This window comes from Acipenser ruthenus, chromosome 2, assembly GCF_902713425.1.
Source record: "Acipenser ruthenus chromosome 2, fAciRut3.2 maternal haplotype, whole genome shotgun sequence".
NCBI classification, from domain to species: domain Eukaryota; kingdom Metazoa; phylum Chordata; class Actinopteri; order Acipenseriformes; family Acipenseridae; genus Acipenser; species Acipenser ruthenus.
In genome coordinates, this window is record NC_081190.1 from 65,453,287 (window position 1) to 65,525,375 (window position 72,089).

Below are 72,089 nucleotides of genomic sequence, written 5' to 3' on the forward strand. Positions count from 1 at the left end.
AATCCACCACTGCGGCGAAGACTATTCAGGTTCTGAGAGGACTATTCAGTCACTACGGTATTCCAGAGCAGCTTGTAAGTGACAATGGCCCACAGTTCATCTCTAGCGAATTTGAAGCATTCTTGAAAATGAATGGCGTAAAACATATCAGGTCTACCCCATACCATCCAGCAACGAATGGTTTGGCTGAACGCTTTGTTCAAACCATGAAGCATGCACTCAAGTCAGCGAAGGAAAGTGCAACTACTAGTAAAAAACTAGATAATTTTTTACTTGTGTATAGAAATACTCCTCATGCAACAACAGATGAATCTCCAGCAATGTTGTTTTTGAAACGCAAGCTGCGCACACGATTGGATCTGCTAAAACCAGACATGTCTTTACATGTTGAAAAGAATCAGGGGTTGCAAATAGCACAACGACAAAACAGTGCGAAGGACAGACAATTTCAAGTCGGTCAGGCAGTGCTGGCACGGGAATATCGTAAGGGAGATAAATGGATTCCAGGAGTTGTTACTGCCAAAACTGGACCTGTCTCATACACTGTGGATGTTGGACCTGGAATGTCTTGGAGACGTCATGCTGACCAGCTACTGGATTGTGTTGGCACCCATCTGAATGAAGATCCTGCAGCAGAAATATTACCAACCCTGACAGAGCCTATTGAGGTTTACACAGCATGTTCACCAACTGCAAACACAACTTCCAAGGGGGTCATTGAGGCTGAAACCAATGCTAAAGAACCTTTGTTTCCACCTTCAACGAACCAAGATGTACACATGGCAGAACCGTCACCAAATGCTGTCGAGAGACGCTATCCTGTTCGGAGTAGGAAAGCTCCCAACCATTTGACTTTTTAATTATCGGTACAGCGTAAATAAATAAATAGTAAAACAACAAAGGCTTTCATGTTAAAATAGTTCAGTAGTGTATAGAGAGCAAGCCAGAAGAAGGGGGCAGAATAATCCCCTGGCTAGCTTGAGGCATGAGGCAGTCCACCCTCTACCTCTAGTTATGTAGATGATTCAATTTGTGACAACAACATTTAACAGGAAGGAAATGTTATGTATTGGATTTAAGAGTGTTAGTTATTTGCTGCCACCTACTGGTAGTATTAGCTTAGCTCACTGAGCAGGCGCAGTCTTCCGTGTATGTGATGCGGGAACAATAAAGAAACTTTTGTTGAACCAGAGCACCGTGTCCGTATATATATATAGATATATGTATAACTAAATAATAATATTAATGTTATTAGACATAACAATAACAGCAAAGGATATGACAATACTGAAGAGGTTTTGGAATACAGTGGTAAAAATCAGTTCGGCTCTGTTTCTTCACACAGTGTCTTTTACAGATGTATACGTGGTCTATCCTCCATTTGGGAACAGTACCATGACATACAGTGAAGCTATGCAACGGTGTTTATCCCTTGGTGATAGCTTGGCATCAAAGAAACAACTGAGTAGTACATCCACACCCATCCCTGACGGCATGTAAGTAATAAAACTGCTTTTCATTGCGGGCGGGGCAGGGTGGGGTGGGGTGGGGTGGGGGTAGGGGGGCAGAGAAACTCCCTAAGGGCCTTATTATCTCAATGGCACTCTGCAGTGCTGACAAACCTTTTCTTTGGAACTAGACTGACACCTAAAAAATCTACAAAAACAATATACCACTATTTGTTTTATTTTTTGTCTTGATCTAAATCAGGGTTGGCCAAAGCTGGCCCTTCCACTCCTGGTCTTTGTTCCAGCTCTGTTCTAAATTGTTTAAACCCTTAAGGTACACTGGGATTTGAGCGGCTGTTGAAACAGTTTCTTCTTAAAATACATTTGAGAGTGACTCAAGTGACACAGGGAGGAAACTGACAATTTGGATGACCAGATCCAACCTGTCAGTACATTTTAAACCATGTTTCATGCGCCTCATTGCAAAAAAAATAAAAATAAGTTTGCATAATTTTATTCGTGGGACACATACTTCCTTTGTACCTTAAAGGGTTAATTGAACCAATTAAACCTAGATCCAGACCCTGAAGTAGTTTACTATATAATTTTACCTGTTAAACCTGGAGTGGAATGGTCCTCGAGGACAGTGATTTGACACCCCTGATTTAAACAGTGAAGGATCTCATCCTTGAAGCTGGTCTATTACAGTCCAGCATACTTGTATTATATGATGTTAATCAGGAGGGAGGGAATCTGTGTGACATCAGTGGGATTAATATAGAGTTGAAGGTCGATCCCTCAGTATACTGCATTGTCTTTCTCCTTACAGACCTGCGTGGAGCAAAGACAAGGACGTGGTTCAGTTCTCCAGTGGAAAGCTGACAGTTACTCCATGTGTCAACAAACCCAGCCAGCTTGCTTCAGCCTACTGCTTCAACCCAAATAGTAAGATTTATTTGTAATACTTTCAAGAACTATAACAAATCCTACAGGATATGATATGAACTGTTTAATAGTTGCATAAAACAATTGGATTTTGAATCTTTTTTTCTTTTCTTTTTGGCAGTCACAGACTTTATTCCAGTAATCAAGGATGACAAATGTAAGCAGTCACTCCCCACTCAAATATAATACATTATACTCTCAATGTGATTTGCCTATCTGAAATGAACTTTTTTTTATATTGTTTATATTTTAGTGTGGCTCAAGATTGCCATAGTTTGCATTATCTCCTCTATATTTATCATCTTACTCATGGCTGTCACCTTCATGAAAGGGTAAGAAAATTAAGCACTTTTTTGTGTGTCTGTGTTATTTTTCAATTTTAAACACACTGATAAATGCACCAGTTACTTTTCTTGTAAGGTATGAATTTGATTGTAGAATCTACTGCATTAAGTTACATAAGATATAGAAATTGATATAAGATAATACTCTTATACTGTATGTATAACAGTCAGTAACTAATTGTATTTTTTTTTGTTTTGTTTTGTTTCCAGGAATAAGTGCATCTGCTGTGTCAAACGTAAAAAGCCAGCGGAAGACTCTACCCTAGAGAGAGGCCAAGGCTTTGACACAGTCAGAGGACTGCATCGTGATAGGATTCCATCATACCAGATCAGTGGCGCAAGAACCAAGCCACCTGTATTGAGTAAGGCCTTAAACACTGGCTACAGCTCTCATTACTCTAACCATGGCTTTGAATCCACACCCGAGGCCAGTAAGCAGAACTTTGCCAAAACTTATGTGGACCATGACCGTTATGAGTACAGCAATGCTGCCTTTGATAATACTTATTAAGACATCAAATCTGACTTGACTCCGCGGTTAAGCAGTGATGACTGACACAAATCAGCGACCTCTGGAATTGAATGGACTTCCCCCCACTGTATTTTTTTTTTTAATGTGTTCTACATAAAAAAATAGTCAAAATGGTTTTTTTTTAGTTTGTTTTAGTATTTCAAAAAATTATTTTAGTATTTTAAACCCTCTTGATTAAATCTGAAAAATGGTGCTGCTGTTCTTATAGCAGCCAAGTAATAAATAACAACAAAAATATGATTACTACAGACTTTGTGCATTAAATAAATAAATAAATAAATAAATAAATAAAAAGTTGTTGTTTGGTATTTTTTAAAAGCAACTAAAATGGAACGGGGTTCCAGGTTTTGCTATGAGTTTAGTCAAGCATATTGTATGGAAATAACGAGCTAAGGTGTGTCTGGGCAAGCTCATAAAAAACTGCAATGGCTCAGAATTCCATGTAATTGTAACCTTAATTCCACCAAACGTTTATGTTTGCTATGACTGTACAGGAAATATGTGGAGTTTTATTACTAGGGTGTTAAAAACAAAATGTACTTAACAGACTATTAAGCTTTTTGGTTTTAGTTATTAATAATAATAATAATAATAATAATAATAATAATAATAATAATAATAATAATAATAATAATAATAAAAGTAGGTGTTTAAATATTGTAGGTGAAATTGGTATGTATATTTGGTAAGTTTTACTCGAGGAGCTGAACCTGAGGGTGGTGTGCGTGTGTGTGACTCCATAAAGATAGCAAAGCTATGTTCAAAACTGGAATCAGTTTAACTTGTTTAAAAGGCTAGTATATGGTAATAGAAATAGTTTAGAGTTTACATGCTGCTATTTGTTATATAATGTATTGTTTTTTTGTCTTTTGTAAATGTTAGGCAATAAGGACTAAAATCTGTAAATTGTTTCATACCTTATTTCCTGTGGTTTAATTTCTGTTCCTGGGTGTGTCAGAGAACCTTTACCCAAGTCCTTCAAAACACAGCTACTGAAGAAAGGAATGATGTACAGTACTTGTGTCATTCAATCCTTGTTAAACTACTGGTCATAGCAGTAAATACCACAAAACACCAGCAAATGCTGTTATGCACAGTTTTATAGGCAAATGCTATGCAATGTCACTTCTATACATGCTGCATCTGCTGTTAGACACAGAAGTGACAGATAATTCCTTTAGGTCAGGCGAGGTCAAAGTTGTCTCTTCCATTCCTGGTCTTTGTTCCAACCCAAATTGTTTAATTGAACCTGCATCCAGACCAGGGCCGGATTAAAGGACATGGGGGCCCTACGTTAACCCATATTTTGGGGGCCCTATGCACATGGCGAATGGTGTTATTGGCATATTGGTTAATCCGGCCCTGCGTTGGGGACAGAGAGAGTGAGCGGAGCAGAGCGAGCCAATTATATATGGAGCGGGGGGAGCGGAGCGGCGTAGTTGCTGGAGTGGAGCGTGGTGCAGACATTTCCAGCCTGCTCTTTCACAGCACTGAGAAGAACTGAGCATGGTTTTGCTCCAAAACGAGTTTGCACCAAAAATGTAAAGAAGAAGGTGACAAATACAGATGCAAACACTGTAAAGTATTTTCCATCATGCCTTTGCATGGTAACCATTAATTTTCCAGTTTCAAACCAAAATTAGGCACTTTTATGTTTTGCAGACTTGAGAATTGCATTTAAAAAAAAAAGCTTTTATATTCAATGATTCGTGTTGCACTTTCTAATTCATTATGGAGGGAAAAATATCTATTCTCCCGATTGTGGAGCTGCCATATAAAAATGTAAGTCAGTGTGTCCATCTGTCTGCAGTTATTACAAAGCCTATACTGTTTTTTTACTGTTCTATATACTGTATGAACTATATAACTTATCTGAACACTTTATGTAGGCTTTTTTCTTTGCTGATCATAGCTGGGCATGAGGCTTGTTAAGCTGTGTATGCTTTTATTGCCTTGTACCATATGACAGAAATCACATGCGAGAGATAATAATTTAATCTCACTGTTGTTAATGATCATTTTAAATGTTAGCTTGTGAGGTTCGGGGGGCGTGAAGCTGGGGGGGCTGCTAATCTCTAATCTTTCAATTTTCTAATCTCCAGTTAATTAGTTCTATTTACTATTTAAGACCTGATCACCTGCACCTTTTCTGTCTAGTGCTTCGTTTTTCCTCCTCCTCCCCTCCCCCACCTTCTACATGCCTTCGCATCGGTCATCTCTGGGGGGCAAGTGAGGCTCACTTCCCCGACCTCAGGGCTAGGCAGCCGCCTCCCTTACCTTCAGGGGTTCTCACCGCGTGAGTCAGAGCGGACCCCCGGCCAAACTCTGTCCTGTCGCAGCTCCAGCGCTCATCTCACTCGAGGCTCTCTTCTATTCTGCCTCTATTCAGGACGTGGTCACTCGTGCCGAGTCCTATACTAACCTCAATGCTCTGTCCTTATTTTCAGGTCCCAGGCAGCGTGATGTCTCGGCCAATCAGGGGTTTTACGAGCGCCCCTTACTTAAGCCTCAAATGCTGGGTACCTCGCTCATCTCCTCCCGAGGGGTGGCTTTTCAAGTCTAACCCTCATATGTGTTTTCAGGTTGCCGGGTCTTCCGCCCCTGGGATGTCGACAGCGTCGGCCCCAGTCGACGACCTCTTTTCTATCCCGTTTCCGGTTGCCGGGTCCTCCGCCCCTGGGATGTCGACAGCGTCGGCCCCAGTCGACGACCTCTTTTCTATCCTTTCCGGTTGCCGGGTCCTCCGCCCCTGGGATGTCGACAGCGTCGGCCCCAGTCGGTGACCACATTCTGTCCTACTAACTGCTCCTTGCTGCTTCTTCTGCCTTATCTTTCCCCCCCAGCTCACGCCCAGTGAATTAACATTCAAACATCTGTTGGAACATACAACAAAAAATGATGCAATATGGATCACAGACATAAAAAAGCTTCTGTCCCAGACAGTAAAGTACAAATGCATTAGCAAGTTCATAATATAACTTAATGTTATATGGGTATGCCAAAGTGGCTAACAGTGTGCAGGTGCAAGTGATCAATGAACAGACAGACAATTATAATCCAGGTGCAAAGTAGTTTAATGCGTTTGTATGTCCAGTGCCTGACGGCAGAACAAACAGTAAACAATAATGATGGTAAGTAATACAGTGGTGTGTATTACGGACTGTAATCCCCGGGTTTGTCCCGAAATAATAGTCCTGTTTATTGTACACCCACACGAAACACAAAGCACACACACAAGTCGATAGTGCGTGAATTAGTGCTCGTGGTGACAATACAGTTATTTGTGATACAAGTATTGTGCTGTTCCGGGTTTGCGCTGGACTCTGGCAACAGCTCCAGAATGTGTTAGCTGTCTAATAATAACAAGTAATACTTAGACAAAACAAACAAACACTCATGATACGGATATTATATATATTGTGTGACCCTGAGCAAGTCACTTAACCTCCTTGTGCTCCGTCTTTCGGGCGAGACGTAGTTGTAAGTGACTCTACAGCTGATGCATAGTTCACACACCCTAGTCTCTGTAAGTCGCCTTAGATAAAGGCGCCTGCTAAATAAACAAACAAATTATATATATATATAAATATATATATATATATATATATATATATATATATATATATATATATAATTTGCATGCCCCGGTAGCTAAATGCTTAGTTACGGCTCTGGGCAAAACCAAAGCCCATGGCCAGTATACAATATTTTTCTGTATGCATTCTTTTCTGTTGAGCACTACTGACACCGTTGAAACGGTGAGTCTTAGGTCGCCTGCGGATACATTAGTCCAATCAATGCGTCTGAACCTGGGGTGTAATCCCAAGGTAACTGCTCACTGTTAACAGGTTTGAAGACGTTAATTCACGTTTTAAATAATACAGTGTCCCCTTCAGACTTGTTAAAGGAGAGTTTCAGAAATAACATTCAAAACTATGCGCGAGTGAATACCATCCTAACTCCTAACATCCAAAAAAAAAAGGAAAAAAAGAACATTTTATGCCCGGTAGCTGCGATATGGAGTCTTGCATGCCCCTGTAGTTGTGATATGGAGTCTTTCCATCCACCTCCGTTTGCTTCAACCGGAGGCGCATGCAATTTATATTTATATATATATATATATATATATATATATATATATATATATATATATATATATATATATATATATATATATATTTGCATGCCCCGGTAGCTAAATGCTTAGTTACGGCTCTGGGCAAAACCAAAGCCCATGGCCAGTATACAATATTTTTTCTGTATGCATTCTTTTCTGTTGAGCACTACTGACACCGTTGAAACGGTGAGTCTTAGGTCGCCTGCGGATACATTAGTCCAATCAATGCGTCTGAACCTGGGGTGTAATCCCAAGGTAACTGCTCACTGTTAACAGGTTTGAAGACGTTAATTCACGTTTTAAATAATACAGTGTCCCCTTCAGACTTGTTAAAGGAGAGTTTCAGAAATAACATTCAAAACTATGCGCGAGTAAATACCATCCTAACTCCTAACATCCCCCCAAAAAAAAAACAGGAAAAAAAATAACATTTTATGCCCCGGTAGCTGCGATATGGAGTCTTGCATGCCCCTGTAGTTGTGATATGGAGTCTTTCCATCCACCTCCGTTTGCTTCAACCGGAGGCGCATGCAATTTATATATATATATATATATATATATATATATATATATATATATATATTTGCATGCCCCGGTAGCTAAATGCTTAGCTACGGCTCTGGGCAAATCAAAGCCCATGGCCAGTATACAATATTTTTCTGTATGCATTCTTTTCTGTTGAGCACTACTGACACCGTTGAAACGGTGAGTCTTAGGTCGACTGCGGATACATTAGTCCAATCAATGCGTCTGAACCTGGGGTGTAATCCCAAGGTAACTGCTCACTGTTAACAGGTTTGAAGACGTTAATTCACGTTTTAAATAATACAGTGTCCCCTTCAGACTTGTTAAAGGAGAGTTTCAGAAATAACATTCAAAACTATGCGCGAGTAAATACCATCCTAACTCCTAACATCCAAAAAAAAAAAAGAAAAAAAAAAAAAAAAATAACATTTTATGCCCCGGTAGCTGCGATATGGAGTCTTGCATGCCCCTGTAGTTGTGATATGGAGTCGTTCCATCCACCTCCGGTTGCTTCAACCGGAGGCGCATGCAATTTATATATATATATATATATATATTTGCATGCCCCGGTAGCTAAATGCTTAGTTACGGCTCTGGGCAAAACCAAAGCCCATGGCCAGTATACAATATTTTTCTGTATGCATTCTTTTCTGTTGAGCACTACTGACACCGTTGAAACGGTGAGTCTTAGGTCGCCTGCGGATACATTAGTCCAATCAATGCGTCTGAACCTGGGGTGTAATCCCAAGGTAACTGCTCACTGTTAACAGGTTTGAAGACGTTAATTCACGTTTTAAATAATACAGTGTCCCCTTCAGACTTGTTAAAGGAGAGTTTCAGAAATAACATTCAAAACTATGCGCGAGTAAATACCATCCTAACTCCTAACATCCCAAAAAAAAAAAACAGGAAAAAAAATAACATTTTATGCCCCGGTAGCTGCGATATGGAGTCTTGCATGCCCCTGTAGTTGTGATATGGAGTCTTTCCATCCACCTCCGTTTGATTCAACCGGAGGCGCATGCAATTTTTTTATATATATATATATATATATATATATAATTTGCATGCCCCGGTAGCTAAATGCTTAGTTACGGCTCTGGGCAAATCAAAGCCCATGGCCAGTATACAATATTTTTCTGTATGCATTCTTTTCTGTTGAGCACTACTGACACCATTGAAAATACCATCCTAACTACTAACATCCAAAAATAAAAAAGAAAAAAAGAAAAAAAATAACATTTTATGCCCCTGTAGCTGCGATGTGGAGTCTTGCATGCCCCTGTATCTGCGATATGGAGTCTTTCCATCCACCTCCGTTTGCTTCAACCGGAGGCGCATGCAATTTATATATATATATATATATATATATATATATATATATATATATATATATATATATATATATATATATATATATATATATTTGCATGCCCCGGTAGCTAAATGCTTAGTTACGGCTCTGGGCAAAACCAAAGCCCATGGCCAGTATACAATATTTTTTCTGTATGCATTCTTTTCTGTTGAGGACTACTGACACCGTTGAAACGGTGAGTCTTAGGTCGCCTGCGGATACATTAGTCCAATCAATGCGTCTGAACCTGGGGTGTAATCCCAAGGTAACTGCTCACTGTTAACAGGTTTGAAGACGTTAATTCACGTTTTAAATAATACAGTGTCCCCTTCAGACTTGTTAAAGGAGAGTTTCAGAAATAACATTAAAAACTATGGGCGAGTAAATACCATCCTAACTCCTAACATCCAAAAAAAAAAGAAAAAAAATAACATTTTAAGCCCCGGTAGCTGCGATATGGAGTCTTGCATGCCCCTGTAGTTGTGATATGGAGTCTTTCCATCCACCTCCGTTTGCTTCAACCGGAGGCGCATGCAATTTATATATATATATATATATATATATATATATATATATATATATATATATATATATATATATATATAATTTGCATGCCCCGGTAGCTAAATGCTTAGTTACGGCTCTGGGCAAAACCAAAGCCCATGGCCAGTATACAATATTTTTCTGTATGCATTCTTTTCTGTTGAGCACTACTGACACCGTTGAAACGGTGAGTCTTAGGTCGACTGCGGATACATTAGTCCAATCAATGCGTCTGAACCTGGGGTGTAATCCCAAGGTAACTGCTCACTGTTAACAGGTTTGAAGACGTTAATTCACGTTTTAAATAATACAGTGTCCCCTTCAGACTTGTTAAAGGAGAGTTTCAGAAATAACATTCAAAACTATGGGCGAGTAAATACCATCCTAACTCCTAACATCCAAAAAAAAAAGAAAAAAAATAACATTTTAAGCCCCGGTAGCTGCGATATGGAGTCTTGCATGCCCCTGTAGTTGTGATATGGAGTCTTTCCATCCACCTCCGTTTGCTTCAACCGGAGGCGCATGCAATTTATATATATATATATATATATATATATATATATATATATATATATATATATATATATATATATATATATATATATAATTTGCATGCCCCGGTAGCTAAATGCTTAGTTACGGCTCTGGGCAAAACCAAAGCCCATGGCCAGTATACAATATTTTTCTGTATGCATTCTTTTCTGTTGAGCACTACTGACACCGTTGAAACGGTGAGTCTTAGGTCGACTGCGGATACATTAGTCCAATCAATGCGTCTGAACCTGGGGTGTAATCCCAAGGTAACTGCTCACTGTTAACAGGTTTGAAGTCGTTAATTCACGTTTTAAATAATACAGTGTCCCCTTCAGACTTGTTAAAGGAGAGTTTCAGAAATAACATTCAAAACTATGCGCGAGTAAATACCATCCTAACTCCTAACATCCAAAAAAAGAAAGAAAAAAAAGAAAATTAATAACATTTTATGCCCCGGTAGCTGCGATATGGAGTCTTGCATGCCCCTGTAGTTGTGATATTGAGTCTTTCCATTCTTTTCATGCAATTTATATATATATATATATTTGCATGCCCCGGTAGCTAAATGCTTAGTTACGGCTCTGGGCAAAACCAAAGCCCATGGCCAGTATACAATATTTTTTCTGTATGCATTCTTTTCTGTTGAGGACTACTGACACCGTTGAAACGGTGAGTCTTAGGTCGCCTGCGGATACATTAGTCCAATCAATGCGTCTGAACCTGGGGTGTAATCCCAAGGTAACTGCTCACTGTTAACAGGTTTGAAGACGTTAATTCACGTTTTAAATAATACAGTGTCCCCTTCAGACTTGTTAAAGGAGAGTTTCAGAAATAACATTCAAAACTATGCGCGAGTAAATACCATCCTAACTCCTAACATCCAAAAAAAAAAGGAAAAAAAGAACATTTTATGCCCGGTAGCTGCGATATGGAGTCTTGCATGCCCCTGTAGTTGTGATATGGAGTCTTTCCATCCACCTCAGTTTGCTTCAACCGGAGGCGCATGCAATTTATATATATATATATATATATATATATATATATATATATATATATATATATATATTTGCATGCCCTGGTAGCTAAATGCTTAGTTACGGCTCTGGGCAAAACCAAAGCCCATGGCCAGTATACAATATTTTTTCTGTATGCATTCTTTTCTGTTGAGGACTACTGACACCGTTGAAACGGTGAGTCTTAGGTCGCCTGCGGATACATTAGTCCAATCAATGCGTCTGAACCTGTGGTGTAATCCCAAGGTAACTGCTCACTGTTAACAGGTTTTAAGAAGTTAATTCACGTTTTAAATAATACAGTGTCCCCTTCAGACTTGTTAAAGGAGAGTTTCAGAAATAACATTCAAAACTATGCGCGAGTAAATACCATCCTAACTCCTAACATCCCAAAAAAAAAAAACAGGAAAAAAAATAACATTTTATGCCCCGGTAGCTGCGATATGGAGTCTTGCATGCCCCTGTAGTTGTGATATGGAGTCTTTCCATCCACCTCCGTTTGCATCAACCGGAGGCGCATGCAATTTATATATATATATATATATATATATATATATATATATATATATATATATATATATATATATATATATATATATATATTTGCATGCCCCGGTAGCTAAATGCTTAGTTACGGCTCTGGGCAAATCAATGCCCATGGCCAGTATACAATATTTTTCTGTATGCATTCTTTTCTGTTGAGCACTACTGACACCATTGAAAATACCATCCTAACTACTAACATCCAAAAATAAAAAAGAAAAAAAGAAAAAAAATAACATTTTATGCCCCTGTAGCTGCGATGTGGAGTCTTGCATGCCCCTGTAGCTGCGATATGGAGTCTTTCCATCCACCTCCGTTTGCTTCAACCGGAGGCGCATGCAATTTATATATATATATATATATATATATATATATATATATATATATATATATATATATATATATATATATATATATATATATATATATATTTGCATGCCCTGGTAGCTAAATGCTTAGTTACGGCTCTGGGCAAAACCAAAGCCCATGGCCAGTATACAATATTTTTTCTGTATGCATTCTTTTCTGTTGAGGACTACTGACACCGTTGAAACGGTGAGTCTTAGGTCGCCTGCGGATACATTTGTCCAATCAATGCGTCTGAACCTGGGGTGTAATCCCAAGGTAACTGCTCACTGTTAACAGGTTTGAAGACGTTAATTCACGTTTTAAATAATAAAGTGTCCCCTTCAGACTTGTTAAAGGAGAGTTTCAGAAATAACATTCAAAACTATGGGCGAGTAAATACCATCCTAACTCCTAACATCCAAAAAAAAATGAAAAAAAATAACATTTTATGCCCCGGTAGCTGCGATATGGAGTCTTGCATGCCCCTGTAGTTGTGATATGGAGTCTTTCCATCCACCTCCGTTTGCTTCAACCGGAGGCGCATGCAATTTATATATATATATATATATATATATATATATATATATATATATATATATATATATATATATATATATATATATATATATATATATTTGCATGACCCCGGTAACTAAATGCTTAGTTACGGCTCTTGGCAAATCAAAGCCCATGGCCAGTATACAATATTTTTCTGTATGCATTCTTTTTCTGTTGAGCACTACTGACACCGTTGAAAATACCATCCTAACTACTAACATCCAAAAATAAAAAAGAAAAAAAGAAAAAAAATAACATTTTATGCCCCGGTAGCTGCGATGTGGAGTCTTGCATGCCCCTGTAGCTGCGATATGGAGTCTTTCCATCCACCTCCGTTTGCTTCAACCGGAGGCGCATGCAATTTATAAATATATATATATATATATATATATATATATATATATATATATATATATATATATATATATATATATATATATATATATATATTTGCATGCCCCGGTAGCTAAATGCTTAGTTACGGCTCTGGGCAAATCAAAGCCCATGGCCAGTATACAATATTTTTCTGTATGCATTCTTTTCTGTTGAGCACTACTGACACCGTTGAAAATACCATCCTAACTACTAACATCCAAAAAGAAAAAAGAAAAAAAGAAAAAAAATAACATTTTATGCCCCTGTAGCTGCGATGTGGAGTCTTGCATGCCCCTGTAGCTGCGATATGGAGTCTTTCCATCCACCTCCGTTTGCTTCAACCGGAGGCGCATGCAATTTATATATATATATATATATATATATATATATATATATATATATATATATATATATATATATATATATATATTTGCATGCCCCGGTAGCTAAATGCTTAGTTACGGCTCTGGGCAAAACCAAAGCCCATGGCCAGTATACAATATTTTTCTGTATGCATTCTTTTCTGTTGAGCACTACTGACACCGTTGAGACGGTGAGTCTTAGGTCGCCTGCGGATACATTAGTCCAATCAATGCGTCTGAACCTGGGGTGTAATCCCAAGGTAACTGCTCACTGTTAACAGGTTTGAAGACGTTAATTCATGTTTTAAATAATACAGTGTCCCCTTCAGACTTGTTAAAGGAGAGTTTCAGAAATAACATTCAAAACTATGCGCGAGTAAATACCATCCTAACTCCTAACATCCAAAAAAAAAAAAGAAAAAAAAAGAAAATAAATAACATTTTATTCCCCGGTAGCTGCGATATGGAGTCTTGCATGCCCCTGTAGTTGTGATATGGAGTCTTTCCATCCACCTCCGTTTGCTTCAACCGGAGGCGCATGCAATTTATATATATATATATATATATATATATATATATATATATATATATATATATATATATATATATATATATATATATATATATATATATGCATGCCCCGGTAGCTAAATGCTTATTTACGGCTCTGGGCAAATCAAAGCCCATGGCCAGTATACAATATTTTTCTGTATGCATTCTTTTCTGTTGAGCACTACTGACACCGTTGAAAAACCAATCCTAACTACTAACATCCAAAAATAAAAAAGAAAAAAAGAAAAAAAATAACATTTTATGCCCCTGTAGCTGCGATGTGGTCTTGCATGCCCCTGTAGCTGCGATATGGAGTCTTTCCATCCACCTCCGTTTGCTTCAACCGGAGGCGCATGCAATTTATACATATATATATATATATATATATATATATATATATATATATATATATATATAGATATATATATATATATATATATATATATATATATATATATATATTTGCATGCCCCGGTAGCTAAATGCTTAGTTACGACTCTGGGCAAAACCAAAGCCCATGGCCAGTATACAATATTTTTTCTGTATGCATTCTTTTCTGTTGAGGACTACTGACACCGTTGAAACGGTGAGTCTTAGGTCGCCTGCGGATACATTAGTCCAATCAATGCGTCTGAACCTGGGGTGTAATCCCAAAGTAACTGCTCACTGTTAACAGGTTTGAAGACGTTAATTCACGTTTTAAATAATACAGTGTCCCCTTCAGACTTGTTAAAGGAGAGTTTCAGAAATAACATTCAAAACTATGCGCGAGTAAATACCATCCTAACTCCTAACATCCAAAAAAAAAAAAAAGGAAAAAAAATAACATTATATGCCCCGATAGCTGCGATATGGAGTCTTGCATGCCCCTGTAGTTGTGATATGGAGTCTTTCCATCCACCTCCGTTTGCTTCAACCGGAGGCGCATGCAATTTATATATATATATATATATATATATATATATATATATATATATATATATATATATATATATATATTTGCATGCCCCGGTAGCTAAATGCTTAGTTACGACTCTGGGCAAAACCAAAGCCCATGGCCAGTATACAATATTTTTTCTGTATGCATTCTTTTCTGTTGAGGACTACTGACACCGTTGAAACGGTGAGTCTTAGGTCGCCTGCGGATACATTAGTCCAATCAATGCGTCTGAACCTGGGGTGTAATCCCAAAGTAACTGCTCACTGTTAACAGGTTTGAAGACGTTAATTCACGTTTTAAATAATACAGTGTCCCCTTCAGACTTGTTAAAGGAGAGTTTCAGAAATAACATTCAAAACTATGCGCGAGTAAATACCATCCTAACTCCTAACATCCAAAAAAAAAAAAAGGAAAAAAAATAACATTATATGCCCCGATAGCTGCGATATGGAGTCTTGCATGCCCCTGTAGTTGTGATATGGAGTCTTTCCATCCACCTCCGTTTGCTTCAACCGGAGGCGCATGCAATTTATATATATATATATATATATATATATATATATATATATATATATATATATATATATATATATATTTGCATGCCCCGGTAGCTAATTGCTTAGTTACGGCTCTGGGCAAAACCAAAGCCCATGGCCAGTATACAATATTTTTTCTGTATGCATTCTTTTCTGTTGAGGACTACTGACACCGTTGAAAAGGTGAGTCTTAGGTCGCCTGCGGATACATTAGTCCAATCAATGCGTCTGAACCTGGGGTGTAATCCCAAGGTAACTGCTCACTGTTAACAGGTTTGAAGACGTTAATTCACGTTTTAAATAATACAGTGTCCCCTTCAGACTTGTTAAAGGAGAGTTTCAGAAATAACATTCAAAACTATGCGCGAGTAAATACCATCCTAACTCCTAACATCCAAAAAAAAAAAAAAAGGAAAAAAAATAACATTTTATGCCCCGATAGCTGCGATATGGAGTCTTGCATGCCCCTGTAGTTGTGATATGGAGTCTTTCCATCCACCTCCGTTTGCTTCAACCGGAGGCGCATGCAATTTATATATATATATATATATATATATATATATATATATATATATATATATATATATATATATATATATATATATATATTTGCATGCCCCGGTAGCTAATTGCTTAGTTACGGCTCTGGGCAAAACCAAAGCCCATGGTCAGTATACAATATTTTTTCTGTATGCATTCTTTTCTGTTGAGGTCTAATGACACCGTTGAAACGGTGAGTCTTAGGTCGCCTGCAGATACATTAGTCCAATCAATGCGTCTGAACCTGGGGTGTAATCCCAAGGTAACTGCTCACTGTTAACAGGTTTGAAGACGTTAATTCACGTTTTAAATAATACATTGTCTCCTTCAGACTTGTTAAAGGAGAGTTTCAGAAATAACATTCAAAACTATGGGCGAGTAAATACCATCCTAACTCCTAACATCCAAAAAAAAAGGAAAAAAAATAACATTTTATGCCCCGGTAGCTGCGATATGGAGTCTTGCATGCCCCTGTAGTTGTGATATGGAGTCTTTCCATCCACCTCCGTTTGCTTCAACCGGAGGCGCATGCAATTTATATATATATATATATATATATATATATATATATATATATATATATATATATATATATATATATATATATATATATATATATATTTGCATGCCCCGGTAGCTAAATGCTTAGTTACGGCTTTGGGCAAAACCAAAGCCCATGGCCAGTATACAATATTTTTTCTGTATGCATTCTTTTCTGTTGAGGACTACTGACACCGTTGAAACGGTGAGTCTTAGGTCGCCTGCGGATACATTAGTCCAATCAATGCGTCTGAACCTGGGGTGTAATCCCAAGGTAACTGCTCACTGTTAACAGGTTTGAAGACGTTAATTCACGTTTTAAATAATACAGTGTCCCCTTCAGACTTGTTAAAGGAGAGTTTCAGAAATAACATTCAAAACTATGCGCGAGTAAATACCATCCTAACTCCTAACATCCAAAAAAAAAAAAAAAAAAAGGAAAAAAAATAACATTTTATGCCCCGGTAGCTGCGATATGGAGTCTTGCATGCCCCTGTAGTTGTGATATGGAGTCTTTCCATCCACCTCCGTTTACTTCAACCGGAGGCGCATGCAATTTATATATATATATATATATATATATATATATATATATATATAATATATATATATATATATATATATATATATATATATTTGCATGCCCCGGTAGCTAAATGCTTAGTTACGGCTCTGGGCAAATCAAAGCCCATGGCCAGTATACAATATTTTTCTGTATGCATTCTTTTCTGTTGAGCACTACTGACACCGTTGAAAATACCATCCTAACTACTAACATCCAAAAATAAAAAAGAAAAAAAGAAAAAAAATAACATTTTATGCCCCTGTAGCTGCGATGTGGAGTCTTGCATGCCCCTGTAGCTGCGATATGGAGTCTTTCCATCCACCTCCGTTTGCTTCAACCGGAGGCGCATGCAATTTATATATATATATATATATATATATATATATATATATATATATATATATATATTTGCATGCCCCGGTAGCTAAATGCTTAGTTACGGCTCTGGGCAAAACCAAAGCCCATGGCCAGTATACAATATTTTTCTCTATGCATTCTTTTCTGTTGAGCACTACTGACACCGTTGAGACGGTGAGTCTTAGGTCGCCTGCGGATACATTAGTCCAATCAATGCGTCTGAACCTGGGGTGTAATCCCAAGGTAACTGCTCACTGTTAACAGGTTTGAAGACGTTAATTCACGTTTTAAATAATACAGTGTCCCCTTCAGACTTGTTAAAGGAGAGTTTCAGAAATAACATTCAAAACTATGCGCGAGTAAATACCATCCTAACTCCTAACATCCAAAAAAAAAAAAAAAAAAAGGAAAAAAAATAACATTTTATGCCCCGGTAGCTGCGATATGGAGTCTTGCATGCCCCTGTAGTTGTGATATGGAGTCTTTCCATCCACCTCCGTTTGCTTCAACCGGAGGCGCATGCAATTTATATATATATATATATATATATATATATATATATATATATATATATATATATATATATATATATATATATATATATGCATGCCCCGGTAGCTAAATGCTTAGTTACGGCTCTGGGCAAAACCAAAGCCCATGGCCAGTATACAATATTTTTCTGTATGCATTCTTTTCTGTTGAGCACTACTGACACCGTTGAAACGGTGAGTCTTAGGTCGCCTGCGGATACATTAGTCCAATCAATGCGTCTGAACCTGGGTGTAATCACAAGGTAACTGCTCACTGTTAACAGGTTTGAAGACGTTAATTCACGTTTTAAATAATACAGTGTCCCCTTCAGACTTGTTAAAGGAGAGTTTCAGAAATAACATTAAAAACTATGCGCGAGTAAATACCATCCTAACTCCTAACATCCAAAAAAAAAAGGAAAAAAAGAACATTTTATGCCCGGTAGCTGCGATATGGAGTCTTGCATGCCCCTGTAGTTGTGATATGGAGTCTTTCCATCCACCTCCGTTTGCTTCAACCGGAGGCGCATGCATTTTATATATATATATATATATATATATATATATATATATATATATATATATATATATATATATATATATATATATGCATGCCCCGGTAGCTAAATGCTTAGTTACGGCTCTGGGCAAATCAAAGCCCATGGCCAGTATACAATATTTTTCTGTATGCATTCTTTTCTGTTGAGCACTACTGACACCGTTGAGACGGTGAGTTTTAGGTCGCCTGCGGATACATTAGTCCAATCAATGCGTCTGAACCTGGGGTGTAATCCCAAGGTAACTGCTCACTGTTAACAGGTTTGAAGACGTTAATTCACGTTTTAAATAATACAGTGTCCCCTTCAGACTTGTTAAAGGAGAGTTTCAGAAATAACATTCAAAACTATGCGCGAGTAAATACCATCCTAACTCCTAACATCCAAAAAAAAAAGGAAAAAAAGAACATTTTATGCCCGGTAGCTGCGATATGGAGTCTTGCATGCCCCTGTAGTTGTGATATGGAGTCTTTCCATCCACCTCCGTTTGCTTCAACCGGAGGCGCATGCAATATATATATATATATATATATATATATATATATATATATATATATATATATATATATATATATATATATATGCATGCCCCGGTAGCTAAATGCTTAGTTACGGCTCTGGGCAAAACCAAAGCCCATGGCCAGTATACAATATTTTTCTGTATGCATTCTTTTCTGTTGAGCACTACTGACACCGTTGAAAATACCATCCTAACTACTAACATCCAAAAATAAAAAAGAAAAAAAGAAAAAAAATAACATTTTATGCCCCTGTAGCTGCGAAGTGGAGTCTTGCATGCCCCTGTAGCTGCGATATGGAGTCTTTCCATCCACCTCCGTTTGCTTCAACCGGAGGCGCATGCAATTTATATATATATATATATATATATATATATATATATATATATATATATATATATATATATATATATATATATATATATATATATATATTTGCATGCCCCGGTAGCTAAATGCTTAGTTACGGCTCTGGGCAAAACCAAAGCCCATGGCCAGTATACAATATTTTTCTGTATGCATTCTTTTCTGTTGAGCACTACTGACACCGTTGAGACGGTGAGTCTTAGGTCGCCTGCGGATACATTAGTCCAATCAATGCGTCTGAACCTGGGGTGTAATCCCAAGGTAACTGCTCACTGTTAACAGGTTTGAAGACGTTAATTCACGTTTTAAATAATACAGTGTCCCCTTCAGACTTGTTAAAGGAGAGTTTCAGAAATAACATTAAAAACTATGCGCGAGTAAATACCATCCTAACTCCTAACATCCAAAAAAAAAAGGAAAAAAAGAACATTTTATGCCCGGTAGCTGCGATATGGAGTCTTGCATGCCCCTGTAGTTGTGATATGGAGTCTTTCCATCCACCTCCGTTTGCTTCAACCGGAGGCGCATGCAATTTATATATATATATATATATATATATATATATATATATATATATATATATATATATATATATATATATATATATATATATATATTTGCATGCCCCGGTAGCTAAATGCTTAGTTACGGCTCTGGGCAAATCAAAGCCCATGGCCAGTATACAATATTTTTCTGTATGCATTCTTTTCTGTTGAGCACTACTGACACCATTGAAAATACCATCCTAACTACTAACATCCAAAAATAAAAAAGAAAAAAAGAAAAAAAATAACATTTTATGCCCCTGTAGCTGCGATGTGGAGTCTTGCATGCCCCTGTAGCTGCTATATGGAGTCTTTCCATCCACCTCCGTTTGCTTCAACCGGAGGCGCATGCAATTTATATATATATATATATATATATATATATATATATATATATATATATATATATATATATATATATATATATATATATTTGCATGCCCCGGTAGCTAAATGCTTAGTTACGGCTCTGGGCAAATCAAAGCCCATGGCCAGTATACAATATTTTTCTGTATGCATTCTTTTCTGTTGAGCACTACTGACACCATTGAAAATACCATCCTAACTACTAACATCCAAAAATAAAAAAGAAAAAAAGAAAAAAAATAACATTTTATGCCCCTGTAGCTGCGATGTGGAGTCTTGCATGCCCCTGTAGCTGCTATATGGAGTCTTTCCATCCACCTCCGTTTGCTTCAACCGGAGGCGCATGCAATTTATATATATATATATATATATATATATATATATATATATATATATATATATATATATATATATATATATATATATATATATTTGCATGCCCCGGTAGCTAAATGCTTAGTTGCGGCTCTGGGCAAAACCAAAGCCCATGGCCAGTATACAATATTTTTCTGTATGCATTCTTTTCTGTTGAGCACTACTGACACCGTTGAGACGGTGAGTCTTACGTCGCCTGCGGATACATTAGTCCAATCAATGCGTCTGAACCTGGGGTGTAATCCCAAGGTAACTGCTCACTGTTAACAGGTTTGAAGACGTTAATTCACGTTTTAAATAATACAGTGTCCCCTTCAGACTTGTTAAAGGAGAGTTTCAGAAATAACATTCAAACCTATGCGCGAGTAAATACCATCCTAACTCCTAACATCCAAAAAAAAAAAGGAAAAAAAGAACATTTTATGCCCGGTAGCTGCGATATGGAGTCTTGCATGCCCCTGTAGTTGTGATATGGAATCTTTCCATCCACCTCCGTTTGCTTCAACCGGAGGCGCATGCAATTTATCTATATATATATATCTATATATATATATATATATATATATATATATATATATATATATATATATATATATATATATTTGCATGCCCCGGTAGCTAAATGCTTAGTTACGGCTCTGGGCAAAACCAAAGCCCATGGCCAGTATACAATATTTTTTCTGTATGCATTCTTTTCTGTTGAGGACTACTGACACCGTTGAAACGGTGAGTCTTAGGTCGCCTGCGGATACATTTGTCCAATCAATGCGTCTGAACCTGTGGTGTAATCCCAAGGTAACTGCTCACTGTTAACAGGTTTGAAGACGTTAATTCACGTTTTAAATAATACAGTGTCCCCTTCAGACTTGTTAAAGGAGAGTTTCAGAAATAACATTCAAAACTATGCGCGAGTAAATACCATCCTAACTCCTAACATCCAAAAAAAGAAAAAAAAATAAAGGAAAAAAAATAACATTTTATGCCCCGGTAGCTGCGATATGGAGTCTTGCATGCCAAAGGTAGTTGTGATATGGAGTCTTTCCATCCACCTCCGTTTGCTTCAACCGGAGGCGCATGCAATATATATATATATATATATATATATATATATATATATATATATATATATATATATATTTGCATGCCCCGGTAACTAAATGCTTAGTTACGGCTCTGGGCAAATCAAAGCCCATGGCCAGTATACAATATTTTTCTGTATGCATTCTTTTCTGTTGAGCACTACTGACACCGTTGAAAATACCATCCTAACTACTAACATCCAAAAATAAAAAAGAAAAAAAGAAAAAAAATAACATTTTATGCCCCGGTAGCTGCGATGTGGAGTCTTGCATGCCCCTGTAGCTGCGATATGGAGTCTTTCCATCCACCTCCGTTTGCTTCAACCGGAGGCGCATGCAATTTATATATATATATATATATATATATATATATATATATATATATATATATATATATATATATATATTTGCATGCCCCGGTAGCTAAATGCTTAGTTACGGCTCTGGGCAAATCCAAAGCCCATGGCCAGTATACAATATTTTTCTGTATGCATTCTTTTCTGTTGAGCACTACTGACACCGTTGAAACGGCGAGTCTTAGGTCGCCTGCGGATACATTAGTCCAGTCAATGCGTCTGAACCTGGGGTGTAATCACAAGGTAACTGCTCACTGTTAACAGGTTTGAAGACGTTAATTCACGTTTTAAATAATACAGTGTCCCCTTCAGACTTGTTAAAGGAGAGTTTCAGAAATAACATTAAAAACTATGCGCGAGTAAATACCATCCTAACTCCTAACATCCAAAAAAAAAAGGAAAAAAAGAACATTTTATGCCCGGTAGCTGCGATATGGAGTCTTGCATGCCCCTGTAGTTGTGATATGGAGTCTTTCCATCCACCTCCGTTTGCTTCAACCGGAGGCGCATGCAATTTATATATATATATATATATATATATATATATATATATATATATATATATATATATATATATATATATATATATTTGCATGCCCCGGTAGCTAAATGCTTAGTTACGGCTCTGGGCAAATCAAAGCCCATGGCCAGTATACAATATTTTTCTGTATGCATTCTTTTCTGTTGAGCACTACTGACACCGTTGAAAATACCATCCTAACTACTAACATCCAAAAATAAAAAAGAAAAAAAGAAAAAAAATAACATTTTATGCCCCTGTAGCTGCGATGTGGAGTCTTGCATGCCCCTGTAGCTGCGATATGGAGTCTTTCCATCCACCTCCGTTTGCTTCAACCGGAGGCGCATGCAATTTATATATATATATATATATATATATATATATATATATATATATATATATATATATATATATATATATATATATATTTGCATGCCCCGGTAGCTAAATGCTTAGTTACGGCTCTGGGCAAATCCAAAGCCCATGGCCAGTATACAATATTTTTCTGTATGCATTCTTTTCTGTTGAGCACTACTGACACCGTTGAAAATACCATCCTAACTACTAACATCCAAAAATAAAAAAGAAAAAAAGAAAAAAAATAACATTTTATGCCCCTGTAGCTGCGATGTGGAGTCTTGCATGCCCCTGTAGCTGCGATATGGAGTCTTTCCATCCACCTCCGTTTGCTTCAACCGGAGGCGCATGCAATTTATATATATATATATATATATATATATATATATATATATATATATATATATATATATATATATATATATATATATATATATTTGCATGCCCCGGTAGCTAAATGCTTAGTTACGGCTCTGGGCAAATCCAAAGCCCATGGCCAGTATACAATATTTTTCTGTATGCATTCTTTTCTGTTGAGCACTACTGACACCGTTGAAACGGTGAGTCTTAGGTCGCCTGCGGATACATTAGTCCAATCAATGCGTCTGAACCTGGGGTGTAATCACAAGGTAACTGCTCACTGTTAACAGGTTTGAAGACGTTAATTCACGTTTTAAATAATACAGTGTCCCCTTCAGACTTGTTAAAGGAGAGTTTCAGAAATAACATTAAAAACTATGCGCGAGTAAATACCATCCTAACTCCTAACATCCAAAAAAAAAAAAAAAAAAAAATAAAAAAATAACATTTTATGCCACGGTAGCTGCGATATGGAGTCTTGCATGCCCCTGTAGTTGTGATATGGAGTCTTTCCATCCACCTCCGTTTGCTTCAACCGGAGGCGCATGCAATTTATATATATATATATATATATATATATATATATATATATATATATATATATATATATATATATATATATATGCATGCCCCGGTAGCTAAATGCTTAGTTACGGCTCTGGGCAAAACCAAAGCCCATGGCCAGTATACAATATTTTTCTGTATGCATTCTTTTCTGTTGAGCACTACTGACACCGTTGAAAATACCATCCTAACTACTAACATCCAAAAATAAAAAAGAAAAAAAGAAAAAAAATAACATTTTATGCCCCGGTAGCTGCGATGTGGAGTCTTGCATGCCCCTGTAGCTGCGATATGGAGTCTTTCCATCCACCTCCGTTTGCTTCAACTGGAGGCGCATGCAATTTATATATATATATATATATATATATATATATATATATATATATATATATATATATATATATATATATATATATATATATATATACATATATATATATATATATATATATATATATATATATATATATATATATATATATATATATATATATATATATAATTTGCATGCCCCGGTAGCTAAATGCTTAGTTACGGCTCTGGGCAAATCAAAGCCCATGGCCAGTATACAATATTTTTCTGTATGCATTCTTTTCTGTTGAGCACTACTGACACCGTTGAGACGGTGAGTCTTAGGTCGCCTGCGGATACATTAGTCCAATCAATGCGTCTGAACCTGGGGTGTAATCCCAAGGTAACTGCTCACTGTTAACAGGTTTGAAGACGTTAATTCACGTTTTAAATAATACAGTGTCCCCTTCAGACTTGTTAAAGGAGAGTTTCAGAAATAACATTAAAAACTATGCGCGAGTAAATACCATCCTAACTCCTAACATCCAAAAAAAAAAAGGAAAAAAAGAACATTTTATGCCCGGTAGCTGCGATATGGAGTCTTGCATGCCCCTGTAGTTGTGATATGGAGTCTTTCCATCCACCTCCGTTTGCTTCAACCGGAGGCGCATGCAATTTATATATATATATATATATATATATATATATATATATATATATATATATATATATATATATATTTGCATGCCCCGGTAGCTAAATGCTTAGTTACGGCTCTGGGCAAATCAAAGCCCATGGCCAGTATACAATATTTTTCTGTATGCATTCTTTTCTGTTGAGCACTACTGACACCGTTGAAAATACCATCCTAACTACTAACATCCAAAAAGAAAAAAGAAAAAAAGAAAAAAAATAACATTTTATGCCCCTGTAGCTGCGATGTGGAGTCTTGCATGCCCCTGTAGCTGCGATATGGAGTCTTTCCATCCACCTCCGTTTGCTTCAACCGGAGGCGCATGCAATTTATATATATATATATATATATATATATATATATATATATATATATATATATATATATATATATATATATGCATGCCCCGGTAGCTAAATGCTTAGTTACGGCTCTGGGCAAAACCAAAGCCCATGGCCAGTATACAATATTTTTCTGTATGCATTCTTTTCTGTTGAGCACTACTGACACCGTTGAAACGGTGAGTCTTAGGTCGCCTGCGGATACATTAGTCCAATCAATGCGTCTGAACCTGGGTGTAATCACAAGGTAACTGCTCACTGTTAACAGGTTTGAAGACGTTAATTCACGTTTTAAATAATACAGTGTCCCCTTCAGACTTGTTAAAGGAGAGTTTCAGAAATAACATTAAAAACTATGCGCGAGTAAATACCATCCTAACTCCTAACATCCAAAAAAAAAAGGAAAAAAAGAACATTTTATGCCCGGTAGCTGCGATATGGAGTCTTGCATGCCCCTGTAGTTGTGATATGGAGTCTTTCCATCCACCTCCGTTTGCTTCAACCGGAGGCGCATGCATTTTATATATATATATATATATATATATATATATATATATATATATATATATATATATATATATGCATGCCCCGGTAGCTAAATGCTTAGTTACGGCTCTGGGCAAATCAAAGCCCATGGCCAGTATACAATATTTTTCTGTATGCATTCTTTTCTGTTGAGCACTACTGACACCGTTGAGACGGTGAGTTTTAGGTCGCCTGCGGATACATTAGTCCAATCAATGCGTCTGAACCTGGGGTGTAATCCCAAGGTAACTGCTCACTGTTAACAGGTTTGAAGACGTTAATTCACGTTTTAAATAATACAGTGTCCCCTTCAGACTTGTTAAAGGAGAGTTTCAGAAATAACATTAAAAACTATGCGCGAGTAAATACCATCCTAACTCCTAACATCCAAAAAAAAAAGGAAAAAAAGAACATTTTATGCCCGGTAGCTGCGATATGGAGTCTTGCATGCCCCTGTAGTTGTGATATGGAGTCTTTCCATCCACCTCCGTTTGCTTCAACCGGAGGCGCATGCAATATATATATATATATATATATATATATATATATATATATATATATATATATATATATGCATGCCCCGGTAGCTAAATGCTTAGTTACGGCTCTGGGCAAAACCAAAGCCCATGGCCAGTATACAATATTTTTCTGTATGCATTCTTTTCTGTTGAGCACTACTGACACCGTTGAAAATACCATCCTAACTACTAACATCCAAAAATAAAAAAGAAAAAAAGAAAAAAAATAACATTTTATGCCCCTGTAGCTGCGAAGTGGAGTCTTGCATGCCCCTGTAGCTGCGATATGGAGTCTTTCCATCCACCTCCGTTTGCTTCAACCGGAGGCGCATGCAATTTATATATATATATATATATATATATATATATATATATATATATATATATATATATATATATATATATATATATATTTGCATGCCCCGGTAGCTAAATGCTTAGTTACGGCTCTGGGCAAAACCAAAGCCCATGGCCAGTATACAATATTTTTCTGTATGCATTCTTTTCTGTTGAGCACTACTGACACCGTTGAGACGGTGAGTCTTAGGTCGCCTGCGGATACATTAGTCCAATCAATGCGTCTGAACCTGGGGTGTAATCCCAAGGTAACTGCTCACTGTTAACAGGTTTGAAGACGTTAATTCACGTTTTAAATAATACAGTGTCCCCTTCAGACTTGTTAAAGGAGAGTTTCAGAAATAACATTAAAAACTATGCGCGAGTAAATACCATCCTAACTCCTAACATCCAAAAAAAAAAGGAAAAAAAGAACATTTTATGCCCGGTAGCTGCGATATGGAGTCTTGCATGCCCCTGTAGTTGTGATATGGAGTCTTTCCATCCACCTCCGTTTGCTTCAACTGGAGGCGCATGCAATTTATATATATATATATATATATATATATATATATATATATATATATATATATATATATATATATATATATATATATTTGCATGCCCCGGTAGCTAAATGCTTAGTTACGGCTCTGGGCAAATCAAAGCCCATGGCCAGTATACAATATTTTTCTGTATGCATTCTTTTCTGTTGAGCACTACTGACACCATTGAAAATACCATCCTAACTACTAACATCCAAAAATAAAAAAGAAAAAAAGAAAAAAAATAACATTTTATGCCCCTGTAGCTGCGATGTGGAGTCTTGCATGCCCCTGTAGCTGCTATATGGAGTCTTTCCATCCACCTCCGTTTGCTTCAACCGGAGGCGCATGCAATTTATATATATATATATATATATATATATATATATATATATATATATATATATATATATATATATATTTGCATGCCCCGGTAGCTAAATGCTTAGTTACGGCTCTGGGCAAATCAAAGCCCATGGCCAGTATACAATATTTTTCTGTATGCATTCTTTTCTGTTGAGCACTACTGACACCATTGAAAATACCATCCTAACTACTAACATCCAAAAATAAAAAAGAAAAAAAGAAAAAAAATAACATTTTATGCCCCTGTAGCTGCGATGTGGAGTCTTGCATGCCCCTGTAGCTGCTATATGGAGTCTTTCCATCCACCTCCGTTTGCTTCAACCGGAGGCGCATGCAATTTATATATATATATATATATATATATATATATATATATATATATATATATATATATATATATATATATATATATATATATTTGCATGCCCCGGTAGGTAAATGCTTAGTTGCGGCTCTGGGCAAAACCAAAGCCCATGGCCAGTATACAATATTTTTCTGTATGCATTCTTTTCTGTTGAGCACTACTGACACCGTTGAGACGGTGAGTCTTACGTCGCCTGCGGATATATTAGTCCAATCAATGCGTCTGAACCTGGGGTGTAATCCCAAGGTAACTGCTCACTGTTAACAGGTTTGAAGACGTTAATTCACGTTTTAAATAATACAGTGTCCCCTTCAGACTTGTTAAAGGAGAGTTTCAGAAATAACATTCAAACCTATGCGCGAGTAAATACCATCCTAACTCCTAACATCCAAAAAAAAAAAGGAAAAAAAGAACATTTTATGCCCGGTAGCTGCGATATGGAGTCTTGCATGCCCCTGTAGTTGTGATATGGAATCTTTCCATCCACCTCCGTTTGCTTCAACCGGAGGCGCATGCAATTTATCTATATATATATATATATCTATATATATATATATATATATATATATATATATATATATATATATATATATATATATATATATATATATATATATATATATATATATATATATATATATTTGCATGCCCCGGTAGCTAAATGCTTAGTTACGGCTCTGGGCAAAACCAAAGCCCATGGCCAGTATACAATATTTTTTCTGTATGCATTCTTTTCTGTTGAGGACTACTGACACCGTTGAAACGGTGAGTCTTAGGTCGCCTGCGGATACATTTGTCCAATCAATGCGTCTGAACCTGTGGTGTAATCCCAAGGTAACTGCTCACTGTTAACAGGTTTGAAGACGTTAATTCACGTTTTAAATAATACAGTGTCCCCTTCAGACTTGTTAAAGGAGAGTTTCAGAAATAACATTCAAAACTATGCGCGAGTAAATACCATCCTAACTCCTAACATCCAAAAAAAGAAAAAAAAATAAAGGAAAAAAAATAACATTTTATGCCCCGGTAGCTGCGATATGGAGTCTTGCATGCCCCTGTAGTTGTGATATGGAGTCTTTCCATCCACCTCCGTTTGCTTCAACCGGAGGCGCATGCAATATATATATATATATATATATATATATATATATATATATATATATATATATATATATATATATATATAAATATATATATATTTGCATGCCCCGGTAACTAAATGCTTAGTTACGGCTCTGGGCAAATCAAAGCCCATGGCCAGTATACAATATTTTTCTGTATGCATTCTTTTCTGTTGAGCACTACTGACACCGTTGAAAATACCATCCTAACTACTAACATCCAAAAATAAAAAAGAAAAAAAGAAAAAAAATAACATTTTATGCCCCGGTAGCTGCGATGTGGAGTCTTGCATGCCCCTGTAGCTGCGATATGGAGTCTTTCCATCCACCTCCGTTTGCTTCAACCGGAGGCGCATGCAATTTATATATATATATATATATATATATATATATATATATATATATATATATATATATATATATATATATATATATATATATATATATATATATATATATATATATATATTTGCATGCCCCGGTAGCTAAATGCTTAGTTACGGCTCTGGGCAAATCCAAAGCCCATGGCCAGTATACAATATTTTTCTGTATGCATTCTTTTCTGTTGAGCACTACTGACACCGTTGAAACGGCGAGTCTTAGGTCGCCTGCGGATACATTAGTCCAGTCAATGCGTCTGAACCTGGGGTGTAATCACAAGGTAACTGCTCACTGTTAACAGGTTTGAAGACGTTAATTCACGTTTTAAATAATACAGTGTCCCCTTCAGACTTGTTAAAGGAGAGTTTCAGAAATAACATTAAAAACTATGCGCGAGTAAATACCATCCTAACTCCTAACATCCAAAAAAAAAAGGAAAAAAAGAACATTTTATGCCCGGTAGCTGCGATATGGAGTCTTGCATGCCCCTGTAGTTGTGATATGGAGTCTTTCCATCCACCTCCGTTTGCTTCAACCGGAGGCGCATGCAATTTATATATATATATATATATATATATATATATATATATATATATATATATATATTTGCATGCCCCGGTAGCTAAATGCTTAGTTACGGCTCTGGGCAAATCAAAGCCCATGGCCAGTATACAATATTTTTCTGTATGCATTCTTTTCTGTTGAGCACTACTGACACCGTTGAAAATACCATCCTAACTACTAACATCCAAAAATAAAAAAGAAAAAAAGAAAAAAAATAACATTTTATGCCCCTGTAGCTGCGATGTGGAGTCTTGCATGCCCCTGTAGCTGCGATATGGAGTCTTTCCATCCACCTCCGTTTGCTTCAACCGGAGGCGCATGCAATTTATATATATATATATATATATATATATATATATATATATATATATATATATATATATATTTGCATGCCCCGGTAGCTAAATGCTTAGTTACGGCTCTGGGCAAATCCAAAGCCCATGGCCAGTATACAATATTTTTCTGTATGCATTCTTTTCTGTTGAGCACTACTGACACCGTTGAAAATACCATCCTAACTACTAACATCCAAAAATAAAAAAGAAAAAAAGAAAAAAAATAACATTTTATGCCCCTGTAGCTGCGATGTGGAGTCTTGCATGCCCCTGTAGCTGCGATATGGAGTCTTTCCATCCACCTCCGTTTGCTTCAACCGGAGGCGCATGCAATTTATATATATATATATATATATATATATATATATATATATATATATATATATATATATATATATATATATATATATATATTTGCATGCCCCGGTAGCTAAATGCTTAGTTACGGCTCTGGGCAAATCCAAAGCCCATGGCCAGTATACAATATTTTTCTGTATGCATTCTTTTCTGTTGAGCACTACTGACACCGTTGAAACGGTGAGTCTTAGGTCGCCTGCGGATACATTAGTCCAATCAATGCGTCTGAACCTGGGGTGTAATCACAAGGTAACTGCTCACTGTTAACAGGTTTGAAGACGTTAATTCACGTTTTAAATAATACAGTGTCCCCTTCAGACTTGTTAAAGGAGAGTTTCAGAAATAACATTAAAAACTATGCGCGAGTAAATACCATCCTAACTCCTAACATCCAAAAAAAAAAGGAAAAAAAGAACATTTTATGCCCGGTAGCTGCGATATGGAGTCTTGCATGCCCCTGTAGTTGTGATATGGAGTCTTTCCATCCACCTCCGTTTGCTTCAACCGGAGGCGCATGCAATTTATATATATATATATATATATATATATATATATATATATATATATATATATATATATATATATATATATATATATTTGCATGCCCCGGTAGCTAAATGCTTAGTTACGGCTCTGGGCAAATCCAAAGCCCATGGCCAGTATACTATTTTTCTGTATGCATTCTTTTCTGTTGAGCACTACTGACACCGTTGAAAATACCATCCTAACTACTAACATCCAAAAATAAAAAAGAAAAAAAGAAAAAAAATAACATTTTATGCCCCTGTAGCTGCGATGTGGAGTCTTGCATGCCCCTGTAGCTGCGATATGGAGTCTTTCCATCCACCTCCGTTTGCTTCAACCGGAGGCGCATGCAATTTATATATATATATATATATATATATATATATATATATATATATATATATATATAGATATATATATATATATATATATATATATATATATATATATATATATATATATATATATATTTGCATGCCCCGGTAGCTAAATGCTTAGTTACGGCTCTGGGCAAATCCAAAGCCCATGGCCAGTATACAATATTTTTCTGTATGCATTCTTTTCTGTTGAGCACTACTGACACCGTTGAAACGGTGAGTCTTAGGTCGCCTGCGGATACATTAGTCCAATCAATGCGTCTGAACCTGGGGTGTAATCACAAGGTAACTGCTCACTGTTAACAGGTTTGAAGACGTTAATTCACGTTTTAAATAATACAGTGTCCCCTTCAGACTTGTTAAAGGAGAGTTTCAGAAATAACATTAAAAACTATGCGCGAGTAAATACCATCCTAACTCCTAACATCCAAAAAAAAAAGGAAAAAAAGAACATTTTATGCCCGGTAGCTGCGATATGGAGTCTTGCATGCCCCTGTAGTTGTGATATGGAGTCTTTCCATCCACCTCCGTTTGCTTCAACCGGAGGCGCATGCAATTTATATATATATATATATATATATATATATATATATATATATATATATATATATATATATATATATATATATATTTGCATGCCCCGGTAGCTAAATGCTTAGTTACGGCTCTGGGCAAATCAAAGCCCATGGCCAGTATACAATATTTTTCTGTATGCATTCTTTTCTGTTGAGCACTACTGACACCGTTGAAAATACCATCCTAACTACTAACATCCAAAAATAAAAAAGAAAAAAAGAAAAAAAATAACATTTTATGCCCCTGTAGCTGCGATGTGGAGTCTTGCATGCCCCTGTAGCTGCGATATGGAGTCTTTCCATCCACCTCCGTTTGCTTCAACCGGAGGCGCATGCAATTTATATATATATATATATATATATATATATATATATATATATATATATATATATATATATATATATATATATATATTTGCATGCCCCGGTAGCTAAATGCTTAGTTGCGGCTCTGGGCAAAACCAAAGCCCATGGCCAGTATACAATATTTTTCTGTATGCATTCTTTTCTGTTGAGCACTACTGACACCGTTGAGACGGTGAGTCTTAGGTCGCCTGCGGATACATTAGTCCAATCAATGCGTCTGAACCTGGGGTGTAATCCCAAGGTAACTGCTCACTGTTAACAGGTTTGAAGACGTTAATTCACGTTTTAAATAATACAGTGTCCCCTTCAGACTTGTTAAAGGAGAGTTTCAGAAATAACATTCAAAACTATGCGCGAGTAAATACCATCCTAACTCCTAACATCCAAAAAAAAAAAAGGAAAAAAAGAACATTTTATGCCCGGTAGCTGCGATATGGAGTCTTGCATGCCCCTGTAGTTGTGATATGGAATCTTTCCATCCACCTCCGTTTGCTTCAACCGGAGGCGCATGCAATTTATCTATATATATATATATATATATATATATATATATATATATATATATATATATATATATATATATATATATATTTGCATGCCCCGGTAGCTAAATGCTTAGTTACGGCTCTGGGCAAAACCAAAGCCCATGGCCAGTATACAATATTTTTTCTGTATGCATTCTTTTCTGTTGAGGACTACTGACACCGTTGAAACGGTGAGTCTTAGGTCGCCTGCGGATACATTTGTCCAATCAATGCGTCTGAACCTGTGGTGTAATCCCAAGGTAACTGCTCACTGTTAACAGGTTTGAAGACGTTAATTCACGTTTTAAATAATACAGTGTCCCCTTCAGACTTGTTAAAGGAGAGTTTCAGAAATAACATTCAAAACTATGCGCGAGTAAATACCATCCTAACTCCTAACATCCAAAAAAAGAAAAAAAAAGAAAGGAAAAAAAATAACATTTTATGCCCCGGTAGCTGCGATATGGAGTCTTGCATGCCAAAGGTAGTTGTGATATGGAGTCTTTCCATCCACCTCCGTTTGCTTCAACCGGAGGCGCATGCAATTTATATATATATATATATATATATATATATATATATATATATATATATATATATATATATATTTGCATGCCCCGGTAACTAAATGCTTAGTTACGGCTCTGGGCAAATCAAAGCCCATGGCCAGTATACAATATTTTTCTGTATGCATTATTTTCTGTTGAGCACTACTGACACCGTTGAAAATACTATCCTAACTACTAACATCCAAAAATAAAAAAGAAAAAAAGAAAAAAAATAACATTTTATGCCCCGGTAGCTGCGATGTGGAGTCTTGCATGCCCCTGTAATTGCGATATGGAGTCTTTCCATCCACCTCCGTTTGCTTCAACCGGAGGCGCATGCAATTTATATATATATATATATATATATATATATATATATATATATATATATATATATATATATATATATATATATATATATATATTTGCATGCCCCGGTAGCTAAATGCTTAGTTACGGCTCTGGGCAAATCCAAAGCCCATGGCCAGTATACAATATTTTTCTGTATGCATTCTTTTCTGTTGAGCACTACTGACACCGTTGAAACGGCGAGTCTTAGGTCGCCTGCGGATACATTAGTCCAGTCAATGCGTCTGAACCTGGGGTGTAATCACAAGGTAACTGCTCACTGTTAACAGGTTTGAAGACGTTAATTCACGTTTTAAATAATACAGTGTCCCCTTCAGACTTGTTAAAGGAGAGTTTCAGAAATAACATTAAAAAGTATGCGCGAGTAAATACCATCCTAACTCCTAACATCCAAAAAAAAAAGGAAAAAAATAACATTTTATGCCCGGTAGCTGCGATATGGAGTCTTGCATGCCCCTGTAGTTGTGATATGGAGTCTTTCCATCCACCTCCGTTTGCTTCAACCGGAGGCGCATGCAATTTATATATATATATATATATATATATATATATATATATATATATATATATATATATATATATATTTGCATGCCCCGGTAGCTAAATGCTTAGTTACGGCTCTGGGCAAATCAAAGCCCATGGCCAGTATACAATATTTTTCTGTATGCATTCTTTTCTGTTGAGCACTACTGACACCGTTGAAAATACCATCCTAACTACTAACATCCAAAAATAAAAAAGAAAAAAAGAAAAAAAATAACATTTTATGCCCCTGTAGCTGCGATGTGGAGTCTTGCATGCCCCTGTAGCTGCGATATGGAGTCTTTCCATCCACCTCCGTTTGCTTCAACCGGAGGCGCATGCAATTTATATATATATATATATATATATATATATATATATATATATATATATATATATATATTTGCATGCCCCGGTAGCTAAATGCTTAGTTACGGCTCTGGGCAAAACCAAAGCCCATGGCCAGTATACAATATTTTTCTGTATGTATTCTTTTCTGTTGAGTACTACTGACACCGTTGAAACGGTGAGTCTTAGGTCGCCTGCGGATACATTAGTCCAATCAATGCGTCTGAACCTGGGGTGTAATCCCAAGGTAACTGCTCACTGTTAACAGGTCAGAAGACGTTAATTCACTTTTTAAGTAATACAGTGTCCCCTTCAGACTTGTTAAAGGAGAGATTCGGAAATAACATTCAAAACTATGCGCGAGTAAATACCATCCTAACTCCTAAAATCCAAAAATAAAAAAGAAAAAAAGAAAAAAAAATAACATTTTATGCCCCTGTAGCTGCGACATGGAGTCTTGCATGCAACTGTAGCTGCGATATGGAGTCTTTCCATCCACCTCCGTTTGCTTCAACCGGAGGCGCATGCAATTTATATATATATATATATATATATATATATATATATATATATATATATATATATATATATTTGCATGCCCCGGTAGCTAAATGCTTAGTTACGGCTCTAGCCAAAACCAAAGCCCATGACTAGTATACAATATTTTTCTGTATGCATTCTTTTCTGTTGAGCACTACTGACACCGTTGAAACGTTGAGTCTTAGGTCGCCTGCGGATACATTAGTCCAATCAATGCGTCTGAACCTGGGGTGTAATCCCAAGGTAACTGCTCACTGTTAACAGGTTTGAAGACGGTAATTCACGTTTTTAGTAATACAGTGTCCCCTTCAGACATGTTAAAGGAGAGATTCGGAAATAACATTCAAAACTATGCGCGAGTAAATACCATCCTAAATCCTAACATCCAAAAAAAAAAAAAAAGAAAAAATTAACAATATATATATATATATATATATATATATATATATATATATATATATATATATATATATATAATTGCATGCCCCGGTAGCTACGATATGGAGTCTTTCCATCCACCTCCGGTTGCTTCAACCGGAGGTGCATGCAATTTATATATATATATATATATATATATATATATATATATATATATATATATATATATATATATATATATATATATATATATATATGCTTGCCCCGGTATGTGAACCTTGTTTTAACTGCTTGAAATATTGCTACCTGTTAATATGTGAATGGAATTGTTTTATTATATCAGTGCCGTTTGAAACTAGGTGTTGGTATTGGAAGTTTACAATAAACAAACGCTTGCTAAAATGTATCTGATTTTCTTGGTGACCTTGTTCCTACATTTTTAGATCTGTTATCTGAATAAAAAGAACCTAAAGGATATTCTGTAATTTGTTCGGTGCCTTATCGCACTGAAGTGGCGTAGTCAGGCTACATTAGTACTTTCACATTCAACACTTGCTATATCCTGTGATATTTTGGAATTAAAGACCTTTTTGTGGTGCGTTTGTACACTTCCGTGACCTTGCAGGTGTTACATGCCTTTTCCTCCTTACTTCGAGTCTCGGATATCGATTTTGCCACTGTGAATGCAATAGTTGAACATTTGTCTGCTTGACTTAGTTTCTTAGTTTTCTCTGATAATATATGATGGCGCGTTTGAAATTGTGGGTACATTAATCAGTAGAAACTTGATTATAGTGCATCGCTGTATAGCGTTTATAAGCTTAGGGTGTGTACTGCCTCGACCAGCAGCCCAGGTGATAGGCTCTCAAACCAAGCATGTTTGAAGCAATTATTCAGACTCATTTTCATTAAGTGTACAAGAATACTTTTTTTTCTGAATGAATGAACAGTGAGACTGGAGGTCAAGTAAAAACTGCAGTTCCAACCACATAACAATTACATAAAAATTGTTTAAAACAAAGGGTAAACTTGTACTTTTTGTCATAAGAAAACAGCAGTACTATAAAAAAAAATCATAGTAACACAATTTGACAACCATTCATTTTTCACAGGGAAGTCTTTGTCAATGTTTTCTGTCTTTCCCGTAGGTACTTGTTAGATCCATAGGAACATTCTAAACTGAAGATCAAATGCTTCTTAGACTGAAAGTTGTAAGTTTCATAAATTACTGAAACTTTCTAGTAGGATAATGGCAACACATAGGATATTTTATCTAAATATTATTATTATTATTATTATTATTATTATTATTATTATTATTATTACCATTTACCATTGTTACCATTTAACTTTATATTACACAGGCTGTGTAATATACACAGGCTGGCATTTTATGGTGAAAAAATGTCTAATCCAGCAGGTTTATAATTATTAGGGTGGCTCTGCCACTGTTCACATAGTTTTATGTAAATTAAATGGTGGGACTGTCTCCAATTTATAATGTTTTAAATATTAAATGGGATGTAATAAATACATGTTTTTGGAGAACTGAAGGAATTAACCTTGCATTCTGTTTATTGTTTATTACCATAGTCTTGGTTGGACAAATATTGGGGATGAAGAACTCATTGAATTACTTGAGCCCCTAAGGAAGAACCAAACACGTAAGCAGATGTGGTAAGTTAAAATTTTAAAAAGACCATCTTGAGTAATATTTACAGCAGATACAATGGTATTCTCAACATATTTTAAGCAAAATGTACTGACTGAGAAGTGGCTTGGTGACAGAAAGTGGTACATTAAAACAAACTGCTCAAAGCCTACAACTTAACTCCAATATCAACCTGATAAAGACATATTACTATGACTATAGCCTTGCAAATACTATTATTATTATTATTATTTATTTCTTAGCAGACGCCCTTATCCAGGGCGACTTACAATTGTTACAAGATATCACATTATACATTATTTCACATTATACAGATATCACATTATTTTACATACAATTACCCATTTTTACAGTTTGGTTTTTACTGGAGCAATCTAGGTAAAGTACCTTGCTCAAGGGTACAACAGCAGTGTCCCCCACTGGGGATTGAACCCACAACCCTCCGGTCAAGAGTCCAGAGCCCTAACCACTACTCCACACTGCTGCCCGTACTATACCTAGCAGCAAAGTACTATACCTAGCAGCAAAAAGTGTAATCTCCCACATTACCAGGGACTGTTTTCTGGAAATGGAAGCAGACCAATTAAGGATTTTAACCAGCACACAATTCCATAGAATAGACATATCTGGAAGGGATAGACCAAGTGGTAGCCTAGATATATATGTGTGTTTTGAGAAGGAAGTGTGTTTTTTTTTTCTATATTTTATTGAACCTCAAACTAAAACTGTAAATTTGAATTGTAACTGTAGATACATGTTCCCTGTTGGTTGGAGAGTGTGTTTTACTGCTATTTAAAAAACGATATAATAGAGACTTTTTTAATGATCTTAGGAATATATTAGGCATGTCATTTGAACTATAGTAAATTAAATCAATCTAAAATATGTACATTTCTAATTTTCTCTTTTTAGGGAGCCCAGGAGTGGATACGAGATAGATATAGATAGATAGAGTGCATGTTTTACTATCTTGTGGCCACAAGATAGTAAGTCATGCATCTTGTTTGTCCTTCTATTTGGGAATAGACTATTAATTCCTTCCTTGCTTGTAAACAGTGTATCAGCCAATTGTGTTAGTTTCGCAAATGTGCCTTTTTATATGTCAATTTAGAACTATTTTAACAGTAGAATACTTTAATATTTTTTTCTATCTTTTAACAGGATTGAAGGAAATAGCATCAGTTATAAAAGCCTTTTTAAATGTATTGAACTTTGTTCAAATAATACCTCTTTGAAAAAAAGTGTAAGTACTGTGTAAATATTTTATTTGTACAGTTTTGAAACACAGTAGATTTTTATTCTGCTGGCTGTTATTTCTGGATTAAATGGGAAACTTAATATTAATTATAGTATTTAATTCTTAAAACAGAGTCCCAATACCATCTCAACAAAGAGTGAGCCTGCAGTTAAAGTTAAAATAAAATCTGTACAAGTAAATGCTATAGAGAAAAGGGTTGTTAGGCTGTTTTATGTTAAGAGGACAAATAAATATTTTTAGAGTCTTGTTTATTTAACACCTTTTAATTTACAGTATATCATTTTAGGTTTTGTAAACAGCCTATGTGAGAGATTCAAGGATGCCACACAATGTATTGTGCGATGTGTTTTTTTTTTTTTTTTTAATTTGTGGCAAAAACATGTTTTGCCCTTGTTAGCGATCGCAAGTCATAACAGCAATGCACTGCTATATTTAGCAAATTAAACCTTTATTTTGACCTCACTGGAATAAGGTTGTCTGTACTGAAGTCTACATTTGACCCTGAGGTTAAGGGCCACACACATGCAAGTAGTTTCAGAGTTGAATCCTCTCTGAGGCCAAAGCTCATTTCATGGGCATCCCAGAACACCTAATCTTTGGCAACAGGCCTGGCCCTTTTAAGTATAGATGATTTGTAATTATTGCATTAACCATGCTATGATGTATAATCCGCTTGTGGTCCGTTTTGCCCTCCCAAAAATGTTCATGTAAAAACACATAATGCTACTTCCTCTCCCCATCGCAAACAAAGGAACAATTTAAATAACCAGGGCAATTATCTAATTAAGACACCACTAAATCAATAAAAAAAAACGACATGTGCAATAAAGCAACGTACAACAAAACATTTGAAAGAAGCCTGGTTACCTAGGAGAAAACAGATTACAATCCCCTTATCAAGTAGTCCTGCTACAGCAGCATGCTATTTCACATGTTACAACTGCACACAATCACAGGTACAGTCACCAATTCGAGACACAACATTTGTAAAATATAAACATACTGAATTCATTGCAGTCATCAGCTGCATAGATTAACCATTCAGCAGAATGTGGAAACAAACAAGTGAATACAGATATTAAGCTACTGTTTTAGTACAGTATCACTTTAGTGTCTTAGCAAGTTGTTTTATTTTAAGCCGTTGAATATGATAGCAACCAACTTGCTCCTGAAGTATCACCCACCCAGCAAACACTTGCACTGTCGACCGGTCACTGTTCATCACAGCTACCGTACACAGCCCTTGGCGGAGGAATCAGCGACGGACGCTTCACAGCCTCTGGTACAAACAATCCTATTTCGATCTTTTTTTACATAAGGTTTTATATGTAATGTTTTCTTTACGTGTGCATAGTGGCGCTTTGTCTAGTTTTAACACATGTACATAGATGCTAAACGTATAGTTATTAAATCACTAAATATGACCAATAAATGACCGATCGACAGTGCAGACAATCAACTAACTAGGCTGCCTGAGCTACACATTTGCAGTTTGTTTGTTTTTTTTTTTGGAGCGTGAAATCACTCTCAAAAAGATTTGTAAGCGTAGACTGAGTTTCGAGCGTGCGCAGAAAAAACTGTAAATGTGAAAAGGGACTCGAGCGCGCGCAGAATAGAACCGTAATTGAAAAAAAAAAAAATTGAGAGGTTGTATTTTTTTCATTTTACAGTTACAAACTGCATTTCTGCGCGCTCGTATTTTTGATAGCAATTTCACTCTCAAAAGTGTCGAGCGAGCGGAAAGCAGATTTGTAAGTGTAAATTAGAACCGTAGTATTTTTTCCCCCATTTTACAGTTACAAACTGCGTTTTACAGTTTTAAACTGCGTTTCTGCGGTCACGGATTGATAGCTATTGGAAGCCTATGGCAAGCCAAGTTATCATTTAGAGATATCTCGATATATTTTAAGATATCTCTAAATCGTTTCCAAACATGTCTAAATATTTTAAGGTATCTTCAAATATTTAAAGGTACCGCATCGCAAAATTATTTTCACTTATCTTTTAAATTGAGCTTTTTCATTTAGCATTTTCAGATATACAGTATCTTTAAATCATTTTAAGATATCTCAAAATCATTAAATCAAACATCCTGTTCATTTAGGGATATCTCTAAGGGGACAGGAAGTCCATTCAAAACATAGAGCATTTTCACAGGAAGTCATTTAGAGATACCTTGAAATTACTTACAGTTTATTTTGAGATACTGTATCTAAATGTTTTGGTAACATGGAAAGAGATTAGGGTACATTGTTTCACAAAGTTGTACCCAATTCAAAACATCTGTGTATCTTAATTTCTGTTTTGCATCCTACAATATAACTGAGTTGGAATATGTAATATAACCTGATGTAAAGTGAATACAAGCACCCAATTTCAGTCACAGTGACATAATAGCAAGCACATTATAAAGGAGAAACATCCTACAGCTAGAACTGTGTTTGAGAAATATCAATCAATTAAATTACGTTTATGTTGTGCTTTTTATGGCAAAGCCATCTCCAAAGAGCTTCAGAATCAAATAAAGTAAAAGGCCAATGAAACGAACTGCAGTTATAGTAAGGGCCATTTTCTGATAAAGTACATAAAATGGTAAAATAGAGTAAACTGATTCCTAAAGAATTATATTTTAACAGAAAGTTTAACTATTAATCAATATAAGCATGATCATTATAGTAGCAGCACTTAACTAGAAGTGTGTGTGTTGGGGGAGTTGATAACAAAGTAAAGATCAGAAATTCAATTTTTTTTCAAGCTTTTCCAGTTTCTTTTTTATATCCTCATAATTCCAATGCTTTCTCCTGGTTCTTATCAGCTGCCCTAGTGTTGTGTGTCACTGCTGCACCCAACCAATGCTGAAGTTATAACCAGGGTTGTATAGTTTGACTAGAATATTGACAAGCTTCTCATCATTGCTCTCTTCACACCTCTGCAGGATCCTCTTGCCCCATCCCTGCCACAGACTGTCATCACTGAAGCTGATGATGAAGAAATTCTTAGGGGAGTCCCTCTTCAGCTTTTCTGCTTCTTCATTTACAATATTCCAAATAGCACTATACAATCCCAATATATATTAAAAACAATACAATATACCCTCAATATTCATTCTTTTAATAAGGCCTTACAGGGCATGCGACATTAAAGGAACACCGATATAGAACTGGAGTGCATGAGAATGGGTTATGTATGGAATGTAGTGGAAAGGAAACAGTGGAGCATCTGAGGGATTGCAATATTTCCAATATTTTTTTTGAAATGGTACAGGTGATAGAAAAATAGAAAAAGGTATTATTGGGTGTATTGCAAAATATATTAGGAAGACTCAAGAATATTTAACATACAGAGATTTTAAAAGGTTAAGTGTTCACAGCAGTTTTAATAGCCAAATCTGAACAGTAGGTGGTGACAATAAGTTTTGCTAGAAACTTGGTGACCATTAACAGAACAGAAGAAGAAACAGGAGAGAAGAAGGGACGGTAGGTGTGGGACTTGGTATTCGGTGTGCCGCTATAGAGGGGAGTGCTCGGAAGACGCATTTTGTCGGTGTCCTGCGGTGTTAAAGCCAGGTGAGTATAATTCTAAAAGTAAAGTGTTTGGCATTTGGAAATCTTGCATATTGAATAAAGCTCCAAGACATGTGGTTACTTCTCGGTCTCAGGTTGTGTTTTTGTTGGATCAAAGCATTAAAGCGGCAGGTTAAGAGCCCCATACCTTCTGTTTGCTTATTATTACTAAACGCTGTGTCCTTCTCCTCTCATCTGGTTTAAAACGGGGAAAGCCTTTTTATTTGATTTCGCTGGCCAGCAATTACGGTTGGGGAGGCATTTCTTCTTTGTCAAAGTAGGTCAGTCAGTTTGGGGCTTGCCTTCAGTGCACTGTAAAGGCCTGGTCTCGCAGGCGACAACAAGGTGGCCACACACTGGCGACATTTCTCCCACTTAGGACGGTGTTCTATTTTTCAGGCAACACGAGGGCAACATTTTCAATAACAGCCAATTAAATTTGATAGTAGTGTCACATGATAAGGCTCGACCATAACGTCAGACCGTGTATATGATGCATTCTGATTCCTGCATTTCATCCAATTAATTGTATGTAGTCTATAGATATGCATTACAGTGTGTATGTGGATAAGCGAATGTTAATGTCCACAATTACAATACATATTTAAGCTATGAATACTATTCTACAATAATAAAATACACGTGTAGCATATTTTTTAAAATAGTTTTTTTTATTAATTTGCTGTGTATGCAGTTATTTAATTAAATAATAATTATTAAATTTGGCATGGTTTTGTTTGTAGAAGGTGGGTGTTACTAACTGGTGCGGGTGAGGACAACAGCCACCTAACATAAAGTTTACAAACGAGATGAGGCCAATCTTGCTTGTTTGGTTGTTAGTAGCTTATTGATCCCAGAATCTCATCAAGCAGCTTCTTGAAGGATCCCAGGGTGTCAGCTTCAACAACATTACTGGGGAGTCGGTTCCAGACCCTCAAAATTCTTTGTGTAAAAAAGTGCCTTCTATTTTCTGTTCTGAATGCCCCTTTATCTAATCTCTATTTGTGACCCCTGGTCCTTGTTTCTTTTTTCAGGTCAAAAAAGTCCCCTGGGTCAACATTGTCTGTACCGTTTAGAACTTGGAATTCAGATCACTGCGTAGTCTTCTTTGTTCAAGACTGAACAGATTCAATTCTTTTAGCCTGTCTGCATACGACATGCCTTTTAAACCCGGGATAATTCTGGTCGCACTTCATTGCACTCTTTCTAGAGTAGCAATATCCTTTTTGTAACGAAGTGACCAGAACTGAACACAATATTCTAGATGAGGTCTTGCTAATGTATTGTAAAGTTTTAACATTACTTCCCTTGATTTAAATTCAACACTTTTCACAATATATCCGAGCATCTTGTTGGCCTTTTTTATAGCTTCCCCACATTGTCTAGATCAAGACATTTCTGAGTCAACATAAACTCCTAGGTCTTTTTCATAGATTCCTTCTTCAATTTCAGTATCTCCCATATGATATTTATAATGCACATTATTATTGCCTGCGTGCAGTACCTTACACTTTTCTCTATTAAATGTTATTTGCCATGTGTCTGCCCAGTTCTGAATGCTGTCTAGATCATTTTGAATGACCTTTGCTGCTGGAACAGTGTTTGCCACTCCTCCTATTTATGTGTTGTCTGCAAATTTAACAAGTTTGCTTACTATACCAGAATCTCTCTCTCTCTCTCTCTCTCTCTCTCTCTCTCTCTCTCTCTCTCTCTCTCGATTTGTATGTACAAATAATGTGATATCTTTTAACAATTGTAAGTCGTCCTGGATAAGGGTGTCTGCTAAGAAATAAATAATAAATACAAATATAACTGGGTTTATATAATGTGTGTCAGTCTGCCAGTCTATTAAATTAATCATTAAATTAATCCTTAATCCTTGGGGACCCCTGTATACTACTGCTGACTTTTCAAATACAGTTGCTCTCCTGTGTGTGTTTATTAACTATTTGGTTTTGTTGAAGAATCCTTGCTGGGGAGATCTGTTTCTATCTATCCACCATCGGTCAACGAGAAATGCAATTGTTGCTAGGCCCTTGTCTAAGGACCCTTCCTGTTGAATACAGTGTATTTTTTAGCTGCCTTTATTTAAATGTTAAACCTTTAGGTAGAGTTCGGGGGGCAAGAGCTAGGGCTTTTCTAATTTCAGCCTGTCAATCATCATTAATCTCTATGTCAATCATCATCGAAATCCTATTTAAAGCTTAGTCACATCTATCTCCCTTTTCAAATGTTTTGCTTTTCCCTCCTCCTCCTTTTGTACCACGTGCCTCTGTCATCAGTCCCCGCTGGGGGGCAAGTGATCTCACTGCCCAACCTTGGGTCAGGCTATGTCACTTTTGCCTTTGGATAAGGGGGGTGCTCATCGTACGAGTCAGTGGGGACCCCCGGCCACACCTATCCTCTCGCAGCTCATGCGCTATTACTTAACTAAAATCAGAGGCTCATTCTTTCTTCATACTATTTGCTCAGGTTTTAGCCTGCTGTGTGCTTAGCGCTCAATGTCCCAACTAACCTTTCTACTTTCTACCTATTTCCAGATTCCCTGAGGGAGCTCTCTGCTCCCACCGCAAGCAGCTCTCCAATAAACAGGGTAACTACTTTTCTGTCCATTCAATTTTCAGGTTTGCATCCACTACCTATTCCACGCTCAAGGGATTCAGGTTTGCATCCGCTACCTATCCTCAAGGGGTGCTGGGTACAGTCTTGGAGGCCACACCTCTCCTCATACAGCAAGACAACCTCTTTTATATTTTCTGTAGAGGTCTCTCTACCAAATCAAACTACAAACTAACAAACTATTCTTATAGCCTGGGCTCCTACCCGTGAAATGACTTTCTCTTATTAAAACTGTGATAGATTGTATTGTTTATTTGAACTGATTTTTATGTAACTGTGTGATTATTGTAATAAAATGTTTTGGACTCTGCCTCTGCCACTCTGTTACTATCTCTGGTCACTTTACCTCTATTCAGCGAACCTGTTGTGTTTCCTGAAAAACGGACAAGGGTTGGAACTGGCCAAATGAAGTCAAAATGTTATAAGTTCAGGAGGCTCCCGAGTGGCACATCCAGTAAAGGTGCTCCATGTGGAGTTGCGAGTTCGAGTCCAGGCTTTTCCTTTGCCGACCGAGGACGGGAGGGAGGGTTAGGTCAGCCAGGGTGTCCTCGGCTCACCCCGCACCAGCGACCCCTGTAGTCTGGCCTGGCGCCTGCGGGCTTGCCTGTAAGCTTCCCGAGAGCTGCGTTGCTGCCACCTGGTCTGAATGCCAACTCCACTTTGTTGCATTCACATTTTCATTCATTTAAGGGCTGCACAAACTGATCTAATCAATACTATACAGCGCATTCTCAGCCACTGTCCAGACGGGAAGAAAAAAAACAACTAAGAAGCCTAAATACTACTAATACTGTATGAGCGAAATGCTATTGTTGTTTGTGTGTGTGTGTATATGTCTGGAAGTTCTTGGGAGAGGTATAACTTTTTTTTTGCGATCGTGCCTTTCAAACGCTGTATATTTAGTAAAAGTCAAGAACTGACAACGGTGTATCTTTTCACACATGTAGAGTAATATAAAAGTGAAAATCATCCAATTGACTGCTTTGGCACCTGTGTGTGTATATATACAGTGCCTTGCATAAGTATTCACCCCCCTTGGACTTTTCCACATTTTGTAGTGTTACAACCTGGAATTAAACTGGATTTAATTGGGATTTTTACCATTTGATTTACACAACATACTTAACACTTTTGTGATAGAGAGAGAAAGGATCGATGCTGCAAATCTCCCTCCCGATTAGAAAGGGCGCTGTGTAAGGGGGAAGGTAAGCTGCCTCCTAGATCTGCCACCTCGATGGTAGGTGGAAACCGGAAGGTGACCGTATTAGGAGGGGCGCGTAGCTGCAAGTACTCAGGACGATTCCATTGCAGTCAGCTGCGGGGCAGCCCTCTATTGGAGAAATCATGGCGACGCGTGGGCTGCAGGGAGGAGTTTGCTGGGTACAAAGGGGAAGCAGCTATGTCAAAACCTCCCCTTGCGCTGATAACGAAAGGCAAACGGCCGGAGCCTGTATTGTTTTTATGATTTTGGATTACGTGTGTTTTGTGTTGCAGAGGAGGAGTGAGCCGCGGACCGGCGGTTTATAAAGAGCACGTCCTTGCACTGCACAGCACAGCACAGCACAGCACCACTCACGGCACCACGCTTCTCTGGAGCGAGAGCACTGCGCGCACAGAGAACGCGGGGACGGACAAAGTCCCGTTGTTGTTTATTTTTAGAAAAGCTGCCGTGTACCCCCCAATACCATCGCTGGTAAAGGGGTGGACTTATTTTGTGTTCATTGTTATTATTTTTATTATTATTAAAGTCCACAGACTGTTTTTGTGAGAAAAGGATTGTGTGGATTGGATTTATTTACTGCACCACTGCACCTGATCACACTTTGAAGGTGCAAAATATTTTTTATTGTGACACAAAGGTTAATTAAACAAAAAAAAGACATTTGTTGGTTGCATAAGTATTCACCCCCCTGAGTCAATACTTGGTAGAAGCACCTTTGACAGCAATTACAGCTGTGAGTCTTTTTGGGTAAGTCTCTATCAGCTTTGCACATCTGGGTCCTGCAATTTTTGCCCATTCTTCTTGGCAAAATTGCTCAAGCTCTGTCAAGTTGGATGGGGACCGTTGGTGAACAGCAATTTTCAAGTCTTGCCACAGATTCTCAATCGGATTGATGTCTGGGCTTTGACTGGGCCATTCTAAGACATTCAGGTTCTTGTTTTTAAACCACTCCAGTGTAGCTTTGGCTGTGTGTTTAGGGTCATTGTGCTGCTGGAAGGTGAACCTCCGCCCCAGTCCCAGGTCTCTTGCAGACTGAAACAGGTTTTCCTCTAGAATTTCCCTGTATTTGGCTCCACCCATCTTGCCCTCAATCCTGACCAGTTTCCCAGTCCCTGCCGATGAAAAGCATCCCCATAACATGATGCTGCCACCACCATGCTTCACCGGGAGGATGGTGTTCTCAGGGTGATGAGCAGTGTGGCTTTGCGCCACAGATAGCGTTTTGCGCTAAGGCTAAAAAGTTCAATTTTGGTCTCATCAGACCAGAGAACCTTTTTCCACATGTTTGCTGTGTCTCCCACATGCCTTTTGGCAAAATCCAAACAGGATTTGATATGGGTTTTTTTCAGCAATGGCTTTCTTCTCGCCACTCTTCCATAAAGCCCAGCTTTGTGGAGCGTCCGGGTTATAGTTGTCCCATGGACGGTTTCTCCCATCTCAACTGTGGATCTCTCCAGCTCCTTCAGAGTTACCATTGGCCTCTTGGTTGTTTCTCTGACTAATGCCCTCCTTACCTGGTCACTGAGTTTTGGTGGACGACCTTCTCTAGGCAATGATGACGATGATGATGATGATGATGACTTCAGAATAGAATGTTCATTCCAAATGGCTCCAAAGTGCCTAGTTAAGGGAGCAAAATCCTAATTTACTATCCATGATACTTTTACTTGCATTAGTAAAGGAATAGTATATTGCATTGGCTGCATCAAATGTAACAAGCTATATATTGGTAAAACAAAACGACGCTTGGCTGATCGCTTCGTGGAACATCTGAGAAGTATACGAATTAACACCTCTACCTTTCCCGTCGCCAGACATTTTAACAGAAATGACCACACTATAGAAGACATCACAATTTGTGGGATGGTTCAATGCTATGGAACTAATGCTGTCAGGAAACAAAAGGAATGTGAACTTATTTTCAAACTAGGTACTTTGGAGCCATTTGGAATGAACATTTTATTCTGAGGTCATCATCATCATCATCATCATCATCAACATTTTGGATTTTTGTTTAAAAGACTACTTGTTTGTTTTTTTATCAACTTCTTAAAGCAGTGGGCGCGTTAAGTAAGTGAGCCGCTCAGAGTGAGAACGCTCAGAAAGCACACTGAGCAGATTTAAATGACTTAACACTCTGCTCCACGAGAGCGTTGAGCGACTTTTAAAAATGGTGAATAATAATTATTTGCTTGTTTGTGTTTCTGAGGTGATGGTAGATGAAATGACCCCGTGTGGTTACTGTCCCCTGCTGAACCTCGCTGAGTTCGGCGCTCTGTTTGGACTGAACCTCATATCTGGCTGTGTTTAATACCGACAATACCGACGTTAATAATGAGAATTATGAATAATATTAATACTACAAGCCTAATAATAATACACTAATAACTATAAAACAGCTCTACATTTAAAAAAAAAAGAAATTAAATGATACAAATTCGAAAACAACAATTTTTACCATCTTATTTAGCCAATTAATACATAACTTCATAAGTCGAAACCAGTTCATCGTTCTTGACAAACGTATTTGTCAATCCTGCCTGTCATCTCCACTTGTTTCCTGCAGGTGTCCATTCCGTCCGCTCACTCTGATCACTGATGAAATATGCTCAGGAGCGCTCTGAGCGGCTCAGCGGGAGTGGAACTGAGAGAGTCGTTAAGTTGATTCTTTTACTGAGCCGCTCACTTACTTAACACACCTACTGTTTTTTTGTATTCGGCCGATGAAGGACTTGTAGTCCGAAACGTCCTGATAATTGATTTGTAATCAATTATTCTACCTTTTTAAGTACCTGAAATATCCTTTTCTCTTTTTTCTTTAATTATATATATATATATATATATATATATATATATATATATATATATATATATATATATATATATATATATACAGCTCTGGAAAAAATTAAGAGACCACTGCAAAATAATCAGTTTCTCTGGTTTTACTATTTATAGGTATGTCAAAATAACAAAAAAGATGCAGTGTTGTCAGACTTCGAATAATGCAAAGAAAATAAGCTCATACTTATTTTTAAACAACACAATACTAATGTTTTAACTTAGGAAGAGTTCAGAAATCAATATTTGGTGGAATAACCCTGATTTTCAAGCACAGCTTTCATGCGTCTTGGCATGCTCTCCACAAGTCTTTCACATTGATGTTGGGTGACTTTATGCCACTCCTGGCGCAAAAATTCAAGCAGCTCGGCTTTGTTTGATGGCTTGTGACCATCCATCTTCCTCTTGATCACATTCCAGAGGTTTTCAATGGGGTTCAGTTCTGGAGATTGGGCTGGCCATGACAGAGTCTTGATCTGGTGGTCCTCCATCCACACCTTGATTGACCTGGCTGTGTGGCATGGAGCATTGTCCTGCTGGAAAAACCAATCCTCAGAGTTGGGGAATATTGTCAGAGCAGAAGGAAGCAAGTTTTCTTCCAGGACAACCTTACACTTGGCTTGGCTTGGCTTGAGGGGGGAGGAGAAAATATGTGCTGCAGGACTACATTTCCCAGAATTCCACAGGGTTACCATTTTAAAGTGAAGCACCTGAGGCTGATTAAGGCAGGGGAAACCCTATAGAGTAGGCGGATGGAGAAAGGCCATGTGCAGAGCAGACCTGTGTAAACAAGAAAAGGTTCTGCGTGAACATAGGGTGAACCTATTTGTGTGTGAAACAACTGGGGTTTGACTGGTAAACAGCTTAGCTGTCTGGTGTTAGTTAAAAGCTTGCAAAGTACAGTTTAGTACTCCACGTATTTTGTGTTTTGCTAGTTTATTTTCTGTAATTAATAAAAGTGCATGAAAGTGCCTAAAAAGTACTGTTCTGTGTCTTGGTCTGCTTTTAAAAGGGTGCAATGAATTTGAACCGTCAGGCTTTGTTACTATATATATATATATATATATATATATATAGTTGTAGGCAAAAGTTTACATACCCCAATGGGAATTTATCATTTCTAGAAATTTCTCAAAAACAAATAATTGTAGGAAAAATCTTTTGTAGCAAAAGTTTTTGCTTTTGTGGATGAGGAACAAGTTACAAGATTTCTACAATTATTTATTTTAGCAATTATTTTTTGCAAAATTCAAAGAATGCTAATTCAAAAGTATTCATACCCTGACAAGGAAAATGAAATTAATAGCTAGTTGAGGTACCTTTAGCAATAATAACCTATTTTAAACAATTAGGATATTTGTCAATGAGCTTTTGGCATTATTCATTAGTGATTTTTGACCATTCTTCAACAAAGCATTGTTCCAGTTCATTCAAATTTCGAGGACTTCTCTTGTGCACAGCCTTCAACTCATACCAAAGATTCACAATCGGATTTAGATTGGGACTTTGACTAGACCATTCCAGAACCTTGATTTTATTCTTCTTTAACAATTCTAAAGTAGATTTTGATGTGTGCTTTGGACTTTCTCCAAACGTAACGACTATCAGCGTGACCAAATAGCTCGATTTTTGTTTCATCACTCCACAAAACATTTGACCAGAACTCATATCCATCATTTAAATGCCGTTTTGCAAACTTTAAGTGATTGTCCTTGTGACGTTTTTCTAAGAGTGGCTTTTTCTTTGGCCTGCGACTACTGAGACATTCACCATGCAATACTTGACCTATGGTTGTAATGGAAATCCCAGTCCCACCTGCAGCCAATTCACTTTGAATATCTTTGGCAGTCAATCTCGGATTGTTATTAACCTTCCTCACAATTCTTCTTCTTGTTCTTGGTGAAAGAACCTTCTTTCTTCCAGACCGAGGGAGCATTGTGACAGTACCATGAGTCTTGTACTTCTTGATAATAGAAACAATATTTGAAATTGTGAAATGAAATGCTTGGAACTATCCTTCTCCAGCTTTATGACAATAACTCATTTTCTTCAGATAGATCTTTACTTTGTCCCATATTGACTTACTGGTAATGACAGCAATCATCCTATGCCTAACCCTTTTCTACTTTCTAAGAATGTTCACCTACAATCCAGCATTTTCTAGACTTTTCTAGAATTAGGTTCTTCATTATCATATTGAAATTTCTAGCACCTTGTAGACAATACTATCATAGCATCAAAGGGTTTGAATTAGCATTTTTGGAGTTTTGCAAAAAAAAAAAAAAATCTATTTCTTGTAACTTTTTTTGATAATCTACAAAAATACATTTTTCCTAAAATTCTTTGTTTGAGATTCTCTAAAAGGAATAAAAACACCATAATGGTACAACACTGGCAAGAAGCAGCTTGTTTAGAGGAGTTAGATTGTGGTTCTAAGCAGTTCTGTGTTTGTTTTATACTTAATTCTTCTAATGCTTTCAGAAAGTATGCTTTCAGTCATTGCCCTTTAGTCAGTCTTCCTGAGCTATAATGGATCTTGAACATGTGCAATAGAAAAGTGTTAAAAATACAGCTTAGTGTCCGATACATCAGCTTAGTGTCCAATACGAATAAATCATACGATAAATATAGAAAATGCATCTGCACCTTGGACTTTGGTATGTACTACATCAGTACGTTGTTATAAAGTGGAAAGGTGTGTCATTTTTTTCACAGTCTCTTGCGTTGGCTGACCTAGAAAGACAACCCAGTGCCCTCGGCAGGTTCTTATTTTTTGAGTATATAGATTCACTGGCTTCTAAGCAACTACAGAAGAGCAAACACGATTGGAAGTCTTCACTCCATAGCAAATATCATAGGTATCACAATGAGGATTTTGTTCTGTTTAGCTATCCTTCTGCACGCTGCTACCTGTTCACTATATGACATTGGTAAGATCGTCTATCTGTCTCTGTCTGTCTGTCTACTATATAGTGAGATTGTATTTATACCTTCAAGGGACAGAATATCTGTCTTTTTTTAAAACCTATTATACAATAATGTGCCAATTTATTAGAACACCTCGATTTGTCATTTATATCCTTAAATACCTACCTGCATGAAAACCTCTTTGTGTGAGACTTAGTAATTAGTGATGTAGAAACAATAGGCACTCTTGTGAAAATGCTAGATCACTTTGTGCTTTAATAGGCATCTTGAACAACTTTAAAAAAGTAACATGCATTTTACCATTTGTGTATGTGTGTTCCTTTTTATCTTATTATTTTTTAATGAATTCCACACATGGCCTATCATCAATTAAATCAGACAATTGCTAATTTGCTTATTTGACAATTTTCCAAGATTATCAGTTACAGTGGTTTGGATTTCATATGCACAACAAATCAAAACAACAGAAGCAATGGGGTGTTCTAATACATTTTCACACTACTGTAGCAATCTATTTTGATTAACTGGTATCAAACATTTACACAAGAGACGCAGGATTTAAAGGGTTATCTGCTGTTCAGTTTAGTTTATTCACTTTTGGGCCTGCAGGGCCAGCACAGGTACAGCTCAATAGTGAAAGCATCGCGAATACAAAGAGACATCTAAATAAATATATTAGAAAAATAAAAACACATGATCACAGTTTCATTATAGCTTAAACAATTTCAAGCACAGATGCCACTGAACTGCAAATTTAAAGCCAGAGAGGCATGGCAATATATTTTAGTCTCGTCAAGGGTTGGTTTCGAAAACCCAAGTGTAAAGCAATACAGAGCTTCTCCACCTCCCTTTAATCCACATTGCTCCAGGATTATTTAGTACTGTACATGTTGGCTTGTTCTTTATTTCCATTAAGACATCTTTCCTTTTTTTTCACCAGTTATTTCAGGGGTTTTTGAGTCCAGTATCACTACATTTAATTACACTCAATCCAGAGAGTACTGTCTGTCGCAGAATGCAGCTTTAGCAACCTTAGAGCAGGTGAGCAGTGCTCGGAACATCAGCTTCCAGACCTGCAGGTAACGTATGCACTGAGAGTGTGGTTAGAATTGAACACATTCAGTACCATATACATTTTCAGAATGTTTAATTTAATTTCTTACTTTTTAATTTGTCATTTTGTGTCATTCTCTGCTGTTTATGTTTGCACTGCTTATTAAATATTCTACTTCGAAAAGCTGAACTTCTGAAATGCGGCAAGTTTTCTAAATGGCCACTGGGGGTGTGTGTAAGTCATTTCAGCCACACCTCTGCAACTGATCTGTAAAGTCAATGGAAAAACATCTTTCACAAGGAACTGGAAATTAGAGATGCACACCACCCTAGTGGGTCAGAGTTCTCACTTCAGAAATTCAGCTTTTAGACAATGCTTGAAAAAAGCTGTCATAGTAATCCTGTACTTTGCAAGCAGAAAAAAAAAACTATAGAGAGTGATAGAGGTCATAGTAGGATATTAAAATGGAAATAATTGAAGTACTTACAAATGATTCAACCTCTTACATTGGGGTCTGTTTCACCTTGATTACACTATGTAACACAATTTTTGTTCCTGGGTAGTAAGTGTTATTTCCTAATTACTTCTGCCTCAAAAGCATAGAAAATGGCTATTATTCCCCACAAACTTTGCTTTTGTGACCAGGACAGTGATATTTTGAAATTTACCTATTTTCAATGAGAAAACGGGCGAATTTGTGTCTCTTCGTTCACATAAAGTCAAAAAAAACAACAACATATGAATCCAAATTAACATGTATTTATACTAAAGTAATACAAAAATGACTACAAAAGATTTAGAAGTGAGTAGTTTTTCAAGATTTACGATTATACTGTAAATCACTTTCACGAATCAGCCCCCAAATGTAGTCTCCCATCATGTTCTCGTTATACTGTCCTTGGTAGTGGCGTTCAAAGTCCAGTATATCCTGGTGGAAGCGCTCGCCTTGCTCCTCCGAGTACGCTCCCATGTTCTCCTTGAATTTATCAAGATGAGCATCAAGGATATGGACTTTGAGGGACATCCTACAGCTCATTGTGCCGTAGTTCTTCACCAGAGTCTCAACCAGCTCCACATAGTTTTTGGCCTTGTGATTTCCCAGGAAGCCCCGAACCACTGCGACAAAGCTGTTCCAAGCCGCTTTCTCCTTACTAGTGAGCTTCTTGGGGAATTCATTGCACTCCAGGATCTTCTTTATCTGTGGTCCGACGAAGACACCGGCTTTGACCTTTGCCTCAGACAGCTTAGGGAAGAAGTCTTGAAGGTACTTGAAGGCAGCCGACTCCTTATCTAGAGCTCTGACAAATTGTTTCATAAGGCCCAATTTGATGTGCAGTGGTGGCATCAGCACCTTCCGGGGGTCCACCAGTGGCTCCCACTTGACGTTGTTCCTCCCCACAGAGAACTCGGTCCGCTGTGGCCAGTCCCGCCTGTGGTAGTGCGCCTTGGAGTCCCTACTGTCCCAAAGGCAAAGATAGCAGGGAAACTTGGTAAAACCGCCTTGGAGACCCATCAGGAATGCCACCATTTTGAAGTCTCTTATGACCTTGATGCCATCTCAGAAAAATGCAGATATGTATCCACTTAGGCAGCTGGAACTAAACTGAACTGGTGGGCTTAAGGCCCCTGTATTTAAACTACTATTTATATTACTGGAAAGTTCTAGAAAGTTCTAGAAGTTACTCCAAGTTTACTCAGCACTGAATCTATCTGAAATGTTCTGGAAAATAGGTAAATTTCAAAATATCATTGTCCTGGTCACAAAAGCAAAGTTTGTGGGGAATAATAGCCATTTTCTATACTTTTGAGGCATAAGCAATTAGGAAATAACACTTAATACCAAAAAAAAAAAAAATTGTTACACGGTGTTACCATTATCAAATACATTATCTTGGTTGAGTCAATTGAAAATAACCCATAATCTGCACAACCCACATACCAATACATTGAATTGCATTTACATTGCAATCGAATATAAATAAAAAAAACAAAAAAAACAACATGTGTTTTGAAGGATCCTTCCACATTACAATTTGAATACATTGCTCTGTACTTGTAATATTCTCATATCATGTAAACCTAATTTTTAAAGCATCAGAGATTTTATACTACAATCTATTTCTGAACCACATTCAGTTTGACTTTTTTTATGGAAGTAAATGCTTTGGCTCACCCTTCATTTTCATGATGTAACTTTTTGATGGCAGGTATGGATGGGTGGAAGAGCAGTGAATTCTTCTTGCCCGTACCACAGCGATCAAGACTTGTGGCAACAGTAATATAGGCATCATTAAAAAAGGGCCCTGTGGATACTACACTGCACCCAGTGCCTACTGCTACAAAACCAATGGTAACCATCTCGGGTCTCTTGAGTTCGAGAGCTAGTGTGTTCTAGTGGAAATGCCTGGTTATTTGATTTATAAGCTGGTTAATTTAGTTTGTGTGCTTTACTGTACTGCTACTGCTATCGTTTGTAAAACACTTTCTTAAAAACAATTCTTTGTTATGTACAACACAGTAAATACCACAAAACACTAAAACAAATATTGCAAAGCTGATTGAGATTGGCGTGGTAAGATGTACAATAATACAATGTTGCTTGGTCTCTGCTCAGTTCCTTTACAAGTCTTTCATTTCCCAAAAAGATTTCTGTGCATCTTCCCGATCTAGTTAACTGTACAACCAGTTCCATGTATAACGCCTATTCAGAATTAAAACATAACAGCAAAGGATATGACAATACTGAAGAGGTTTTGGAATACAGTGGTAAAAATCAGTTCGGCTCTGTTTCTTCACACAGTGTCTTTTACAGATGTATACGTGGTCTATCCTCCATTTGGGAACAGTACCATGACATACAGTGAAGCTATGCAACGGTGTTTATCCCTTGGTGATAGCTTGGCATCAAAGAAACAACTGAGTAGTACATCCACACCCATCCCTGACGGCATGTAAGTAATAACACTGCTTTTCATTGCGGGCGGGGCAGGGTGGGGTGGGGTGATGTGGGGGTAAGGGGGGCAGAGAAACTCCCTAAGGGCCTTATTATCTCAATGGCACTCTGCAGTGCTGACAAACCTTTTCTTTGGAACTAGACTGACACCTAAAAAATCTACAAAAACAATATACCACTATTTGTTTTATTTTTTGTCTTGATCTAAATCAGGGTTGGCCAAAGCTGGCCCTTCCACTCCTGGTCTTTGTTCCAGCTCTGTTCTAAATTGTTTAAACCCTTAAGGTACACTGGGATTTGAGCGGTTGTTGAAACAGTAAAGACAAGGACGTGGTTCAGTTCTCCAGTGGAAAGCTGACAGTTACTCCATGTGTCAACAAACCCAGCCAGCTTGCTTTAGCCTACTGCTTCAACCCAAATAGTAAGATTTATTTGTAATACTTTCAAGAACTATAACAAATCCTACAGGATATGATATGAACTGTTTAATAGTTGCATAAAACAATTGGATTTTGAATCTTTTTTTCTTTTCTTTTTGGCAGTCACAGACTTTATTCCAGTAATCAAGGATGACAAATGTAAGCAGTCACTCCCCACTCAAATATAATACATTATACTCTCAATGTGATTTGCCTATCTGAAATGAACTTTTTTTATATTGTTTATATTTTAGTGTGGCTCAAGATTGCCATAGTTTGCATTATCTCCTCTATATTTATCATCTTACTCATGGCTGTCACCTTCATGAAAGGGTAAGAAAATTAAGCACTTTTTTGTGTGTCTGTGTTATTTTTCAATTTTAAACACACTGATAAATGCACCAGTTACTTTTCTTGTAAGGTATGAATTTGATTGTAGAATCTACTGCATTAAGTTACATAAGATATAGAAATTGATATAAGATAATACTCTTATACTGTATGTATAACAGTCAGTAACTAATTGTATTTTTTTTTTGTTTTGTTTTGTTTCCAGGAATAAGTGCATCTGCTGTGTCAAACGTAAAAAGCCAGCGGAAGACTCTACCCTAGAGAGAGGCCAAGGCTTTGACACAGTCAGAGGACTGCATCGTGATAGGATTCCATCATACCAGATCAGTGGCGCAAGAACCAAGCCACCTGTATTGAGTAAGGCCTTAAACACTGGCTACAACTCTCATTACTCTAACCATGGCTTTGAATCCACACCCGAGGCCAGTAAGCAGAACTTTGCCAAAACTTATGTGGACCATGACCGTTATGAGTACAGCAATGCTGCCTTTGATAATACTTATTAAGACATCAAATCTGACTTGATTCCGCGGTTAAGCAGTGATGACTGACACAAATCAGCGACCTCTGGAATTGAATGGACTTCCCCCCACTGTATTTTTTTTTTAAATGTGTTCTACATAAAAAAATAGTCAAAATGATTTTTTTTAGTTTGTTTTAGTATTTCAAAAAATTATTTTAGTATTTTAAACCCTCTTGATTAAATCTGAAAAATGGTGCTGCTGTTCTTATAGCAGCCAAGTAATAAATAACAAAAAAATATGATTACTACAGACTTTGTGCATTAACTAAATAAATAAATAAATAAATAAATAAATAAATAAATAAATAAATAAAAAGTTGTTGTTTGGTATTTTTTAAAAGCAACTAAAATGGAACGGGGTTCCAGGTTTTGCTATGAGTTTAGTCAAGCATATTGTATGGAAATAACGAGCTAAGGTGTGTCTGGGCAAGCTCATAAAAAACTGCAATGGCTCAGAATTCCATGTAATTGTAACCTTAATTCCACCCAACGTTTATGTTTGCTATGACTGTACAGGAAATATGTGGAGTTTTATTACTAGGGTGTTAAAAACAAAATGTACTTAACAGACTATTAAGCTTTTTGGTTTTAGTTATTAATAATAATAATAATAATAATAATAATAATAATAATAATAATAATAATAATAATAATAATAATAATAATAATAAAAGTAGGTGTTTAAATATTGTAGGTGAAATTGGTATGTATATTTGGTAAGTTTTACTCGAGGAGCTGAACCTGAGGGTGGTGTGCGTGTGTGTGACACCATAAAGATAGCAAAGCTATGTTCAAAACTGGAATCAGTTATAACTTGTTTAAAAGGCTAGTATATGGTAATAGAAATAGTTTAGAGTTTACATGCTGCTATTTGTTATATAATTTATTGTTTTTTTGTCTTTTGTAAATGTTAGGCAATAAGGACTAAAATCTGTAAATTGTTTCATACCTTATTTCCTGTGGTTTAATTTCTGTTCCTGGGTGTGTCAGAGAACCTTTACCCAAGTCCTTCAAAACACAGCTACTGAAGAAAGGAATGATGTACAGTACTTGTGTCATTCAATCCTTGTTAAACTACTGGTCATAGCAGTAAATACCACAAAACACCAGCAAATGCTGTTATGCACAGTTTTATAGGCAAATGCTATGCAATGTCACTTCTATACATGCTGCATCTGCCGTTAGACACAGAAGTGACAGATAATTCCTTTAGGTCAGGCGAGGTCAAAGTTGTCTCTTCCATTCCTGGTCTTTGTTCCAACCCAAATTGTTTAATTGAACCTGCATCCAGACCAGGGCCGGATTAAAGGACATGGGGGCCCTACGTTAACCCATATTTTGGGGGCCCTATGCACATGGCGAATGGTGTTATTGGCATATTGGTTAATCCGGCCCTGCGTTGGGGACAGAGAGAGTGAGCGGAGCAGAGCGAGCCAATTATATATGGAGCGGGGGGAGCGGAGCGGCGTAGTTGCTGGAGTGGAGCGTGGTGCAGACATTTCCAGCCTGCTCTTTCACAGCACTGAGAAGAACTGAGCACGGTTTTACTCCAAAACGAGTTTGCACCAAAAATGTAAAGAAGAAGGTGACAAATACAGATGCAGTCACTGTAAAGTATTTTCCATCATGCCTTTGCATGGTAACCATTAATTTTCCAGTTTCAAACCAAAATTAGGCACTTTTATGTTTTGCAGACTTGAGAATTGCATTTAAAAAAAAAAGCTTTTATATTCAATGATTCGTGTTGCACTTTCTAATTCATTATGGAGGGAAAAATATCTATTCTCCCGATTGTGGAGCTGCCATATAAAAATGTAAGTCAGTGTGTCCATCTGTCTGCGGTTATTACAAAGCCTATACTGTTTTTTTACCGTTCTATATACTGTATGAACTATATAACTTATCTGAACACTTTATGTAGGCTTTTTTCTTTGCTGATCATAGCTGGGCATGAGGCTTGTTAAGCTGTGTATGCTTTTATTGCCTTGTACCATATGACAGAAATCACATGCGAAAGATAATAATTTAATCTCACTGTTGTTAATGATCATTTTAATTAACATTCAAACATCTGTTGGAACATACAACAAAAAATGATGCAATGTGGATCACAGACATAAAAAAGCTTCTGTCCCAGACAGTAAAGTACAAATGCATTAGCAAGTTCATAATATAACTTAATGTTATATGGGTATGCCAAAGTGGCTAACAGTGTGCAGGTGCAAGTGATCAATGAACAGACAGACAATTATAATCCAGGTGCAAAGTAGTTTAATGCGTTTGTATGTCCAGTGCCTGACGGCAGAACAAACAGTAAACAATAATGATGGCAAGTAATACAGTGGTGTGTATTACGGACTATAATCCCCGGGTTTGTCCCGAAATAATAGTCCTGTTTATTGTACACCCACACGAAACACAAAGCACATACACAAGTCGATAGTGCGTGAATTAGTGCTCGTGGTGACAATACAGTTATTTGTGATACAAGTATTGTGCTGTTCCGGGTTTGCGCTGGACTCTGGCAACAGCTCCAGAATGTGTTAGCTGTCTAATAATAACAAGTAATACTTAGACAAAACAAACAAACACTCATGATACGGATATTATATATATTGTGTGACCCTGGGCAAGTCACTTAACCTCCTTGTGCTCCGTCTTTCGGGCGAGACGTAGTTGTAAGTGACTCTGCAGCTGATGCATAGTTCACACACCCTAGTCTCTGTAAATCGCCTTAGATAAAGGCGCCTGCTAAATAAACAAACAAATTATATATATATATATATATATATATATATATATATATATATATATATATATATATATATATATAATTTGCATGCCCCGGTAGCTAAATGCTTAGTTACGGCTCTGGGCAAAACCAAAGCCCATGGCCAGTATACAATATTTTTTTCTGTATGCATTCTTTTCTGTTGAGGACTACTGACACCGTTGAAACGGTGAGTCTTAGGTCGCCTGCGGATACATTAGTCCAGTCAATGCGTCTGAACCTGGGGTGTAATCCCAAGGTAACTGCTCACTGTTAACAGGTTTGAAGACGTTAATTCACGTTTTAAATAATACAGTGTCCCCTTCAGACTTGTTAAAAGAGAGTTTCAGAAATAACATTCAAAACTATGCGCGAGTAAATACCATCCTAACTCCTAACATCCAAAAAAAAAAGAAAAAAAATAACATTTTATGCCCCGGTAGCTGCGATATGGAGTCTTGCATGCCCCTGTAGTTGTGATATGGAGTCTTTCCATCCACCTCCGTTTGCTTCAACCGGGGGCGCATGCAATTTATATATATATATATATATATATATATATATATATATATATATATATATATATATATATATATATATATATTTGCATGCCCCGGTAGCTAAATGCTTAGTTACGGCTCTGGGCAAAACCAAAGCCCATGGCCAGTATACAATATTTTTTCTGTCTGTATTCTTTTCTGTTGAGCACTACTGACACCGTTGAAACGGTGAGTCTTAGGTCGCCTGCGGATACATTAGTCCAATCAATGCGTCTGAACCTGGGGTGTAATCCCAAGGTAACTGCTCACTGTTAACAGGTTTGAAGGCGTTAATTCACGTTTTAAATAATACAGTGTCCCCTTCAGACTTGTTAAAGGAGAGTTTCAGAAATAACATTCAAAACTATGCGCGAGTAAATACCATCCTAACTCCTAACATCCAAAAAAAAAAAAAAAAAAAAGGAAAAAAAATAACATTTTATGCCCCGGTAGCTGCGATATGGAGTCTTGCATGCCCCTGTAGTTGTGATATGGAGTCTTTCCATCCACCTCCGTTTGCTTCAACCGGAGGCGCATGCAATTTATATATATATATATATATATATATATATATCCCGGTAGCTAAATGCTTAGTTACGGCTTAGTTATGGAGTCTTTCCATCCACCTCCGTTTGCTTCAACCGGAGGCGCATGCAATTTATATATATATATATATATATATATATATATATATATATATATATATATATATATATATATATATATATATATATATATATTTGCATGCCCCGGTAGCTAAATGCTTAGTTACGGCTCTGGGCAAAACCAAAGCCCATGGCCAGTATACAATATTTTTCTGTATGCATTCTTTTCTGTTGAGCACTACTGACACCGTTGAGACGGTGAGTCTGAAGTGTCCCCTTCAGACTTGTTAAAGGAGAGTTTCAGAAATAACATTCAAAACTATGCGCGAGTAAATACCATCCTAACTCCTAACATCCAAAAAAAAAAAAAAAAAAAAGGAAAAAAAATAACATTTTATGCCCCGGTAGCTGCGATATGGAGTCTTGCATGCCCCTGTAGTTGTATTATGGAGTCTTTCCATCCACCTTCGTTTGCTTCAACCGGAGGCGCATGCAATTTATATATATATATATATATATATATATATATATATATATATATATATATATATATATATATATATATATATATATATATATATTTGCATGCCCCGGTAGCTAAATGCTTAGTTACGGCTCTGGGCAAAACCAAAGCCCATGGCCAGTATACAATATTTTTCTGTATGCATTCTTTTCTGTTGAGGACTACTGACACCGTTGAAACGGTAAGTCTTAGGTCGCCTGCGGATACATTAGTCCAATCAATGCGTCTGAACCTGGGGTGTAATCCCAAGGTAACTGCTCACTGTTAACAGGTCTGAAGGCGTTAATTCACGTTTTAAGTAATACAGTGTCCCCTTCAGACATGTTAAAGGAGAGTTTCAGAAATAACATTCAAAACTATGCGCGAGTAAATACCATCCTAACTCCTAACATCCAAAAAAAAAAAAAAAAAAAAGGAAAAAAAATAACATTTTATGCCCCGGTAGCTGCGATATGGAGTCTTGCATGCCCCTGTAGTTGTTATATGGAGTCTTTCCATCCACCTCCGTTTGCTTCAACCGGAGGCGCATGCAATTTATATATATATATATATATATATATATATATATATATATATATATATATATATATATATATATATATATATATATATATTTGCATGCCCCGGTAGCTAAATGCTTAGTTACGGCTCTGGGCAAATCAAAGCCCATGGCCAGTATACAATATTTTTCTGTATGCATTCTTTTCTGTTGAGCACTACTGACACCGTTGAAAATACCATCCTAACTACTAACATCCAAAAATAAAAAAGAAAAAAAGAAAAAAAATAACATTTTATGCCCCTGTAGCTGCGATGTGGAGTCTTGCATGCCCCTGTAGCTGCGATATGGAGTCTTTCCATCCACCTCCGTTTGCTTCAACCGGAGGCGCATGCAATTTATATATATATATATATATATATATATATATATATATATATATATATATATATATATATATATTTGCATGCCCCGGTAGCTAAATGCTTAGTTACGGCTCTGGGCAAAACCAAAGCCCATGGCCAGTATACAATATTTTTCTGTATGCATTCTTTTCTGTTGAGCACTACTGACACCGTTGAGACGGTGAGTCTTAGGTCGCCTGCGGATACATTAGTCCAATCAATGCGTCTGAACCTGGGGTGTAATCCCAAGGTAACTGCTCACTGTTAACAGGTTTGAAGACGTTAATTCACGTTTTAAATAATACAGTGTCCCCTTCAGACTTGTTAAAGGAGAGTTTCAGAAATAACATTCAAAACTATGCGCGAGTAAATACCATCCTAACTCCTAACATCCATGGCCAGTATACAATATTTTTCTGTATGCATTCTTTTCTGTTGAGGACTACTGACACCGTTGAAACGGTGAGTCTTAGGTCGCCTGCGGATACATTAGTCCAATCAATGCGTCTGAACCTGGGGTGTAATCCCAAGGTAACTGCTCACTGTTAACAGGTTTGAAGACGTTAATTCACGTTTTAAATAATACAGTGTCCCCTTCAGACTTGTTAAAGGAGAGTTTCGGAAATAACATTCAAAACTATGCGCGAGTAAATACTATCCTAACTACTAACATCCAAAAATAAAAAAGAAAAAAAGAAAAAAAATAACATTTTATGCCCCTGTAGCTGCGATGTAGAGTCTTGCATGCCCCTGTAGCTGCGATACGGAGTCTTTCCATCCACCTCCGTTTGCTTCAACCGGAGGCGCATGCAATTTATATATATATATATATATATATATATATATATATATATATATATATATATATATATATATATATATATATATATATATATTTGCATGCCCCGGTAGCTAAATGCTTAGTTACGGCTCTGGGCAAAACCAAAGCCCATGGCCAGTATACAATATTTTTTCTGTATGCATTCTTTTCTGTTGAGCACTACTGACACCGTTGAAAATACCATCCTAACTACTAACATCCAAAAATAAAAAAGAAAAAAAATAACATTTTATGCCCCTGTAGCTGCGATGTAGAGTCTTGCATGCCCCTGTAGCTGTGATATGGAGTCTTTCCATCCACCTCCGTTTGCTTCAACCGGAGGCGCATGCAATTTATATATATATATGCCCCGGTAGCTAAATTTTTAGTTACGGCTCTGGGCAAAACCAAAGCCCATGGCCAGTATACAATATTTTTCTGTATGCATTCTTTTCTGTTGAGCACTACTGACACCGTTGAAACGGTGAGTCTTAGGTCGCCTGCGGATACATTAGTCCAATCAATGCGTCTGAACCTGGGGTGTAATCCCAAGGTAACTGCTCACTGTTAACAGGTTTGAAGACGTTAATTCACGTTTTAAATAATACAGTGTCCCCTTCAGACTTGTTAAAGGAGGGTTTCAGAAATAACATTCAAAACTATGCGCGAGTAAATACCATCCTAACTCCTAACATCCAAAAAAAAAAAAAAAAAAAAGGAAAAAAAATAACATTTTATGCCCCGGTAGCTGCGATATGGAGTCTTGCATGCACCTGTAGTTGTGATATGGAGTCTTTACATCCACCTCCGTTTGCTTCAACCGGAGGCGCATGCAATTTATTTATATATATATATATATATATATATATATATATATATATATATATATATATATATTTGCATGCCCCGGTAGCTAAATGCTTAGTTACGGCTCTGGGCAAAACCAAAGCCCATGGCCAGTATACAATATTTTTTGACACCGTTGAAACGGTGAGTCTTAGGTCGCCTGCGGATACATTAGTCCAATCAATGCGTCTGAACCTGGGGTGTAATCCCAAGGTAACTGCTCACTGTTAACAGGTTTGAAGACGTTAATTCACTTTTTAAATAATACAGTGTCCCCTTCAGACTTGTTAAAGGAGAGATTCGGAAATAACATTCAAAACTATGCGCGAGTAAATACCATCCTAAATCCTAAAATCCAAAAAAAAAAAAAAAAGAAAAAAATAACAATATATATATATATATATATATATATATATATATATATATATATATATATATATATATATATATATATATATATATATATATATATGCTTGCCCCGGTATGTGAACCTTGTTTTAACTGCTTGAAATATTGCTACCTGTTAATATGTGAATGGAATTGTTTTATTATATCAGTGCCGTTTGAAACTAGGTGTTGGTATTGGAAGTTTACAATAAACAAACGCTTGCTAAAATGTATCTGATTTTCTTGGTGACCTTGTTCCTACATTTTTAGATCTGTTATCTGAATAAAAAGAACCTAAAGGATATTCTGTAATTTGTTCGGTGCCTTATCGCACTGAACTGGCGTAGTCAGGCTACATTAGTACTTTCACATTCAACACTTGCTATATCCTGTGATATTTTGGAATTAAAGACAGGTTTGTGGTGCGTTTGTACACTTCCGTGACCTTGCAGGTGTTACATGCCTTTTCCTCCTTACTTCGAGTCTCGGATATCGATTTTGCCACTGTGAATGCAATAGTTGAACATTTGTCTGCTTGACTTAGTTTCTTAGTTTTCTCTGATAATATATGATGGCGCGTTTGAAATTGTGGGTACATTAATCAGTAGAAACTTGATTATAGTGCATCGCTGTATAGCGTTTATAAGCTTAGGGTGTCTACTGCCTCGACCAGCAGCCCAGGTGATAGGCTCTCAAACCAAGCATGTTTGAAGCAATTATTCAGACTCATTTTCATTAAGTGTACAAGAATACTTTTTTTTCTGAATGAATGAACAGTGAGACTGGAGGTCAAGTAAAAACTGCAGTTCCAACCACATAACAATTACATAAAAATTGTTTAAAACAAAGGGTAAACTTGTACTTTTTGTCATAAGAAAACAGCAGTACTATAAAAAAAACCATAGTAACACAATTTGACAACCATTCATTTTTCACAGGGAAGTCTTTGTCAATGTTGTCTGTCTTTCCCGTAGGTACTTGTTAGATCCATAGGAACATTCTAAACTGAAGATCAAATGCTTCTTAGACTGAAAGTTGTAAGTTTCATAAATTACTGAAACTTTCTAGTAGGATAATGGCAACACATAGGATATTTTATCTAAATATTATTATTATTCTTCTTCTTCTTATTATTATTATTATTATTATTATTATTATTATTATTATTATTATTATTATTATTATTATTACCATTTACCATTGTTACCATTTAACTTTATATTACACAAGCTGTGTAATATACACAGGCTGGCATTTTATGGTGAAAAAATATCTAATCCAGCAGGTTTATAATTATTAGGGTGGCTCTGCCACTGTTCACATAGTTTTATGTAAATAAAATGGTGGGACTGTCTCCAATTTATAATGTTTTAAATATTAAATGGGATGTAATAAATACATGTTTTTGGAGAACTGAAGGAATTAACCTTGCATTCTGTTTATTGTTTATTACCATAGTCTTGGTTGGACAAATATTGGGGATGAAGAACTCATTGAATTACTTGAGCCCCTAAGGGAGAACCAAACACGTAAGCAGATGTGTTAAGTTAAAATTTTAAAAAGACCATCTTGAGTAATATTTATAGCAGATACAATGGTATTCTCAACATATTTTAAGCAAAATGTACTGACTGAGAAGTGGCTTGGTGACAGAAAGTGGTAAATTAAAACAAACTGCTCAAAGCCTACAACTTAACTCCAATATCAACCTGATAAAGACATATTACTATGACTATAGCCTTGCAAATACTATACCTAGCAGCAAAAAGTGTAATCTCCCACATTACCAGGGACTGTTTTCTGGAAATGGAAGCAGACCAATTAAGGATTTTAACCAGCACACAATTCCATAGAATAGACATATCTGGAAGGGATAGACCAAGTGGTAGCCTAGATATATATGTGTGTTTTGAGAAGGAAGAGTGTGTTTTTTTTTCTATATTTTATTGAACCTCAAACTAAAACTGTAAATTTGAATTGTAACTGTAGATACATGTTCCCTGTTGGTTGGAGAGTGTGTTTTACTGCTATTTAAAAAACGATATAATAGAGACTTTTTTAATGATTTTAGGAATATATTAGGCATGTCATTTGAACTATAGTAAATTAAATCAATCTAAAATATGTACATTTCTAATTTTCTCTTTTTAGGGAGCCCAGGAGTGGATACGAGATAGATATAGATAGATAGAGTGCATGTTTTACTATCTTGTGGCCACAAGATAGTAAGTCATACATCTTGTTTGTCCTTCTATTTGGGAATAGACTATTAATTCCTTCCTTGCTTGTAAACAGTGTATCAGCCAATTGTGTTAGTTTCGCAAATGTGCCTTTTTATATGTCAATTTAGAACTATTTTAACAGTAGAATACTTTAATATTTTTTTCTATCTTTTAACAGGATTGAAGGAAATAGCATCAGTTATAAAAGCCTTTTTAAATGTATTGAACTTTGTTCAAATAATACCTCTTTGAAAAAAAGTGTAAGTACTGTGTAAATATTTTATTTGTACAGTTTTGAAACACAGTAGATTTTTATTCTGCTGGCTGTTATTTCTGGATTAAATGGGAAACTTAATATTAATTAAAGTAGTATTTAATTCTTAAAACAGAGTCCCAATACCATCTCAACAAAGAGTGAGCCTGCAGTTAAAGTTAAAATAAAATCTGTACAAGTAAATTCTATAGAGAAAAGGGTTGTTAGGCTGTTTTATGTTAAGAGGACAAATAAATATTTTTAGAGTCTTGTTTATTTAACACCTTTTAATTTACAGTATATCATTTTAGGTTTTGTAAACAGCCTATGTGTGAGATTCAAGGATGCCACACAATGTATTGTGCGATGTGTTTTTTTTTTTTTTTTAATTTGTGGCAAAAACATGTTTTGCCCTTGTTAGCGATCGCAAGTCATAACAGCAATGCACTGCTATATTTAGCAAATTAAACCTTTATTTTGACCTCACTGGAATAAGGTTGTCTGTACTGAAGTCTACATTTGACCCTGAGGTTAAGGGCCACACACATGCAAGTAGTTTCAGAGTTGAATCCTCTCTGAGGCCAAAGCTCATTTCATGGGCATCCCAGAACACCTAATCTTTGGCAACAGGCCTGGCCCTTTTAAGTATAGATGATTTGTAATTATTGCATTAACCATGCTATGATGTATAATCCGCTTGTGGTCCGTTTTGCCCTCCCAAAAATGTTCATGTAAAAACACATAATGCTACTTCCTCTCCCCATCGCAAACAAAGGATCAATTTAAATAACCAGGGCAATTATCTAATTAAGACACCACTAAATCAATTAAAAAAAACGACATGTGCAATAAAGCAACGTACAACAAAACATTTGAAAGAAGCCTGGTTACCTAGGAGAAAACAGATTACAATCCCCTTATCAAGTAGTCCTGCTACAGCAGCATGCTATTTCACATGTTACAACTGCACACAATCACAGGTACAGTCACCAATTCGAGACACAACATTTGTAAAATATAAACATACTGAATTCATTGCAGTCATCAGCTGCATAGATTAACCATTCAGCAGAATGTGGAAACAAACAAGTGAATACAGATATTAAGCTACTGTTTTAGTACAGTATCACTTTAGTGTCTTAGCAAGTTGTTTTATTTTAAGCCGTTGAATATGATAGCAACCAACTTGCTCCTGAAGTATCACCCACCCAGCAAACACTTGCACTGTCGACCGGTCACTGTTCATCACAGCTACCGTACACAGCCCTTGGCGGAGGAATCAGCGACGGACGCTTCACAGCCTCTGGTACAAACAATCCTATTTCGATCTTTTTTTACATAAGGTTTTATATGTAATGTTTTCTTTACGTGTGCATAGTGGCGCTTTGTCTAGTTTTAACACATGTACATAGATGCTAAACGTATAGTTATTAAATCACTAAATATGACCAATAAATGACCGATCGACAGTGCAGACAATCAACTAACTAGGCTGCCTGAGCTACACATTTGCAGTTTTTTTTTTTTTTTTTTTGGAGCGTGAAATCACTCTCAAAAAGATTTGTAAGCGTAGACTGAGTTTCGAGCGTGCGCAGAAAAAACTGTAAATGTGAAAAGGGACTCGAGCGCGCGCAGAATAGAACCGTAATTGAAAAAAAAAAAAAATTGAGAGGTTGTATTTTTTTCATTTTACAGTTACAAACTGCATTTCTGCGCGCTCGTATTTTTGATAGCAATTTCACTCTCAAAAGTGTCGAGCGAGCGGAAAGCAGATTTGTAAGTGTAAATTAGAACCGTAGTATTTTTTCCCCCATTTTACAGTTACAAACTGCGTTTTACAGTTTTAAACTGCGTTTCTGCGGTCACGGATTGATAGCTATTGGAAGCCTATGGCAAGCCAAGTTATCATTTAGAGATATCTCGATATATTTTAAGATATCTCTAAATCGTTTCCAAACATGTCTAAATATTTTAAGGTATCTTCAAATATTTAAAGGTACCGCATCGCAAAATTATTTTCACTTATCTTTTAAATTGAGCTTTTTCATTTAGCATTTTCAGATATACAGTATCTTTAAATCATTTTAAGATATCTCAAAATCATTAAATCAAACATCCTGTTCATTTAGGGATATCTCTAAGGGGACAGGAAGTCCATTCAAAACATAGAGCATTTTCACAGGAAGTCATTTAGAGATACCTTGATATTACTTACAGTTTATTTTGAGATACTGTATCTAAATGTTTTGGTAACATGGAAAGAGATTAGGGTACATTGTTTCACAAAGTTGTACCCAATTCAAAACATCTGTGTATCTTAATTTCTGTTTTGCATCCTACAATATAACTGAGTTGGAATATGTAATATAACCTGATGTAAAGTGAATACAAGCACCCAATTTCAGTCACAGTGACATAATAGCAAGCACATTTTAAAGGAGAAACATCCTACAGCTAGAACTGTGTTTGAGAAATATCAATCAATTAAATTACGTTTATGTTGTGCTTTTTATGGCAAAGCCATCTCCAAAGAGCTTCAGAATCAAATAAAGTAAAAGGCCAATGAAACGAACTGCAGTTATAGTAAGGGCCATTTTCTGATAAAGTACATAAAATGGTAAAATAGAGTAAACTGATTCCTAAAGAATTATATTTTAACAGAAAGTTTAACTATTAATCAATATAAGCATGATCATTATAGTAGCAGCACTTAACTAGAAGTGTGTGTGTTGGGGGAGTTGATAACAAAGTAAAGATCAGAAATTCAATTTTTTTTCAAGCTTTTCCAGTTTCTTTTTTATATCCTCATAATTCCAATGCTTTCTCCTGGTTCTTATCAGCTGCCCTAGTGTTGTGTGTCACTGCTGCACCCAACCAATGCTGAAGTTATAACCAGGGTTGTATAGTTTGACTAGAATATTGACAAGCTTCTCATCATTGCTCTCTTCACACCTCTGCAGGATCCTCTTGCCCCATCCCTGCCACAGACTGTCATCACTGAAGCTGATGATGAAGAAATTCTCAGGGGAGTCCCTCTTCAGCTTTTCTGCTTCTTCATTTACAATATTCCAAATAGCACTATACAATCCCAATATATATTAAAAACAATACAATATACCCTCAATATTCATTCTTTTAATAAGGCCTTACAGGGCATGCGACATTAAAGGAACACCGATATAGAACTGTAGTGCATGAGAATGGGTTATGTATGGAATGTAGTGGAAAGGAAACAGTGGAGCATCTGAGGGATTGCAATATTTCCAATATTTTTTTTGAAATGGTACAGGTGATAGAAAAATAGAAAAAGGTATTATTGGGTGTATTGCAAAATATATTAGGAAGACTCAAGAATATTTAACATACAGAGATTTTAAAAGGTTAAGTGTTCACAGCAGTTTTAATAGCCAAATCTGAACAGTAGGTGGTGACAATAAGTTTTGCTAGAAACTTGGTGACCATTAACAGAACAGAAGAAGAAACAGGAGAGAAGAAGGGACGGTAGGTGTGGGACTTGGTATTCGGTGTGCCGCTATAGAGGGGAGTGCTCGGAAGACGCATTTTGTCGGTGTCCTGCGGTGTTAAAGCCAGGTGAGTATAATTCTAAAAGTAAAGTGTTTGGCATTTGGAAATCTTGCATATTGAATAAAGCTCCAAGACATGTGGTTACTTCCCGGTCTCAGGTTGTGTTTTTGTTGGATCAAAGCATTAAAGCGGCAGGTTAAGAGCCCCATACCTTCTGTTTGCTTATTATTACTAAACGCTGTGTCCTTCTCCTCTCATCTGGTTTAAAACGGGGAAAGCCTTTTTATTTGATTTCGCTGGCCAGCAATTACGGTTGGGGAGGCATTTCTTCTTTGTCAAAGTAGGTCAGTCAGTTTGGGGCTTGCCTTCAGTGCACTGTAAAGGCCTGGTCTCGCAGGCGACAACAAGGTGGCCACACACTGGCGACATTTCTCCCACTTAGGACGGTGTTCTATTTTTCAGGCAACACGAGGGCAACATTTTCAATAACAGCCAATTAAATTTGATAGTAGTGTCACATGATAAGGCTCGACCATAACGTCAGACCGTGTATATGATGCATTCTGATTCCTGCATTTCATCCAATTAATTGTATGTAGTCTATAGATATGCATTACAGTGTGTATGTGGATAAGCAAATGTTAATGTCCACAATTACAATACATATTTAAACTATGAATACTATTCTACAATAATAAAATACACGTGTAGCATATTTTTTAAAATAGTTTTTTTATTAATTTGCTGTGTATGCAGTTATTTAATTAAATAATAATAATTATTAAATTTGGCATGGTTTTGTTTGTAGAAGTTGGGTGTTACTAACTGGTGCGGGTGAGGACAACAGCCACCTAACTGACCTGCTAGTTAGTTAAGAACATAAAGTTTACAAACGAGATGAGGCCAATCTTGCTTGTTTGATTGTTAGTAGCTTATTGATCCCAGAATCTCATCAAGCAGCTTCTTGAAGGATCCCAGGGTGTCAGCTTCAACAACATTACTGGGGAGTCGGTTCCAGACCCTCAAAATTCTTTGTGTAAAAAAGTGCCTTCTATTTTCTGTTCTGAATGCCCCTTTATCTAATCTCTATTTGTGACCCCCGGTCCTTGTTTCTTTTTTCAGGTCAAAAAAGTCCCCTGGGTCGACATTGTCTGTACCGTTTAGAACTTGGAATTCAGATCACTGCGAAGTCTTCTTTGTTCAAGACTGAACAGATTCAATTCTTTTAGCCTGTCTGCATACGACATGCCTTTTAAACCCGGGATAATTCTGGTCGCACTTCTTTGCACTCTTTCTAGAGTAGCAATATCCTTTTTGTAACGAGGTGACCAGAACTGAACACAATATTCTAGATGAGGTCTTGCTAATGTATTGTAAAGTTTTAACATTACTTCCCTTGATTTAAATTCAACACTTTT

The 72,089-nt window shown here is 36.7% G+C and overlaps 2 protein-coding genes and 1 long non-coding RNA gene across 5 annotated transcripts in view; all 3 read left to right on the forward strand.

Moving 5' to 3' along the window:
• The window catches only part of LOC117973221 (uncharacterized protein K02A2.6-like), a 4,710-nt gene extending 3,413 nt beyond the window's left edge, over positions 1 to 1,297 (forward strand). Inside the window, exon 1 of the mRNA XM_058999276.1 lies at positions 1 to 1,297. This exon is cut by the window's left edge and continues 3,413 nt beyond it. Coding sequence (XP_058855259.1) covers positions 1 to 860 — 860 coding nt within the window. The 3' untranslated portion in view covers positions 861 to 1,297.
• Positions 1 to 3,520, forward strand: part of LOC117970625 (uncharacterized) — an 8,696-nt gene extending 5,176 nt beyond the window's left edge. The window contains exons 2-6 of the mRNA XM_058999277.1: positions 1,358 to 1,496; positions 2,278 to 2,393; positions 2,515 to 2,550; positions 2,647 to 2,725; positions 2,948 to 3,520. Of these exons, the coding sequence (XP_058855260.1) occupies positions 1,396 to 1,496; positions 2,278 to 2,393; positions 2,515 to 2,550; positions 2,647 to 2,725; positions 2,948 to 3,248 (633 nt within the window). The 5' untranslated portion in view covers positions 1,358 to 1,395 and the 3' untranslated portion in view covers positions 3,249 to 3,520. The remainder of the gene's footprint in view (positions 1 to 1,357; positions 1,497 to 2,277; positions 2,394 to 2,514; positions 2,551 to 2,646; positions 2,726 to 2,947) is intronic.
• Positions 3,521 to 39,907: 36,387 nt separating this feature from the next.
• On the forward strand, positions 39,908 to 57,269 carry LOC131700786 (uncharacterized). Of its 3 annotated transcripts, none has more exons than XR_009308607.1 (8): positions 39,908 to 40,086; positions 52,918 to 53,056; positions 55,239 to 55,381; positions 55,844 to 55,982; positions 56,270 to 56,405; positions 56,527 to 56,562; positions 56,658 to 56,736; positions 56,960 to 57,269. It is a non-coding gene; the product is annotated as an uncharacterized LOC131700786 (long non-coding RNA). The 3 variants fall into 3 exon arrangements; XR_009308596.1 differs by lacking the exon at positions 39,908 to 40,086 and adding an exon at positions 41,891 to 42,370; XR_009308602.1 differs by lacking the exons at positions 39,908 to 40,086; positions 56,270 to 56,405 and adding an exon at positions 41,891 to 42,370.
• Positions 57,270 to 72,089: the final 14,820 nt, after the last annotated feature.